The sequence below is a fragment of the Garra rufa genome, chromosome 24 (assembly GCF_049309525.1).
Source record: "Garra rufa chromosome 24, GarRuf1.0, whole genome shotgun sequence".
In the NCBI taxonomy this organism is placed as follows: Eukaryota; Metazoa; Chordata; class Actinopteri; order Cypriniformes; family Cyprinidae; genus Garra; species Garra rufa.
In genome coordinates, this window is record NC_133384.1 from 831,252 (window position 1) to 899,148 (window position 67,897).

The window sequence follows — 67,897 nt, forward strand, 5'->3', positions numbered from 1 at the left end:
CAAATATGGTTAAGGATGTACACTTAAGTCTTTGTAAGGTCTTTAGCTGGTAAAACATACTAAGGACACCCTTTCATTTATTTAAAATTGTGTAACACTGAATTGTATGAAACGTTTTTTTTTTTTATTAAATCAGTAGGCTGTACAGCTGCTCCAAGAGGAGTTTAATTCAATTTATAGGAACTTTTCAACGTGTATCAGATTCTTCATTTCAGCTTCTGACACATTAAGCTTATGAAAAGCTTATGAAATTAACCGGTGTTTTGTTTTTTGCTATATATGCAATATTAAGGCAGAACACAGGCAAAAATAGTAACAGCAATATGGTTTCTTAGGGTTTGTAGGTTTTCCAAGACACCTACTAAAACACAGTACTTTCATAAACGACTGTTTGTCACTATGCACTGTAAAATTGAGGTCACTGTTTACATCATTTTATCCTAATTTAATCTAACATTTAATATCTTTTAACATATTGTACACTTATGTATCATATTTATATCGAGAAAAAAAATTATTGCTGTTGGGTTATTGGCCCCTAACTATATTTAGATACATTTTAGTGTGAAAAAAAAAAAAATTTAAGTGATAGACAAATTATGATTATCCATTTTCAATTAAAAAATAAATAAATAAACTTTTCGGATTGGTCTAATTTGAATTGGAAAATACTGATTACCCCTTGGCTAACAGCTAGTTGGTCAAACTGCCTTAATGCAACTGAAAGGTGAGCAGATTGCGCCATCTGTCGGTGAAACAGTTTGGAAGGTCACGGTAAGTCTCATTTTGTGAAGGACTGTATTCTTCTGCTGCTACTGCTAGTCTTTACCACCTGTTCACCTTCAAAATAAAAAAAAAAGAATAATTTACCCTGCAAATTTAAATTAACAGGCTACTCTGTGTAGGCCTAGACCAGGCCCATACAGAAATGTTTCAAGCAAAAACACACTTAATTTGAACTTGTTTTTTTTATGAAAACAAGACACTATTTTTTACTCGTCTAGAAAATCCTTCTTGATTTAAGATTTTTCAGATATTTTGGCTGGAAACAAGACATAAAATCTAAGTAAGAAAAGCATTTTTTGCAGTGTATGTCCTTTGCAGCAATATCAAACAAATATGTCATTCCAAATGCTATTTTTTAAAATATCTTCAGCTAAGAAGCTTTATATCCTCATCTCAAAATCATTCATTAGATATTCTTATCATACTTTTGTTTGTATCTGGGTCTAATGAATCCTCAGAATCAAAAGATTATGGAAAGATAATCTTTAAGATCTCAAATGAGGCATTTAAGAAAGCGCAGATGCAGACAATCAACAGTAGCTTGAAACTCATACAGTACAAATGGCTAATGTGAACATATATAACTCCTGCTATATTGCACAAGTTTAATGATAATATTCCTGATATCTGTATAAAGTGTAATGAGGTAAGAGGTACACTGTACCACTGTATATGGGGATGTGAAAAAGTGAAGCCCTTTTTGCAAGGTATTATTGATATGATTGACCAAATTGTATCAAAGAAATGACCACTGGATCCTAAGCTTTTTATCCTGCGTATATCCTATCAGCTAAACGTATAACTGCTCTTAATTGGAAAAATATCAATGGGCCAAGAACTGGAAAGTGGATTAAAAAAAGGTTTCAAACATGTCAATGAAAAAAATCATGTATATTGTCAAAAGGAAACTAAATGTTTTTGAAGATGTCTGGAGACCTATTACGAACTTCTTAAAGTGCCCCTATTATGCCATTTTAAAGGTAGTTAATATTGTTGTATTAGTCTCTTAAAACAGGTTTACATGTATGCAAGTTCAAAAAACACTTTAGTTTTCTCCAAAATTAGATTTAATTTTACCCAGTTTCTAAATGATTCGTAAACGACTCGTGTGAAGCAGTTCGAAGAATCAGTCTCTCTAAACCCCTCCTTTCCGTGAGCCCTCACTGCTGTGATTGGTCAGATGGTGCAGTCCTGCATGATTGGTCTACCGCTACAGCGCAAAACGAAACGCCCATTGGCATAACTGAATGACAGCTGTGGAGATCTGTCAATACATAGAAAAGATAGCCTCGATTTTACTGTATCAATCCGGAGTCTGACGATGAAACGGTTGAAGTGGCACATCAACAAGAAACTGTTTTGCAAGCACGACTGGAGCAGGACGTTTCTCAGTGGGTGTCATATGTTAACTGTGGAAAGTGCTTGCAATTTGCTTTTGTAAGCGAACCGGGCACACCTCTACGTTGTGAACTTCAACATTGTATAATGCATAACACTGCGTTAAGCCATCGTTTATCATTACTTAAACTAATAAGGCAGACAGACAGTCAAGCTGCATCAATCACAATTTTTAGACTACATTGCACTCACAGCTGAACAACAGAACTACAGAAACGCAAGTTAGCCGGTTACCAAGACATGTGCGGGGTTGTTGGTGACTTGACTTGACTTGTTACACACCATAACGTACACAAAGACGTATTTTGAACGATCGCTAGAAAATACAATCATCAATTATTAATCATACTTACAGGCAGAAGTTCAGAGGAGCAAGCCGGTCCAAATAAACTGGGCACTGATCCATTTTTTAAAACCAAGCGTTTGGTGAATCCCGTGTTGTAACGTTACTCCCCAAGATTCTAAAAGCAGTCATCAGTAAAATGACGCGAACACAACACAAGATTGGAATTGTACTGCTGAGGTGTTGTTGAAAAAATTAATGTTAACCACTCATTCTTGGTAGTTTCATCTTTCGGAAGGGCATATAAAACAAATTTACTCCCACAGCGCAGGATGCCTTCTTGACATGATGTAATCCACGTGAAAATGGTAGGCCTACTGTTTGTGGGCGGGCAAGTTGTTTGCGACATAGAACGTGGGCGGACATTACACAAATGTGTTAGTTCGTGACGTGTGGCCGTAACAGAAAAAGATTCGAATTGCTGACGACTCGTTTAGGCGAATGTGAGCCGACTCTTTTTTTTGATAGACAAAAACTTCATTTATCGTGCACTGTCGGTGTCACAACTTTGCAGATAGTTTATGTTCACATACAGCTACATGACACACTACATGAAATATCATATTTGAAAAGGCATAATAGGGGCACTTTAAGGCACAATGCTAATGTTGGTAGCCTGCTACAACAACAACAAGCTCTGAGGGAGTAGGGTAGTACCATGATCTTCTTTTTTTTATGGTTCAGACATCATAAATTAGTAGAACAACGTTTTCAGTAGTACATTAAAGGGATAGTTCACCCAAAAATGAAAATTTGATGTTTATCTGCTTACCCCCAGGGCATCCAAGATGTAGGTGACTTTGTTTCCTCAGCAGAACACAAACGAAGATTTTTAACAAAAACCAGTGCAGTCTGCTAGCCAAATAATAGAGGTGAATGGGCACCAAACCTTTAAAAGTAAACAAAAACATGTACAGACAAATCCAAATTACACCCTGCGGCTTGTGACGATACACTGATGTCCTAAGACATGAAACGATCGTTTTTTTGTGAGAAACTGAACAGTATTTATATCATTTTTTACCTTTGATACACAACAACGCCCATCTGTCCTGAGCACGAGCTTTGCATCCGGCTTGTGACATGTGTATGCGCTCTGGCGTAGTATGTTTTTCTTTCCTCTAAAGATTTGGTAACCATTGACTGCCATTATTTGACTGACAGACTGCACTGGTTTTTGTTAAAAATCTTCATTTGTGTTCTGCTGAGGAAACAAAGTCACCTACATCTTGGATACCCTGGGGGTAAGCAAATAAACATCAAATTATCATTTTTGGGTGAACTATCCCTTTAAGTTAGACTCAAGTTAAAGGGAAAGAGTTGTTCGGCATGATGTAAATAAGAGATGTGGCCGATAAGATAAACCCTTAGGTCACATGAGCAATTGCAATTCAAATTGGAGGTACATGAAGAAAATAAAATATATCCACCTTTTTCCTCAACACGGAAGTAAGCCTATGGGTGAGACTTACGGTTCATTATCTTCTATAAGGAAATAATGAGAAGAATAACAACGTGCAGTAAACGTTAGAACTGTTTGCAATACAAACCATTTTGCTCATAATTAAGATAATACATTGAAATAATAAGATAAGACACATTCATTTGCAATATCAGGCAGCAAAACGAGCTGTTTTGTACCGCTAACAATAGCTGGAAATCACAAGAATAAATGACATTTTACAATATATTCAAATAGAAAACATATTTTAAATAGAACAAATATTTAAAAATTGCAATGTTTATGTTGTACTTTGAATCAAATAAATGCAGGCTTGGTAAGCAGAAGAGAAAAAAAAACTTTTGACTGGTAGTGTATATAAAAAGAATAATAAAAAAATAAGAATGAAAATAAATAAAAACTCTTAAAGCATGCAAAAAAAAAAAAAAAAAATCTACATTTGTGTCTGAGCTCTGGAGAGCATTAAAAGTTTGTATTATCAATGTGTTTTTGCGGTGAGGTGTCTAAACCTGCTCCTGGATGTCAACGTCCCGCAGATTTCAGCAACAACTCGCTTTCCTCCAAGTTTCTAGTGAGTCAGGTTTAGATATACCTGGTGCAGACGCAAGGCGACATATAATTACTACATTACAATGTGTAGCCTAATATCCAGTAAGTGGATGTACATTGGTTAGTTACACTGTGTATAAAAAATACATTTTCATTATGATTGCATGAAATGAGACCGTGCTGTTATAAAAAACGCGAATTTATGAGAGTCAGCTGAACTTCAAGGGGTTAAAAAACGCAGGGTAGTGTGATAAGCCCATTACTTTTCTCTATTATGATCAATGATGTTTTTAGTAAAATAAAGTATGATATTGGGAAGTCATTATTTGCTGATGACGCTGCCCTGTGGAAAAATGGCAAGAACTTACTTTTAGTACAAGAGAAGATACAGGAAGCAGTAGGTTTAATTGAAGAATGGTCTTATGCATGGGGTTTTAAATTTTCAGTGGAAAAAACAAAGATGATGGTTTTTACTCAAAAGAGGGATAAAGATGCTAAGGTGTTACTGTATGGAAATCAAATTGAGCAGGTAAATTCCTTTCGGTTTTTAGGGGTAACATTTGACTCTAAACTAACTTGGACAGAGCAGGTAAGGAAAGTAGAGGAAAAGTGTAAGAAGATTTTAAATATAATGAGGTGCTTAACTGGGATAGAGTGGGGTTCTAGTAAAGGAGCCTTAAGAGGGGTGTATGTGGCTTTAATAAGACCAGTGATGGAATATGGAAGTATAGTGTTTAGATCTGCGTCGAAAACAACACTAAAGAAGCTGGAAAGTATACAAAATCAAGCACTGCGAATTTGTTGTGGAGCAATAAGGTCCTCACCGGCTTGCGCATTGCAAGTGGAGGTGGGTGAGCTACCATTAAGCTTAAGATTTGAGCAACTGATGATGAATTATTGGGCCAATCTAAAAGGTCATAATGAAAGATGGCATCCTACAGTTAAGTGTCTTACCCCTTGTTGGGAAAGTGGGAAGGCTAAGACAGAATGCTTTGCTTGGGCATCTAGTAAAATAGCAATTGAAATGAAATTGCAGGAGAGTAAGTTCAGTCCTACTGTTCCTTGTTCAAGGACGCCGCCTTGGTTGTTTTCACCACTAATTATAGACTTCTATATTCAAGGAGAAATAAAAAGACTTAATGGGAAAGGAAACTGGGTTGAAAAGGTGGAGGATAGAATAAGGTCTATATATAATTCATTTATAGCTGCATTTACGGATGGCTCAAAAGATCTTAAGAGTGGTTTTACCGGTTTTGCATTCACTATTCCAGAACTAAAGGTAAATGTTAAGGAAAGAACCTCTGATCATCTGACAGTATTTACTGTGGAAATGTTAGCTATTTTAAGGGTATTACAGTGGGTGGAACAAAACAAAATTGCCAAGGTTTTAATTTGCTCTGATAGCCTATCATCATTAATGTCTCTTCAGTCGGTATCATCTAATAACAGACTTGATATTGTGTACGAAATATATGAGACTGTATACAGACTGCAGCATATTAATGCAGCGGTCAGATTTATGTGGATTCCAGCTCATAGGGGGATTGAAGGAAATGAAACAGCAGATATGTTGGCTAAGCAAGCTTTGAAACTTGACAGAATTACAAAAGTGGCAGTAAGTAAAGCTGAAGTTAAAGTTAAAATAAAGGAAAATGTTATGAAGACATGGCAGAGACAATGGGATGAAGGAAAGAAAGGGCGGCATTTATACAATATTATGCAAGAAGTGGGGAAAAGGAAACCTACAGGTCGATGTGCTAGAGAAAGTAGCATTATTTCGAGGTTGAGATTAGGACATACTGGATTAAATAAAACTATGTATTTATTTAAAAAGCACCCTTCAGGTATGTGTGATTGTGGAAGGGGAGAGGAATCAGCGGAACATGTGATTAGTGAATGTGTCAAATATGAAAAACAAAGGATAAAATTAAAAGAGGAAGTACTGAAGTTTGGAGAAAACATGTTGAGCCTTAAAAATCTTTTTAAAATCGGAGAGCAGATAATGGGAGAGTTGTTTAACTTTTTAAGAGAAACTGGTTTAATGAAAAGGATTTAATTGATTGGTAAAGTAATTATAAAGGTAGGAAGAAGGTAAAGTAAAGTTTTTTTTTTTTTTTTTTTTTTTTTTGAGTCATACCGTGATTAGATGCTTACATTTCTGGCCCACACTCCAGCACAGTAGGTGGCGGATATGCACCTTAAATGCCGGTTGCCACCCGCCATTAAAAAAGACGAAGAAGAAGAAGAAGACGAAGAAGGGGTTAAAAAATTTAACAACAAGCCCCATGAACCTTTGCGCATCCACGTGAATCCAGACTTCCGCTTGGTTGTGTGTTGTTAGCCGTCGAGAGTGTCGGTTGCCACGGTGAGGATGGATCACACCTCTTTAAAAGAGAGATAAACTTACGTAGTATCTCTCTTAAACACATTTGTCATATCTACACAAACAGGCAACGACTAACAGGGAGGAGTGTCATCACAACGGGTGAGTGTAAGGAGCAAAACTGTGCGGAAGATCATGTAAATGAGCATAACATTTAGAGTCAACCCAAAGAGTCAAATGAAAACACATTTCAGGTTATTAATAGTGAATAATAATAAATGACGCAACTCTAATGGCTTATTAAATGTCTTTATGTTGCAATACTAATAAATAGCTCTGAGGGTTGACGTTTATGCTGGTAAGGTTAATATTTAAATGCTGTCTCGGAACATTTGTGTTTATATTAACATTTTGTTTTTAGGTTGAATTTCTGCCCCATGTTAATTCACACGTGTTCAGCTTATTAAATGACCTTGAGGTGCATCTTAACACCATGTGTCCTCTGTAGATCCACTAATGCTTCTTAAACCAGATTACTGACAGAGATCTATTTTGTGAACCTTTTACTCTGTTTCCCATACGGAACGCCTTTTACGTTTGGCGTCATGTATTTGTGCATAACGTTATATGTATTGGGATTGTGGTATTAGCTGTGTGTTTTCTGTGTGCAGCTTATAGGTATTTCTGGCAGAATGGAATGAATTGAATGATGTGACAAAATCTTTAGCTTGAACCTAAACTGTTTCCCTGTGCTGGTTAAAAAGTCTTTTTACATTTTATGTGAAGAGCAAGAAGCTATTTTGTTTTGTGTAAAGAAACCGAAGCCTGTTTTTGGTTTTTTAGAACCGTTAAGCATTGTGACATTGTTTTCAAGATGATTGAACATATTTTACCCACAGTTTGCATTACTGTAGTTACACACACACACACACACACACACACACACACACACACACACACACACACACACACACACGTGTCTACAGTGTATTCAGAACAGTTTATTTAATCTATTTAGAACCATGCTAATTACTAACCAACTAACTATATAACTAACTAAATAAATCTCAATGGTCCTAACATAGGCTTAATGTTCCATGTCATCGTCTCTTTTGATTTTGGCAGTTTATTTTTAATTTTATACTATATTTGTCATTGCAGAACAAAGTAAGTGATATCAGCATCAGTCTCCTATGTGCAGTTATTTGTCATTGCTCATTACTTGACAACAAAAATCAAACGGGTGCAGTTTGATTGGCCTGTAAATCCCATTGGCTGCTGTTTAATGGATGGAGAGCTAATCGAAAAAGCATGACCATGATGCAAGATTTTATAGATATCTCACTGGCATCTTGTAGCCCGACTGACTAATTTGCCCCTTAAGACTGCAGTCTACACTAAAAAATAAATGTTTAACATGATCCCCTATCCTGCTAACAGAACCATGTAGTTTTACAGGATCAACAATTGAATCATGGACACGTATGTGTTCAGTTGTTATAGTGTGCTGTCCCATGCTAGCCTGGCAAGCCAGACCCACATAAATGTAGGGTCTGGGCACTCTCCATAGACAGGGCTCAACCGGAGGGGTGGGATAAACGGTTGTCTTTCAAACTCCTCGCCACGCAATAGGATAGCGCTACAACCAATCAGAGACTTAGTCGGTCAGGTGACGTAGTCAGAGCGACGAAGATTTTTAACAAAAATCAGTGCACTGTGCAGTCTGTCAGCTAAATAATAGACATAGATGGGCACTAAACCTTTAAAAGTAAACAAAAACATGCACAGACAAATCCAAATTACACCCTGCGGCTCGTGACGATACATTGATGTCCTAAGACACGAAACGATCGGTTTTTGCAAGAAAATGAACAGTATTTATATAATTTTCTTTTTAACTTTGATACACACCCACGTCCATCTGTCATGAGCACGAGTTTAACATATCTATGATTCGACTCGTCACATGTGAACGCGCTTTGATGTAGTATACGCAAACACCGAAAGGGGAAATATGTAAAAAAAAAAAAAGTCCAGGATGAGTTTGCGCAAGCAAACGTAATCTTTTTCAGCTTTAAATGGGTTTGAACAACCAGGATAAGCGCAAGTAATTACCATTTTGTATAGCCGCTATATCCACAATCTCTTGTGCTGTGTAAACAATGAGTGTCGTATACACGCCACGGATCGCTTCCGGTGTTTGCGTATTCTACACCACAGCGCGTTCAGATGTAACGTTAACGAGCTCCTGCTCAGGACACATGGACGTGGCTGTGTATCAAAAGTAAAAAAATATATAAATGCTGTTCAGTTTTCCACGCTTAATTCACGGAACCAGGAATTCCTGTCTGACTGAACTTATGGACGCAGGTCAGACGTCATCATGTTAAGCCCGCCCACCGACTCGTGATTGGCCCGGTACATCTTGGATTTTTCGGAAATTTAAGTGAATTGAGAGTAACTAGACTGACCTTAGAAGCAAATGTAATTTGCTGCCGCTAGGGGCACGTCTAGATTCTAGGCTAGTCCCATGCAGCAATAATGCAGGAACACATGAGATAACATTTCTCAAATAACTAGTCGAAGTCTGAAAACTGAGAAAAAAACTGAGAAGGTTTACTGCACTCACAGAAAACATATTTTTAAATGTTTGATTTTGATGTATAGTATTTACTTTTAGAGATCTAATTTATTGACTGCATGGATAGTTGTCCAGTGGTGTGACATGGTGTACTGCATTTAACTACTCATGAAGCTTTTATGATCTTATATTAATCGATACATTACATGGAGTGTATAATAAAAGACAAAAAGATTACCAAATAATAAACGCTTAAAATAAGTCATTACCAGTTAAAGGACTTTATAGGACCAGTTACGTTGCTTTATACACTAGTATCGCTTTTAAATTTGGAATGAAATCAAAATTGACCCTATTTGTAGTAAAGTTAGTAACAACTTTTTTATCTTCATGGAGACTTTCATGGAAAACATTATTTGTCCTTAAAGGTCCCATATTGTCAAAATCGAAATTTCCTGGCTTTTTTCATGATAACTGAGGTCTAGGGGCTATGTAACTACCATTTGAGTTTCAAAACAGTCAATCCACAGTAAACTGCACACAGCCTGCTTAAAGTAGCTGTTCATTTTCACGAGCCACTGTGACTTCCGCAAAGATGTGACGTCCGATCTACTCAGTCATCGCCTTCAGTCACCACCCCGAGCACCAATCACGTCCCACCCTCCTTTTGTCAAACCCAGACAATATCGTGTCCATAACATTGCTAAGCAACAACAACATGAAAACAAGTCGAGAAAACCCTATTCAGTCGATAGATGTCGAAACTACATCATTGCACAGGCTTCAGAACAACGTGAATATAAGAGACCACTGGCACGTCAACTTCAGCCTCTTTCACACAGCGATTCCGGTAAATACACGGATAATGTGTCCCATGATTTGTTCCGGAGTTGTTTGATTTGGTTCATTCACAGTTGTTTTCCGGAATCTGTGCGTGCTTTACACACAACCCATAAAGACATGTGACGTTTGGATGTGAGATGTAATGCGATGCATATGTTTCACTAAACAAACTGTGCTTCAGTGCTGATAGTGAGGAGCTGGCTCTGCCCGATCGCCGCTTCATTCCACTTTGCACATATTTTTTCGTTGTGAAGAGTCACATGATAACGTGCATCATCACTATGGTTCTGGCTTTTGTTCACACAGCGCTCGTTCCCGTAATTTTCCAGAATCAGCGCGCATTGTGAAAGGGGCTTTACTAAAGCAACAGTTATGTAGCTTACTGCATTCGGTGTTTGAAAAAGAAAAAACATTAATGATCATTCTGAAATATCCTGTTGAGTATCAGCAGGCTAGGCTCTCTCTATGGCTCTGGGCTCGGCTAAGGCATACATGACCGTAGTTAACTGTGGTTGGCCTGGCTGTGCGTCACTCAGGAAACAACAGGCCAATCAGAAGAGAGGCTAATGAATATTAATTAGATGGGCCAAAATCGACCTGTTTTTGACAGAGCTCCTATAAAAGGAGCTGTAAAAATATATTGAGATGGATTTTGGCACTTGTACCGCAAATATATATTCTTAAGGACATCAACAACTAAAATAAACCTCCAGAAATGTGTACAATATGGGAATTAATAAATTAATAACTAAACTATGTGAACTGTGTGCACATGTATTTTCTAAGTAATTGCATGAATACTAGATCTTCAAATTAATTTGCCATTAGTAATATTTTGAAGCATGGATTAATGAAAAGTTAAATTAGATTTAAGCAACATGATACAGTACTCAGTAGACAAAGTAAACATTAAATTGTTCCATTTTCTGTATTTGTTTTCAGTGCCAACAGTGGGATGGAGTGGCATTGACTGCTTGACTTCTCTTAAGCTCATCTACAGGACAGATATGATCAGGTGATCTGAGAGGAGAAAATCCGTCAGAGTACTGTTTCTCTGAGTGAGAGTGAAGATGAACCGTTACACAACCCTCAGGCAGCTGGGTGATGGGACCTACGGCAGTGTTCTAATGGGGAAAAGCAATGAGTCTGGAGAGCTAGTGGCCATCAAGAGGTGTGTCAAACAATTAAGCTGTGTCCAAAACCAAAGGGATCTGTTTTGCTCCTCAGCCCATCAGGGCCTTAATAGTCACTTTGACTTTTTCTGTAGACACCTTTTAAAGAAACATTGGGTTCCAAGGCAGAATAATCTCTGTTGATAGTGCACAAATATGTATATGCTTTAAAATGCTTGTCAGTTAAAATAAACATGTAGTCTTTAAAAAAAAAAAAGGAGATTAATTGCTACTTCATCAAACACAAAACTGCATGCACAGAGTTGTTGGATATCATAGGTACTGAAGGATACATCTGTGTTGCCCTCAAAATTCCACTAGAGTATGGCATTTTAGATTATGCTGAATGTGTTGTATTTAGTGTCAACATGACATCAAAATTGACTACATTAACTTATAACACATTCACTATTGCATTCATTCAAAATAAAATGTGAAACTTTAGCAAAATGTAATAACTTCCTTTACCACTAAAACGTTAAACCCATTTTTATTCTGACTGACACATCAGTATAAATTCCACTTCCTGACATCCAATAAATTCCAAATGGCAAACTTAATTTTTTTTCTCATTGAAAATCCTTTTTTCAAATTCTGCAAAAAAAGGGATCAACTTTAAGAGTATGCAATTTAGGCATGCACCTATTCTAAAGAGAGAGAAACTGATTGCCTTTCAGACAGAGAAGACTATTACTCTGTTTAGTAATGAAAACTATGTCTGTGGTATGGTTTACTGTAACTGTGCTTGTCCTCCTGAAGTGCTTAATATTAATCCGCCTCTTGAATTTATATGTTCTACCCTAAGATCATCTTAGTATTACTCAAACCCTAAACCAAAACAGCATCTGTACAGACCAGTTCCAGTATGTAACTATACATTATATTATATTATATTACATGAGTTTTTTTTTAACAAGCCTTCTTCATACATACTTTCCTATGGGATTCACTTAAATGCATGTTCATCCAAGATGCGTCTGCTCAGTGAATGGGGGCTGGTGGTGTAAATTATAAATGCCGTTCTTAGGTGTAGTAACTATGCAGGAACAGGCAGACACTATGCAAATTGATAGCTGTGTGACGGCGAAAGCAGTGAAAGTGGAGATAAAGCTCTCTCTTACATAATTCCATGTGGACCTCGCTCAGGTCTCATCGAGTCCTTGTATATCAGCTGCTGGAGAGCTGTTATTACAATGATACTCAGCTTTTTTGTCTTTCTTTAGATTCTTGCAAAAACATACAAATAAACATTGTACTCATTGTATCTACTTGTTTTCTTACAAAAAACTTACAAAATAAATAATTTTGTACTACTTACAAAAAAAAATAACTTAATAACCACTAACACTAGCTCTCTCTATTCTATTTGTATTCTATCTATGTTTTTGTTTAATTTATTTTAGGGATGCACCGAATATTCGGCCACCGAAAATTTTAGAGAAGACTTTTATCACGGAAACAACACAGCCGAAACAGTATGTTGACACAAACAGAAACCGCAGCCTGCACGTACTTGTCTGAAGCAACACGTCTGCGGTATGGACGTATTTCAGTATATCAGAGAAACCCACGGATAGCGATTTGCAAAACTTGTAATGCCGAAATTTCAAGGGGGGGTGTGTCTGCAGTCGTGCGTGCAGCCAGTGATGAGAGCAGAGATCGGCGCATTGCTCAGACAGATGTGGCTTTCAGTGTGTGAAAAACAATGGCTTTACGTTGGTGTTACGTCACAATATTTTAAAGATATGTCTTTTCTATATACTGTATTTTTTATAAATATTTATGTTTTAAACCGTGGAGGTGAGCCAATGGATCTCACACAAGCAACGTGAAAACTGCGCAATATGCTAAAGTGAAAGTAAAAACTGACAGTGCTATCAGCATCTGACATGCATTCTCTCAGAGACAATGAGAGACGATTATACTTCATATGCTGATATTAATTTAGTCCCCTACTATTGTGTAAGGGTTGTTTTTTGAAAAACTTAAAGCTCTTAATTTAATGAAACTTCAAAAGGCTGTCCATTGAATAAATATGAGCGCTGCATGTTTCAAAGTTATTTGCTGCGCTGCTTTGTTTACCATTCTGACAGCGCCTCTTGCTGGAAGAGAAACACGTAGAGTTGTAAATGTGAACTGATGGATCCACAAGATAATGTGTTATAAAAATTTAAACAATTTAAACAAAGGCAGTAAACTATATGTATATGTTATTTAAGTAATATAATACTTGATTGATAATAATTGTTTAAATTAATATAACTGATTTATTCTTTGAAACTTTAATATTAAATTATGCAATTGCAATGCCTTGATTTTAGTAAAATTAGTACACAGTCATAGCCATAAATGCAATGGTACTAATAATTGGCATAATTCTTTCGGTGTTTCGGTTTTCGGCCTTTGTTTCCTCTTTTAAGGTTTCGGCCAAGAATTTTCATTTCGGTGCATCCCTATTTATTATAAAAAAAGTGATATATGTACTGCGTTAGACTATCCAGGTTCTTACAGGATTTAGCACATATTGTTGCTCTTTTGTTGGTTTGATTGCTTCTATTGTCCTCATTTGAAAGTCACTTTGGAAAAAAGTGTCTGCTAAATGATTAAATGTAAATGTAGAAACAAAGACAAGGGCTGCTCGAAGAATGATTAAAAAACTTCAGTGTAAGAACTAAAATCTAAGACTTATTTAAAAGTATTTTTTGGTTACACTTTCTATGAAGCCTGTATTTATAATATATTATAAGGGTATTCATAAGGCATTATAATGAATGCATAATGCATTATAAAAACCTTATAATATGTTATATCATCTCATGAGTATTCATAAGAACAGTTTTAATGTATTATAATATTTACTTATGTGTGGTTATAGCTTTTAGGAGTATGATGATTTATAACACACAATGAACACATTGCATCCACCTAAGTTACCATGGATTATACTTCTCATAGTTATTACGTATTATAAGTCTGATATCTTGCCATGTTACTTTACTTAAAGCAGACAAAGACCACTTATAAGTAATAATAATAATCATTATTCTCAAACAGCCATAAGATCAGGTATTAGATCAGATGAATGTCATATACTATGACACATTTGCTTTGCACTATTTTTATTGTAATATCAGTTTGATTATTTTGATGGTACCCTTTAGACAGCTGTTGATAAGTAACTCTGCAACTACGTGTCAACTAGCAGTCATTGGAGTATTAGTAGGATGTCTGCTAAATATATGCTAACCCTTTATTTTAATGGTTCCCCTGATTATAAGTAACTTTGCAAGTACATGAACCTTCTACCTAACCTTAACCTAAATCTACTAATACTCGAAGGAGTGTTAGTTGACATGTAGTTGCAAAGTTGCTTATAGTCAATATACCAAAGGGACCATCAAAATAAAATCTAATGAAATGTAAAAAATAAATTTGATATAGTCCATTATAAATCAAGTAGATTTAATATGATGTTCATTGTGTGTTATAAATAATCATACTTTTAAAAGTTATAACCTCAAATACATAAGTATTATAATGTATGTATTATATGTATTATAATGTATTATAATTTATGAGATGATAGAACATATCATACATTTTTTTTTAGAATGCTTAAGAATACGCTTACAATGTATTATAAATACGGGTTTCATAGAAACTGTTACCTTTTTTTTCCACAAAATGAACACCGTCAAGAGATGTATTTAGAAATTTTCATTTGCACCATAAAACAGTACTTAATAATAAACAGGAACATTTTACTACACAAATGCCACATGGAGACTTCTGTGAACATTTTTAAGTTATGGCACTCATATTGTGTTCATTGTAGTACACTGATAAATTGTGAGTGCTATATTAAAATTGACTATGTAAGCAATATTAATATTAGCATTGTTCTAATAATAGTGGGGTGGTACATTCTGATGATTGACTGATTTACCTGAGAAGTTTGTTGTTAATGAATCCATGGAGATATATCGGTCATTGTGTTTCTCACAGAATGAAGAGGAAGTTCTACTCATGGGAGGAGTGCATGAATCTGAGAGAGGTCAAGGTATGATCTCAGAGGACACATATGGAGCCTTCATTAATCACTTAAAAAATAAAAAATGTTTAATTGTTGACATTTAGAATTTACACTGTGCCCTAACCAGACACAATGTGACAAGCAGTTTGTCCACACTAGCCGTGACAAGTCATAATCACATAATCAGTACCTGCCAGATCAGCCATGATGTTGCAGAAATTTAATGTTTTGAATGTAAAATATTGTCACAGCTGGTTAAGACATGGTGTAAACGGACACAGGCACAATTGTAAAATGTGGGGATTCATAGTGTTTCTGTTGGTAATTTTTATTTCCCTGTTGCAGTCTCTGAAGAAACTGAATCATGCTAATGTGGTGAAGTTAAAGGAGGTGATACGAGAGAATGATCATTTGTACTTTGTCTTTGAATACATGAAGGAAAACCTCTATCAGCTCATGAAAGACAGGTATGAAGAGATTCCATATTCCATCTGCTATTTCCAATTATTAAGTGCTCATGATCCCTTTGATATACAAATGAAAGAATTAGATCAGCCAAAAATGAAAATTCTGTCACCATTTACTCACCCTCAAGTTGTTCCAAATCTTCAAGTTTCTTTCTTTTGTTGAACATAAAATAAGTTATTTTAAAGAATGTGGGTAACTAAGTAGTTTCTGGCAAAAAATAATACGGAAGCCAATAGTGACCAGAAACTGTTTGATTAACTACAAAAAAGAAACTCATACAAATTTGGAACGCTTTGACTGTGAGTTAATGATAATATGATTACCATTTTTCCCATTTCTAATTGTCCCTTGAAGTCAAACTTTACCTTGGTCAAAACATTTTGAAGTGGGTGTCAAACGGTTGTGCTTGATGAACGACACTTTTTTTTGACAGCTGTGCTAATTCTCTGTCTCCAGAACCAAATTGTTCCCAGAGTCAGTCGTCAGGAATATAAGCTTTCAAATATTGCAGGGGCTATTATTTATTCATAAGCATGGTAGGTCACAGAGCCATCATATTTGTGTCCAACAAACTAGAACAACTGAGTCTGAAGGGTCTCAGTTCAGTCCAGTATCAGATGTCTGAAGAGCTACTATACAGACTGAATCTTGGGACTGTTTCTGCTGAAGACTCAGTTGTTCTTTTATCTCTATGGTGACAGGATGTGTGAGTATCTCAGCTGCTGCAAAAGTGTACAACTAAATCCCATAAAACCTGATATGCCCATGACTTCCCTTCAGACTCATTGTATTATAAGCAGTTAAAGGGGTCATATCATGTTTATTAAAATATTTTTCACTCTGAAGTTTACTGATAATGTCAGGGCCTTATGTAATCTAACTTTTTGCCATGTAAAATGAGTAACAGCACTTTTTTGTAGTTGCACTGTTGCTTTCAGTATAGTTTTAATTTGCCCCATCAGTCAGTTATTTAACAGTTAGGATCAAACAAAAATGATCAGGATCTTATTAAAATCAAATTTCAGTTACTCCTTTCTAAAGGCTAGTTTACCTTGCACCTACAAATGCTGATCAGCGGCAATGGACACCTTTGGCGGGTTTTGTCAGATCAGTGTTACATTGTTGGTGTGCATCTCTTGTTGATCGGTGCTTGTTTCAGTCACCATTCATTGGGTCATGGAATATCTTGAGAAGTGACATACTTTAATCTGGTGATTGTTGCTGTTGGTCGGTGCTGTTGGTGGAGTGTGAATTAGCCTTACTATTGATATTTATTAGAAGGATATGAGGACAAGCAGGTGCTTCTATCCAGAAATGGGAAAAGAAATAAAAAAATTAATAAGAGCCACATTATTAAATGTCATGGTTGTATATTTATCAAGTAATCCACTATTATAAAATTACTCCTACTCAACTGAGATTTGGACACCATATTACACAGTAATTATACATTCAATATTTTGGCTTTTGCGACTATTTGTTTGTTTTTCTTTTGGGGAAAAAAAAAATTGTACTATGTGTTTTGAGTTTTGCAAGTTGGAGTATGCTTTCATGGTACAATAACCTCTAAAAATAAAGCCAATTTGTTTTTCCATGATGCGATCCCTTTGAAGAAGCTAATACTTCTTCTGCCGCACTTTCCTTACTTGCAGTACTTTAAGAGCTGTAACCAAACAGAAAACCACTGAGTCTTACACATCTTGTGGGTAAAATACTTGCGGGGTTGTTCTTTTCTTATCCTCTTTCTCTGTTTCTCTTTTCTTCTTTCTTCTGTGTCTCTTGTGTGTGAAATTCTCTGACATCAGGGAAAATAAGATGTTTACTGAGAATGAAATAAGGAACATCATGTTTCAAGTTCTCTCTGGTTTGGCATTTGTGCACAAGCATGGTAAGATTTCCTTTCTTTCATTTGTTCTTCTCTAATGCGTTATGGAGCTTCATAACACCTTTATGAAGTTTAATTAGTTCCTAATTACATTTATAGTAGTATTATGTAACATGTTTATTAAAGTTATTTTACACCCACAGTCAAGGTGGGAAATAGTCCATTTATAGTCCATCAGACAAGGTGTCTTATAAAATCCCATTTTCAAATAAAAATTAATTAATTAATTAAAAATATATGTATTTTGTGAGAAACTGGTCAAATGTGTAAAACATTAATAGTGCATTCAGAATTTGTCCCACTCACTGAAAAGTTTTATCTTAAGATAAGGAAATATTTTTTGAAGAAAAAAATAGAACTATAGTATATTGTGGTATTTGTTACAAACAAAACTTATTAGTTAATTAAGATTTAATGGTGTTATATAGGCTCCATGTCTCTGCATGTGCATTGGGTGGAAGCAATAGAGGCATTCTAATGGCCATTTTGACATTAATATCTCTTTGGCGTGATCCTGTAGGATTTTTTCACCGGGATATGAAACCAGAAAATTTGCTATGTATGGGTCCTGAGCTGGTGAAAATTGCTGACTTTGGACTGGCTCGAGAGATCCGCTCTCGGCCTCCTTATACAGACTACGTCTCAACACGATGGTAAGAGTATAAAAAGAGTCACTCGACTTTTTTTTTTTTTTTTTTGTAAAAAAGTGTGAAATTTCACAACCTGACAAATGCACAACAAAATAAACCAGCAAAACTAAAAATATTCTTCTATTGTGGAACTAAGAAAATTGTGTATTGAGACTTGCCCATAATATTAGGAGAGGGCAGAGAGCATTATATCATTTTGTAATACAAATCTGCCCTTTATCTTCTAGTAGAAGAAACACATAGTAGTAGTAGTAGTAATATGTAAAGTGAGTTAATTTTTACTATATATATATATATATATATATATATATATATATATATATATATATATATGATCAATTTTTATTGTGTGTTATATATTGATCAGCTTTGATACTTTAAGAACAATTAGTGGATGTGCTAGTGTCCATGCTGGCCATGGTTTTCTTTACTGGCTGAAATGTGAGCATTTCAAAGTTCTGTCTTATGTGTTTGTGCTCAGGTATCGAGCTCCAGAGGTGTTATTAAGGTCACCAGTGTATAGCTCACCAATAGACATCTGGGCGGTAGGCTGCATCATGGCTGAACTCTACACTCTTCGACCTCTGTTTCCTGGAAACAGTGAGGTGGATGAGATCTTCAAGATCTGCCAGGTTCTTGGTACAGTAAAGAAGGTATGATCAAATGTAAAGATGAACAAACCATCAGGAAATCTTGAGTGGTCAACAATTTAAGGTTAGCATAAGATTTTGGGCCTGTAGAAACTGACCTCTGTCAAGATATCGATCAATTAGGAATTATTATTATTATTATTATAATTTTTTTTGTACTTGGATAAGCTCTTCCTTCTTTTAAAGTTAATGCCACAATTACTATAGTGTAAAATATTCTCAGATGCTGAAGTGTGACATAAGGCCCATGGACTAAACATTACTTAAAACATATACCATGAAACCATTAACTGTAACAAAATTAAAGCATAAGTGTTTTCTCAAACACTACACATTTAACTTCTAATATTAACATTTTGGTTTCAAGTGTGGGAATGTGCACCAAACAAATTCAGTTCATGACATTATGCTGAAATCAATTTACAAGATTAAGGTTTTTTAAGGTTTTTTTGAACATGCTTAATGTTCTCCAGCAGTGGAGAACACCTTCTCTACTGCTCCCTTTGTACCAGAAATGCAGAGGATACATCTTTCCAAGTTTGATAGTAATAGGAAAACAGACTGCTCCTTCCACTACATGAGTGTTCCCCTTGTAAGAAGTAATGGCTGTGTCTTTGTATTACCTGACTTCATCCTTTGCCTGATTATACAGTGAGAGAGGTAAATGTTGTCTTTTAGGAGTGGAAAATGCATCTCAAAATAAGTCCTAAAAAGCACAGGAGTTTACATTTTTACAATAGCTTTGTTCTATGTATTGACGTAATTTCAATTTCAATTTCAATCTTTTTTAAATAGCCAATAGTGTTTTGTTTATATCACAGCTTGAGCTCAGGAAAGCCGCATTTGACAGCCTATGACAGCCACAAAATCATCCATATCACTATAAATTCTGTGTAGAATTCAAATGGGTCCTATACGTTTTATGGTCTGCGCTGACTTGCGCATATGATTTGCTTCGTGCTATCGTTTCTCTGGATCTGAGCAGACTGTGTCCGCACTGTGGTGGTTCGCAGACAGTTCACACATCTCTCTCTCTCTCTCTCTCTCTCTCTCTCTCTCTCTCTCTCTCTCTCTCAAAATCTCTCTCTCTCTCTCTCTCTCTCTCTCTCTCTCAAAATCTCTCTCTCTCTCTCTCTCTCTCTCTCTCTCAAAATCTCTCTCTCTCTCTCTCTCTCAATTCAATTCAATTCAATTGAGCTTTATTGGCATGACTGTATAATAGTACAATGTTGCCAAAGCAATAAACAGTGAACAACAACAATAAATACATAAATAAATAAATAAATGCATAAAAAAGAAAACAAAAACAATAGCAAATATCATGTAAATATCTACAGAGAGCAGTGATAAGGAAAAGGGGGGTTCAGCCTTTGTCCCTCATAATGTGGCAGGAGGAAACATACTGCGCTGCTAAATGGATACACTTGTCTTTCTCTCCCAAGATATAACCGAGTTTGTCTATGTGGCTTACTTGTTGGAAATCAGGCACAATTTGAGCTATTTTGGTAAAATAGGCGTCTCTGATGTTTTTATATTTGCTGCACTCCGTAAGGAAATGCAGCTCATCCTCTATAAGTCCATCTGTGCAGTGAGAACACAGTCTTAGCTCTCTGGCTCTCCAGCTCTGCTTGTGTCGACCCGTCTCTACATATAGACTATGCTCACTTAGACGATACTTTGTCAGGAGCTTTCTCTGATGATAATCTTTAATTTTGGTCAAGTAAGGTGCCAATTGATAACCAGTCTTTAATCTGGAGAAGTACTTTAATTTGTTAATTTGTGCTATTTTGATTTGCCAATCATGGATATATTCTTCCTGGGTTAATCTACCAATTTCTTTAACTTTTGCATGTCTAAACTGAATTGTTGAATTTAGTTGGTGTTTTTCCACTAAATATTGCATGGGGTCACTCTCTGGGTGTCCTGCCCTGTAAGTAAGAGCACAGTGATGGTAGCCGTCTGTCAGTGTGTCAGACAGATGGAACCAGAACTTCGCTGTTCTCTTCTGGATTTCTGCTAGGAGGGGGAATCTGCCCAATTCTGCCCTGCAGCCGAGATTAGGGGCGTTTCTGTGGAGTCCCAGGATGTTCTTGCAGAACTCGAGGTGGAAAATTTCAGTGGGGTTTTTATCCCAAGAATCATAGTTTAGTTTAAATTTGGGGGCCCAGATTTCACAGCCATACAGAAGAATGGGTTTGATGATGCTGTCAAAGATTTTCAGCCACAATTTAATGGGTGGGTTGAATTTGAATAGTGATTTTCTAATTGTGTAATAAGCCCTACGTGCCTTATCGGTCAGATGTTTTATTGCCAGATCCAATTTACCCGAAGCTGAGATTGTGAGACCCAAATAATTATAACATGTGACATGATTAATAAGTGTTCCCCCGATTGTGAAACTATACTTTTTGTCAGTAAGGCGAGGCTTTTTCTGAAAGATCATTATTTTGGATTTCTCCATGTTTATTGGTAAGGCCCAGTCTCTACTGTAATTTTCTAAAATTGAGAGGCTTTCATGTAGCCCCTCTTCATGAGGTGACAAGAGCAGAAGATCATCGGCGTACAGGAGGCATTTGATTTCTTTGCCCTCTAGGGTCAGGCCAGGATTAGAGGACTTTTCGAGTTTTGATGCCAATTCATTTATGTAGATATTAAATAGAGTCGGGCTCAGGTTGCAGCCTTGACGGACTCCTTTGGTCTGACTGAAATAATCAGTCCGTTTGTCACTGATTTTGACACAGCATTTGTTTCCGTTGTATATGTCTTTTATGATGTCATATGTCTTTCCTCCTATTCCGCTTTGAATTAGTTTTAGAAAAAGTCCATTATGCCATACCGAATCGAAGGCTTTTTTAAAATCAATGAAGCAGCCAAATATTTTCCCTTGTTTTGTTTGGTGAACATATTTTTGTATAAGTGTGTGGAGTGTGTAAACGTGATTTGAAGTTCTCTGTTTAGGCATAAATCCAATTTGACAATTGTTTAAAATTTTGTGTTCTTGGATGAACTGAATTAATCTGTCATTAATGATCGAACAGAATAGTTTTCCGAGGTTACTGCTCACTGTAATGCCTCTATAATTATTTGGGTCATACTTATCTCCTTGTTTAAAAATTGGGGTAATCAGGTTCTCTTTCCAGATCTCAGGAAAGTGTCCAGATTTTAATAAAAGGTTGAATAATTTTAGGACAGCAACTGTCAGTTTGGGGCTGCTGTGTTTCAGCATCTCATTAGATATTCCATCTAAGCCACTTGATTTCTTCATTTTTAGGGATTTCATCTTCTCTGTCAGCTCAGTTAATTCTATGGGCTTGTCTAAATGATTTAGCCTGTCTTTAATAGTGTATTCCAGGTTATTTAGTTGGGAAGTCAGATGTTTTTGGGTGGGGGTTGGTTCGTTTAGTGAATAGAGTTTTCCAAAATGTTGAGTCCAGATTTTTGGGTCATAGATGGGAAGGTGTTTGGTCTCTTTGGATTTTTCTAAATTTTTCCATAGGTCCCAAAAATAATTTTGATCGATTGCCTCCTCAATTTTGTTTATTTTTATTTTTATGTGATCAGTTTTCTTCTGTATTAGCAGTGACTTGTATATTTTGAGGGTTTGTTGATATGTGGCTCGTATTTGTTGGTTTGCTGGGTCTCTGTGTTTTTTATTTGATAATGATCGTAATTCTTTTCTTAGTTTTTGGCATTCTTTATCGAACCAAACATCTTTAGCCAATTCTTTGCATCTGAATTTTTTTCTTTTTCTGAGGGCTTTTCTGACCACTGTAGAAAAGATTTGAGTTAACTGTTCAGTTGCTAAACTGATACTTCTCTTCTCTTCACTAAATGTAGTCAGGAGAAATAAGTTTATCATGTTGTCAACTTGGGTGCTGTGGAGCGCAGCTTCATACTGGGCAGGACTGTCTTTGCTCCATTTAAATTTGGGGGGGAGTGGATATAGTTTAACTTTTTGTTTTAAAGAGGGCAGATGATTCACTGATCTGTTGAGACTGAGGACTATGTGGCTATGGTCTGAAAATGGCAGCTGTGGCATCACAGTGAAATAATTGATTTTACTTTGGTCTATATCTGTGATGGCGTAGTCTACTGTGCTGCTGCCTAAATATGAGCAGTATGTAAATCGACCCAGGGAGTCACCTTTTATTCTGCCATTAACTATATATAGGCCCAGGCTTTTGCAGAGCTGCAGGACTTGTTTTCCATGTCTGTTAATTATGTTATCATAATTCTGGCGTGTTTTAGTAAAGAGTTTGTGTTGATGATTAAATGAACCATTTATATATTTGTCTCCATCTGAGCTGATGTAGTCCACTTCCTTCCCTGTTCTGGCATTCAGATCTCCCATTAATAGAACTGAACCGATAGATTGAAAGTAATTTATCTCTGATTGAAGGGTTGAGAAGATGTCTTTGTTATAATAAGGTGACTCATATGGGGGGATATATGTGGCACACAGGTACAGGTCCTCATCTAAACACAAAATCTCTTTTTTAAGTTTTATCCAAATATGTGTTTTTCCCTTTTTCATAGGCTGAATATAATGCCACAGATGTTCTTTGAACCAAACTATAATTCCTCCTGAATCTCTTCCGTTTTTCACATTAGGCTGTTTAATTGAGGGAATACGTAGCTCTCTGTAGTTTGAAGGGGTATAAGTTTTGGAGTCTAAACGACTCCATGTCTCAAGTAATATAATTATATCTGAACTATGTACAGCATTAACAAAATCAGGATTAGTACTTTTCTCTCCAAAAGCTGAAGAGAACATCCCTTGAATATTATAACATGTTATTTTAAATGATGTCATTGGTGAGTATTGTATTTACCAGAATAATGTATAAATTCATGACCAAATCGTGTTTTAAAATATAAATAATCAGTTCGAAATTAAGTATAGAGGTTATACATAAAATAAATAAATATCATGGGTGAATCAGTGTTACAACTTGTCAAATATGAAATAATCAAATAGAAATGCATCAAATAAAAGTTATTAAGAAATTATAATATTAAACTACAGACACACTTTAAGTAGTTAAGCTAACAGGTTGTCACATATCATCTTCAGCATGTTTTTAATCTGGTTAAGGTCGCTGGTGTCTGTTCTACCTCTACCTGCTACTACAGCGGCGTAGCTGTCTGACTGTCTGCCGGGAAACTGTCTTACCCTCTCCTCCTGATCAGAAAGTGTCTTCTGAGGGGGTTTCAGGGCTGTTTCCTTGATGGTTTTTGCAAACAGTCTCATGCCCTCTCGATGAATGTGGATGTGGTCATACAGATGCTTGTGGGTGATGCGCTGATGGTCGGCTATGTGGACATTCATCATTGAAGCACAGATTCTAGCTATCTCCGCGTTGATTGTGTTTATGATCTTTTGTGGTACGTCTCTGCGAGGTAGAAGGGTAGAGATGATGACTTTGGCTGTGGGGTAGATTCTGCTAGCTGTTTTCACCACGTTGGACAGGGCTTTAGTAACATCCACCTTTCTGGTACTAAGGTCGTTCGTCCCAGTGTGAAGAATGATGTGTGACGGGGCACCCAATGCACCATCTTGCAGCAGTCTTAAAGCAGAGTGTGAGGTGGGACACCAGAACTTCTTCACTGATCTCCCCGGAAACAGTTGTCTAGGGTCAAGGTGATGGCCGTTAGAGTCGCAGAGGATGACGATGTTGTCTTTTCTCTTCTGTTCTCTTCCGTTGCTCAAGGATGGTGTTGTAGCTGGGGGATGAATCTTGATGCTGCTGTCCTTCCTCCTAAAGTTCTGGTGGGCTTGAGGAGACTGACGGATTGCAGGGATGAAAGGGCTCTGAGATTGTGTGTTGACACACTGCTGTTGAGTCGAGTTTGAGGATGATTCAGTAGTGGAGATGTTGTGTGTTTGTGAACTGACACATCTCTGATGTTGAGTTGTGGTTGTGGGGTTGATGTGGGTTTGTGTGCTGACACACTGCTGCTGTTGAATCGTGTGTAGCTGGTTTCTGGTCTCTTCCAGCAGTCTCTCGAGTGTGTGGCTGTGTTGTTCTCTTCTGGCCAGTTCCTCTTTCACCCTCCTCAGCTCCTGTTTCAGCTCCTGATTGTCCTCCTCCAGATGTCTGACTGCAGAGCAGAGCTGTTGAAGTTGTTGCATACTGTGGTGGCTGGTCTGGTTCAGGAGCTGATGAAGGTTGTTGCTAGTTTCCTCTTTGAAAAGGAAGAAGTCATGCTCCAGTTCAGCGATGTTGTCTCTTAAAGCCTTTATCTTAGGAGACACAGGAGTGCTGGTGTGTCTGTGTGTTTGAGGCGTTCTTGAGCTGGGGTCAGAGATGGTAACTGATGGGGTGCAGGGCACTTTTGCTGTTTGGCTCTTAATTTCATGATCTTTCGTAATCTTCTGAACTTCCTGTTTAAGGTTAGTAAAGTTCTTCTGAAATTCATTAAGGCTGGTTTCTGGTCCCTGGACCATAACAGTGCCATTGTGATAAAGATTCACAATCAACTTTGTGTCGTTCTCTCCTTCTAGAGTGAGTTGTCTACCTTTGCTGATTCCTCCTTTTCTCTTACATGTCATGGTCGAGCAGAGGGTGGTGTGCCAGGTTGATGGGTGTTCAGTAAAGAAGAGCAGGTTACAACGGACTCTGTTGTTTTCTGGTCCACTGTAGTCAGATAACAGTATCTCTGGGTTCTCTCTCAGGATAATCTCTTTCATCTTTTTCTTGTCTTTTGTAGATTTAACTTCTGCTGGATATATTATCTCTAGCTCCTCTTCATTTTTGAAAAATGCCTCTGCTTTAGATAGGCCCATGTTGTTCTTAACTGACATAACTGTCACGGAATGTTAGCTTGGCTAGCAGTAAGCTTGCTGACACAAATTTGTATGTGGTTTTTAGTTGATAAATCTTTTTGATGATCTTTTTAGAGGTCTTACCTTAGTAATCTTCTGCCTCTGTTGTTCACAAATAAGTGTCCAATCATCTAATTATGATTTGGGTCATAAAAAAATACGTTATCTGGCAAAAATAGTGGTGATATCAGGAGCTGATATTTTTGCTGTCAACTGCCATCGTAACCACGGTAACTCTCTCTCTCTCTCTCTCTCTCTCTCTCTCTCTCTCTCTCAATTCAATTCAATTCAATTCAGAAAGCTTTATTGGCATGACAAAAAAGTACATTTTGTATTGCCAAAGCATCACAACAACATAGAAAATGATTTAGAACATTTAGTACACAAAATTATAATAATAGTTCAATTAAATAAAAAGATAGTATTATATTATCTTGGCTAGTTATTGCAAAAATAATAGTACAGATAACATAAAGCAATAATAATAGTGTAAACAAAGATTAATAAATAAAATAAGTAGGATTACATTTCAGAAATCATATATATATATAAAAAATGGCAAAGAAATAAATAAAAATAAACAAACACTGAACTTGAACATTATATATGTGTGTAGGTGTGATGGGATGGGTTAGGCTGTGTGTGTGTGTGTGTGTGTGTATGTGATGGGGTGTGTTAGGCTGTGAGTGAATGTGTGTTTATTGGGTGTTTGCTGCTCTGCTCGTCCCTCAGGATGTGGAGAGATGCTACAAATCTTGCTGCTAAATTGGAGCATTTGGCTTCTTCGCCAAGGATGAATCTGAGTTTTTGGGTTGGGTTACAGGTGTTAAATTGGGGAAATATTTTATTAATTTTGGGGTAGTATTGGTCTCGGATATGTTCATATTTTGGGCATTCTGTGAGGAAGTGCAGTTCGGTCTCCGGCACTCCCAGAATGCAGTGCGTGCAGAGTCTGTCCTCCCGGGAGAGCCAGGTCTGTCTGCGCCGGCCCATCTCGATGGCCAGGCTGTGCTCGCTGAGTCTGTACATCGTCAGGGTTTTCCTGAGCTTCACATCACTCACTGTGCTCAGGTAGTTCGCAACAGTGTACTCTCGATTTAGTGCCGAATAACATTCCAGTTTGTGTTGGTTTTGAATGGTGTTCCTCCAATGGGTGATGTACTTGTCTTGTTCTGTGTTGATAATTTGAGCAGGCCGAATGTGTGTGAGTGTGTGTGTGTGTGCTGAGGTGAGCTGATCTCTGCAGGAGAGAGCTCAGTCAGTCTCAGCACCAGTTGGCACAGGGGACTCCTCGCTACGCTCAGCTCTTGGTGTGTGAGTAGGGCTGGGAATCGATTCCAAAAAGAATCGATTCCTCGATTCCGAGGCATTGGGAATCGAGAATCGATTCCAACGTTTGGAATCGATCCTCTCAAGTGGAATCGACTCCTCATTCAGAGCCGTTTTCAGCTCAACAAAACTTACCTCTTAAACGGAAGGCTGCATTCCATGAAGGCTGAATATTTCGGCTGCAAGTCATCAAACGTCGATTGATGAAAATAAACGTAATAAAAACGACTCATTACTAAACTCGTCTGAGTTTAAGGATGCAGCCTTCAGTTTGAGAAGCACACATTAATTTGCCTCTTGCTCGCTAATAGTTATTATAGTCTGATACATTTCCACGAAAAGATTCGTTCGGATAGATCATTTAAATGAACCAGTTCAAAAAACGATTCAGATGTTATTTTACGGGAGAACTGGCTCATGATGTCCACAATTTTGAGCGCTGCACGACAGAATAGATCATAATGGGTCTTGATCTTATTTACATCTTAAATAAATGCTATTTTTAATCTTTCTATCAGCCAATGATAACTCTGAAAGGAAACGCAGAGAGCACGTCGGTGGCCGAGAGCGCATCTGATTGACAGCTACACCACGAGCTCTTATATCATCCTGCATTTATTTCGAAATTATAGCTCTTATATCTTTTTTTTTTTTTTTTTTTTTTACAAAAGAAGCTTCATATTATGAGAAGGTAACATTATACGACCTTTACATCCTGCATTTATTGCGAAATTAGCTTCCTCCAATCTAAAAAACAAGAATCGAAAAAGAATCGAAACAACAGTGAGGAATCGATTCTGGAATCGAATCCAATCGATTCCAGAACCAGGAATCGGAATCGGAATCGATTCCAAAATTTTCGGAATCGAACAGCCCTATGTGTGAGGGCTCTGTAATGGTGTGTGTTGGGGTCGCTTGTTTTCAGGTGTTTCCAGAATTTGATGGCTCTTTTTTGGATGTTTAGGAGGAGAGGGTATTGGCCTAATTCTGCCCTGCATCCGTTGTTTGGTGTTTTTCTTTGGACTTTGAGTACTCTTTTACAGAAATCTAATTGTAGAGTTTCAATCGGATGTTTTTCCCAATTTAAAAAATCATATTTTATAGAAGGACCCCACACTTCACTGCCATATAGAACAATTGGTTCAATTATTGATTTGAAAAGTTTGAGCCAAATTTGGATTGGGATGTCAATTTTGATTGATCGTTTTATGGCATAGAAAGCCCTTTGAGCTTTCTCTTTGAGTTCATTCACAGCCAAAGTAAAGTTACCAGTTGGAGTTATTTTCAGGCCGAGGTAAGTGTATGCTTTTGTGCTCTCAATGGTTCTGTGTGAGAGTGTGAATGTGTGTGTTGGTCCCTGAGATCTGGAGCGTTTCTGGAACATCATAACTCTAGTTTTCTGGAGGTTGACGGTCAGGGCCCAGGACTGACAGTAATCCTCCAGCAGATCCAGGCTGTCCTGAAGCCCCTCTTTAGTGGGCGACAGGAGGACCAGGTCGTCTGCGTAGAGAAGACACTTGATCTCTGTGTCGTGGAGAGTGAGACCTTGAAAGGGAGCATGTTCTAACGTGTCGGCTAATTGATTGATGTAGATGTTGAAGAGGGTGGGGCTTAAACTGCATCCCTGTCTCACTCCGCGCCCCTGGGGGAAAAATTTGGTTCTTTGGTTTCCAATTTTAACAGCGCATTGGCTGGCTGTGTACATCGATTTGATCAAATCATAGAATTTCCCCCCTACTCCACTGTCGATAAGCTTTAGGTATAATCCTTCATGCCAGATTGAATCAAATGCTTTTTTGAAATCAATGAAACAAGCAAAAATGTGTTCTTTGTTTTGATGTACATATTTGTCAATTAGTGTTTGTAATGTAAAGATGTGATCGGATGTGCGACATTTTGGAAGAAAGCCAATTTGGGATTTACTCAAGGCATTGTGCTTCATAAGGAAGTGTAAAAGTCTGGCATTTAAGATGCTGCAGAGAACCTTCCCCAGGTTACTGTTCACACAGATGCCTCGGTAATTGTTGGGGTCTAGTTTGTCTCCGCTCTTGTGGATGGGGCTGATGAGGCCCTTGTTCCAGATCTCAGGGAAGAACCCTACACACAGAACATCATTGAACAGTTTGAGCATGGCCAGTCTGAAGCTTTGGTCTGTGTGTTTCAGCATCTCGTTCAGGATGCTGTCTACACCACAGGCTTTCTTGGACTCAAGGACTCGTAATTTTTCTTCCAATTCGGTCATTGTAATGGGGAAATCTAAAGGGTTTTGATTTGCTTTAATTGATCTTTCCAAATTGTCTAGTTTATTAATCATTTCATTTTGATTATAATTTAGAATTTCTGTTGGGCTGAATAATTCTTGGAAGTGGTTCTTCCACTTCTCCCCGTCTTGGATCAGGGCTCTAGACTAACTTTTTGCACTGGTTGCACTGGTGCGCCTAACTTTTTTTCTTAGGTGCACCAGCACAAAAGTTAGGTGCACCCAAATTTTCAACACCATCACATTTAACACCGCAGTTTTACAAGTTCACTTTTTTTTTACTTTTTTATTTTATTTATTTTTTAATCCCTGTTCATATAGGCAATATTGACTTGTAAATGATTAACTAACAATCTGGTCAATATAAAGTTGTTTATTTGAAGCATATTTTTCCCCCCAGTACTTTACCCTACTTTGTGTAATAACGAAAAAATTTCAGTGAAAAAATAAGTCCAAAACTCTCTATTTTAACATTTTGAACAATAGGGCTCTACCATTTTTTTTTTTTTTTTTTTTTTAAATTCTTGTTTTAATTTTTCTCATAATCAAATGAAAGCATAAACATTTATTTATTTTTAATCAAATGAAAAATAAACATTTTTAATTTTTGGCAAACATATATATGATTTATAAATAGGAATATATAAACACCTACATTATACTGTAAAAAAGTAATACATGACTAATATTGTTCTGTTTCATGTTAAACCGTACTTTTTTTTTGATAGGTTGCCGTGAAGTTTCTGTGTACTGTATGATATGATGCTTTCTCAAATGAAACGGTAAAAGTGACACAGTAGGTTTGGAGATTTATCTGTTCATGTGAGATGCAAATGCCAAAAATTAGCGGGAGCGTCACGCGTGCTTCAGTAGTCTATACGCGTGTAGTTAAAAAATAATAATACACGTCTCCACCATTAATACATAGAGGCAAACGGAACATGCAGGATTCATTTTAAACGGTCTTTTTGCTTTTCAGTTTTCATAGACACTAGTCCATATCGCGATTTGAATTAAGTGACAGTCCAACTTTTGATTTATCAATCCAGAAATCAACGTATTACGTGGCATTCCGCGCCATAGTAAATTCGGTTTTTATGAATGGAGTCCGCGATCCAGTCCGTGTTTTTGCGGAGGAGGCATTGTGAACGCTTAACAATGTAGAGACATCCTGACTGCATCATATGCATTTTCAAACGTACACACACGTACAGGAATATCTGGACCACGGCCAATCAGAGGGGGGGCGGGATCCGTCCTTCATCTCTGATTGGTTTAGACCAGTGTTTCTCAACTCCAGTCCTCGGGACCCACTGCTCTGCACATTTTGTATGTCTTCCTCATTTAAGGCACCTGATTTTGATCATCAGCTCATTAGTAGAAAGATTCATGAACTGAACTGAGTGAGTCAGACTCAGAAACAAACAAAATGTGCAGAGCAGTGGGTCCCGAGGACTGGAGTTGAGAAACACTGGTTTAGACCACGATATGGGTCTAATGTGTGTCTGTTGTTGAGCAACAGGGAGACTTTAAGAGTGACGGAGTTTCGTTTTTTTCCCCTCGAACGGCTGGTCGCACCGGTGCAACCTTTGATTTTTTTTAGTCGCACCATTGAGAAATTAGGTCGCACGTGCGACCAAATTGGTCGCACTCTAGAGCCCTGTGGATTGCCAGAACGTCTTGATTTGGTTTGTATAACAATTTCCATTTATCCCAAAATTTGTGTGAGTTTATAGATTTTTCAATTTCTTCAAACTGGTTTTGCAAAAACTGCTTTTTTCCGCCGGAGTGTGGCTTTATATTGTTTTAGTGCCTCACAATAGAGAAGGCGGAGGTCCGGATTATCTGGTTGTCTGTGTTTTTGATTTGATAAATTTCTGAGGTTTTTTCTCAGAGCCTTACAGTCCAAATCAAACCATTTGTTAGTATCTAAATATTTTTTCTTCTTTGGTTTAACAATTGCCAAATTACTTTTTTGTGCTGTTTTGTAGAATATGTTGTTTAGGTCTTGTACTTCCTGATTGATGCCGAATTGGTTTTTAGGGTATTCCTGTATTTGGAATGAATGTATGAGGGATTGTATTTCTGGGGATTCGACAGCAGTGCTGTAATTACTGGCACTGGTTTCTGTCCATTTGAAAGACATTATTTTGCTCATTTGATATGGGGTCCTAATTGGTTTGGGTGATGTTTCAGATTGCTTTATATAGAGGATGATTTGGCTGTGGTCTGAGAAAGGTTTCAGTGGTTTGACTGTGAATGCTCTCAGAGAGGAAAGGTCGAGATCTGTGATGGTATAGTCTACAGTGCTGTTCCCCAGAGCTGAGCTGTAGGTGTATCGGCCGAGCGAGTCTCCTCGCAGTCTCCCGTTGACGATGTACAGAGCCCTCTCTCTCTCTCTCTCTCTCTCTCTCTCTCTCTCTCTCTCTCTCTCTCTCTCTCTCTCTCTCTCTCTCTCTCTCTCTCTCAATTCAATTCAATTCAATTCAATTCAATTATGTGCTTTATTGGCATGACAATTGTTACAGAGTATTGCCAAAGCAGTGTGTTTACATTGAATGTAAAACAGATATGTATGCAACAGAAACATGCATGTATATACATTATAAAAAAAAAAAAGGCAGGACAAGTAATTAACATTTTAGAATTCTATGAACAATTTAAAATTCAATGTGGTGTGTGTATGTGGGTGGGCGCATCACTGATTTGCTGACTCCTCCCTCTTTTTGTGACAGGCATCAATGTATCTTGCTGCTAGTAAGATACAATCTTGTTTTTCACCTAATAAATATTGAAGTTGTGTTTTCTTGTTTAACATTTTAAAGTCAGGGCAAAGTTTTTCAAATTTTGGATAAAATTTTGTTCTAATTTCTTGATAGTTAGGACAGCTGGTGAGGAAGTGTTGCTCTGTCCCCACTTCTCTATAGTCAGAGAATGATTGCTCAGTCTGTACCTTGTCATTTGTCTTCTTAATTTACAGTTTTTTACTTTACTCAGATAATCTGCAGTTGCGTAATCTCTATGTAGGGCCAAATAACATTCAAGTTTACTTTGTTTTTCTGTCGTTTCATTCCAATAGGATAGATAATTTTCTTTGTGTGCTTTTATAATTTGGTTGGGCTGAATTTTGTGAATGGATATTTCATTTTCCTGATTCTGGATGTTGTTAGTCATGTTAGTTTGTTTTTGCAGCTTCAGGAGCATCTGAATCAGGGGACTTTTTTCAGGGTTCACTTCATGGTTTTTAAGGGCTTTAAAATGGTAAGAGTTGGGGTCACTCATTTTAAGGTGTTTCCAAAATTTGATGGCTCGTTTCTCAGTGCGCATTAGTAGAGGGTATTGGCCTAATTCTGCCCTGCATGCGTTGTTCGGTGTGTTCCTCTGTACTCTGAGAATACTCTTACAGAACTCAGTATGCAGAGCTTCAATCGGATTTTTGTCCCATTTTTCAAATTCGTGATTTAGGAGAGGACCCCATACTTCACTGCCATATAATGCAATAGGTTCTATGACTGATTGGAATATTTTGAGCCAGATTCTAACTGGTATTTCAATTTGGATAGATTTTTTGATGGCATAAAAGGCCCTTCTTGCTTTCTCCTTCATTTCATTCACAGCCAAATTAAGCTTACCAGTTGCACTTATTTTCAGCCCGAGGTATGTGTAGTTTGTGGCATATTCAATTTTGGTCATACCAAGGGTGAAATTGTGTCTCTTTCCCTGACATGTGGGTCTTTTCTGGAATGTTAGTACTTTAGTTTTGTTAGGATTAATAGTCAGGGCCCAGGTCTGACAAAACTTGTTCAGAATGTCTAGGTTCTGCTGTAGACCCTCTTCTGTTGGAGACAGCAGAACCAGATCATCTGCAAACAACAAGAACTTTATGTTGCAGTCATGTTGTGTGAGGCCAGGTGCTTTTGATTGTTCTAGGAGTTTCGCCAATTCATTAATATAAATATTGAAGAGGGTCGGTGATAGTGGGCAGCCCTGCCTCACACCTCGTTTTTGAGTGAAGAATTCTGTTTGTTTATTTCCAATTTTAATTGAACACTGATTGTTTGAATACATTGTTTAATAATATTGTATGTTTTACCCCCAATACCTGATTCTAGAAGTTTTGACAGCAGATCTTCATGCCAGATTGAATCAAAGGCCTTTTGGAAATCTACAAAGCAAGCAAATATTTTGGTTTTGTTTTGGTTAATGTATTTGTCAATTAGGGTGTGAAGGGTGAAGATGTGGTCTGTTGTTCTATAATTTGGTAAGAATCCAATTTGACTTTTGCTGAGGACATTGTGCACTGTAAGGAAGTGTACAATTCTTGTGTTGATGATGTTGCAGAACAGCTTCCCCAGATTACTGCTTACACAGATGCCTCTGTAATTGTTGGGGTCTGATTTGTCTCCACTCTTGAATATGGGCGTTATGAGTCCTTGATTCCAGGTTTTAGGGAAGTGACCAACACTCAGAATAAAGTTGAACAGTTTTAGTAGGGCCAATCTTAATTTGTGCTCTGTGTTCTTGAGCATTTCGTTGAGAATGCCATCTGGTCCACTTGCTTTTTTGTTTTTTAGGGCCTGGATTTTATCAATCAGTTCTTTTTCTGTAATAGGGTAGTCTAATGGGTTTTGATATTTACCAATTGTATGTTCCATATGAATCATTTTTTCATATTTCTGGGTTTGTTCTGGGTTCATTTTAATTTCACTATAAAGTTGTTCAAAGTGATTTTTCCAGGTGTCTCCATTTTGTATGGCTGCTTGTTCATGATGTTTTTTTATGCAAGTAATTTGAATTTGATTTGATAATTGTCTTAATTTTTTCCTCATGGTTTTACAGCTTAAATCAAACCATTTTTCATTTTCTTGTGTGGTTTTATGGATTTTCTTAGAGGATGTGAGGTTAAATAAATTGGCCAAATATTCAAATATATAATTTATGTTCTCTACAGCTAGATTGACACCATCTCGATTGTGAGGATAAATTCTGCCTAGAAAGTTGTCTATAAGTAAGCATATGTTTGGATGGCCAATTGCTGTCACATATTTTTCTGTGCTGTTTTGTGCCCATCTAGGGCTGGGCGATATGGAGCAAAAAATATATCTCGATATATTTTGCTATATCTCGATATACAATATATATCTCATTATCTTTACAGGATAAATAACCCCCCCAAAACTACTGAAAAACAAATATGCCAAATTCCAAAGTCTTTTTTTATTGAAACTCAGAGGTAGGCAGTTCAGAAAAAAAGTGCTTCTGCGAATTTTCTTTTAATATATAAATAAACCCTTTTAATTTTTGGCAAACAGAGGTTTACTGTTAAAATCAATACATGGAAGAAAAATTATATTCAGTTTAAAACGTTTAAATAATAATTGTAGTATTTTTTTCTACAATTAAGTGGTGAATCTTGTAATATTCATTTTTTATCATATATATATATATTGTTTTATGTAAATTATTTAAATAGGAATATATAAACACCTACATTATACTGTACAAAAGTAATACAATACTAATATTGTTCTGTTTCATGTTAAACCGTACTTTTATTTTGACAGGTTGCCCTAAAGTTTCTGTGTACAGCAGGGCCGGCCCTGTTCATCTGGGGGCCCTAAGCAGGATAATTTTGGGGCCCTGCCTTGCAAAAGCATGCAAAAAAATCGAGTATTGCCAGTAGCCAGGTTTCCATCCAAAGATTTTTTTTGTGGGAAAAAAAACAAAACAAAACAAAAAACAAAAAAACATGTAAAGCTTCGGAATTTGCGCTTTCGACATAGCTGATGGAAATGCCTTGTCGATTAAATTTCTTATGTGTCAAAACAATCTTTTTTCGTTTAACTTTAGAACATTAATTCTTAATCCATACTTCAAATGTCACAAAAATCTGTTTGGAAACACTTTTTGTAGAGAGGCAAATAAATGTGAGGCAGCGTCCCTGTTCGTGTTGCTAATGTTAAAGCACCGTTTTCCAGTTCAAAAAACGCATAAATCATATTCATTTGATTAAACTGACAAGTTACCTCTCAAACATACATATCTTAATTTAATGTTCCTTTAGTAGGCTACGTTGCAAGTTAAAATGTATTCATTTTGTTCTGAAAATCTTGTTTTATGTGGATATTGGAATGATAAGTACAACATTTTAAATTAACTCGTTTTGGCTTGTTAGTAGCTTCTTATATTTTTGTTCTTGTGTTATGAGTATCGTTCCATTAAATTTAAATGATTTGTCCTAAAATGAGAGGAAATAAAACAGCATGTTTTTCAATATGTTTGACTGTATTTTATTTTGACAATGAAGCCGCGTTGTCGATCCAGTTAGTAGCCTAATGCTTAACTGCGCGCAGGAGGCGCCAGCACGCTCACTTGATTTTTTTCCCCCTTATAAAAGTGGAAGAAACTTACAATAGCCTACTCCTTCGTTTGTGGTCATATAAGAGTAGTAAGACATTATTCCAAACTATTCTAAATATTTATTTTATTTATGCACATTCACATTAAAAACAAACAGTCTGCTTTTGTAAAAAAGAAAACAAAAAGGATGCCGCTTTCTCAAAAGCGCATCAGAAAAAAGAAACTAAATTCTGCATAGGTTGATATAGGCTACTAATTGTTTCACGTTTTTTTTTTCGTTTTGTTAATTCATTATTTATTTAGAAAAATATATTTTGCATATCTATTTGTTTCTTTTATATAGCTTTTATAATGTTTTCCTCCATTTGCAGAATCGCTGCAGGTGCGTGACCATGTGAATCCTCACATTCTGTTGTTTATGCTGCTTTTTGCGTGTATAAAATTAATCCATGGAAAACAAATTTAGGTATTTTTTATGGGTCACAGCCGCGTATTAATTAAAATTTCATTTAATTGTACTTTAACATAACCTTGTCGGTTAACGGTTAAAAATGACCGTCGGTTGTCAGGAGAAATAATCGAAATTAACATTCCTATTTAAAAGTTAATCAGAAAAAATGATAGAAATACAACTGCTCCTTTTTATGATTATTGTTGATGATCAAGTAAATAGTCTAACAAAGTAAAAAAAAAAATACCTCTTGACACTTACATTTAGTATTAGGTTTTGTTTCAAATGGATAAAGAACAGGCTACTAGCCTATATAATTTACGCAATATAGGCGAAATTATGTATGGAAACAGCTCAAGGGCAATTTTTTTTTTTTTTTTTGCGATACACCAAATCTTATGTCACGGTTTCTTTTTTTTTTTAGGGATGAGGTCATTATGCACACCATTTTATCGGTAAAAGGCCGGTTGGACAGCAAATTTCGCAGGTTTATTTTACGCATATTCTCTTTGTCGATTAACAAAAAAGTTCGAAAACTGGATGGAAACTTGGTTAGTGACAGCCACGCGCTTTGCAACGTAATGACTTGGATCACTAGTGGGGGCCCCCTAGTGGCGGCGGGGCCCTAAGCAGCCGCTTAGTTCGCCTATAGGGAGGGCCGGCTCTGGTGTACAGTATGATATGATGCTAGTTTTCTCAAATGAAACGGTAAAAGTGACACTCAGTGACACTCAGCTTCACGCGTGCTTCAGTATGAGTGTAGTAAAAAAAAAAATGCGTCTCCACCATTCATACATACAGAGACAAACGGAACATGCAGGATTCATATTAAAACGGTCTTTTTGCATTTCAGTTTTCACAGACACTAGTCCATATCGCGATTTGAATTAAGTGACAGACCAACTTTTGATTTATTCATCCAAAAATCAACGAATTCCGTGGCATTCCGCGCTATAGTAAATTCCGTTTTTATGAATGGAGTCCGCGATCCTGTCCGTGTTTTCGCGGAGGAGACATTGTGAACGCGCGACCAGAGACATAAATGACATGCCTTCGTGTAAATAAGATAAATAACATAAGGCTATTTAGTTTGTTTAATAAAAGAACAATGTATAGCCCTGTTCTATAGGAAAGATAACCGACGCCTTAAAACCAAAGTATCTCCATATAATGGAGCCAGCTGTCCTTTTTTTTGCAACGAGTTCTGTAGTCTCCGGGCTGGTTGTGGGCGCCGCCATGTTGAATGAGACGACAGGCGAGGGGAGGGGGAACAAAAGCAAGGAGGCGGGGGCGAGCACAGCACAGAGAAGGCAAACAAACAAAGTGGCGAAAATTAAATATAAACATTATATCGATATATACGATATGTCAAAATTCATATCAAGTTTAAAAAATATCTCGATATATTTTAAATATCGAGATATCGCCCACCCCTATGCCCATCTGTAATTCTGTCTAATGTTGTATAGCTTACTGGGCTGTGAGTGTAAGTTTGTATTTGTTGTCCTTTTTAGGTAAACAGTAATTTGACTGTGGTCTGACAGGGGTGTTAGTGGTTTGACTGTGAATGCTCCGAAAAAGAATGGATCCAGATCTGTGATCATGTAATCAACTGTTGAGCAACCATGAAATGAACTGTAGGTGTACCTCCCAAGAGAGTCCCCTCTCACCCTGCCATTAATGAGGTACAGACCGAGGCTTCGACAGAGCTCGATCAGAAGCTTTCCATTTTTATTCACTTGGTCATCAGAGTTATTTCTTGGGGAGTTTACAATGTTTTGTGGGAAGCTCTGTCCAAAAATATAGGTATTCCCATTATCTGTGGTGTAGTCGGGAAGAGATCCTGTCCTGGCATTTAGATCTCCACAGATCAACACACTTCCCTGGGCCTGGAAGTGGTTAATTTGACTGTGAAGAGATTCAAAGATGTCCTCATGATAGTATGGAGATTCAGAGGGAGGAATATAGAGGGCGCATAAGAAAACATCTTTAGTGGTTTGTGTAAGGTGCTTGTTGATTTTGAGCCAGATATGTGAATCTTCTTTTCTAATTGTTTGAATGTATTTTTCAATTTCTTGTTTATGCCAGATTATGATGCCCCCTGAATCTCTTCCACGTGTGATTTTTTTTTTTTTTTTTTTTCATGTTTTCTAGAGGATAAAACTATTTCGCAGTATCCTGGGGGACAAAGAGTGACTTCGTCAGTTTTGCGCCATGTTTCCTGTAGTATTATTATGTCCATGCCTGATATGTTTTTTCTGAAATCTGCGGTTTGGGTTTTGTAACCAAAACTGGATCAATTAATACCTTGTATGTTCCACATTGTAATAATTAATGATTTCATTTTGTCAACAAATGTAAAAAAATTCAACAATCTTAATATTGCTCTAGAGTAAAACAAACCCATGTTCAACACAGTATCAAGGATCAAAGAGAACATGTGTAAACAGATCTACATTTTTGTTTTATACATATTTTGTGTGTATGTCTTTTACTCACTACTACTGTTCCAGTCGTGTGCATATAAGTCTGAGCAGATCCTTAATCTCTACTAGGTTGGTGTGGTTTGGCCCTTTTAGGGCTGCGGCATAACTCCTCTGCTCCTGATGCTCTGGCCGGTGGGATTGTGGATGTGGACCAGGCTGCTGGTCTGTTGAGATGCTGTTGTTCCTCGCTGGAGCTGCTCTGGGTTTTTTGTGGTTTCGCTGATGTTGGTCCAAGGAGAGAGTGCCCTGTGGTGCAGAGTGCTGCAGCTGTTGGGATCTAAGCTGCTGTGGCATAGACTGATGGTAGTAGAGAACAGGTTGTGGAGGCTGAGGTTGAAGTATAGGTCCAGGTCGAGGTACAGGTCCAGGGCAGTGAGGTGGGGGCATGGTGGCTTGGCCATAGGGTGCAGGCCTGTGGGTAGGATTTGTAGAGCCTGGAGAGGTGATGATTTGAGGTGCTGTTGGGGGAAAGCGTCTCACTGGCTGAAAGGTAGTGGCTGCTCTAGCGTTCTATGGGGGGGCTGCCTGGGGTTCGACCCAGGGCCACGTCTTTAAGAGTTTTGGCAAACACACGAACACTGTCTTTACGGAGGTGGACATGGTCGTAGAGATGGCAGAGGTCCAGTGTGGGATGATGTGCCAGGTGAACATTTGGCATTCCAGCACATCTACGTGAAATGTCTGCATTTACTTTTTGTATGGTGCGAGGATGGAAGTCTGATCTGGGCAGGATGGTGGAGATAACTACTTTTGAAGTCGGAAAGGTTTGTGTTGCTTTTATGGCCACCCGTGTCAAGGAGTCTGCTACTCGCTCTTGCTGTGCCCGCAGGTCATTTGTGCCCACATGGATGATGATGTGGTTGGGTTCACCCAGATTTTCCCTGTTCAGTTGTTGTAGGGCAATATCTGTTTTTGGGCACCAGAGTTTTAATGTTTTGTGGCCAGGGAAGAGCTGTTTTTCATTGATGAATTTGCCATTTGAATCAATTAAGATGATGACTTCTGCATTCTGTGGGTCATTTCCTTGCTCTTGGGGTCCCTCAGGGTCATCTGTCTGTGGTGTCAGTGGTGCTGCTGCTGTGATGCTGGACTCAGGTGTTGGACTGTGGGCTGGTGTTGTCTGGGTGGTGGGAGAGCTGGGCTGCTGCTTACAGGTGTGTGTGAGGCTCTCTGTTTGTTGTCTCAGGCTTTGTATTACTCCTTTGAGCAGCAGCTCCTGTTTGACTGTTTTCAGTTCTTTATTCAGGGTCTCCCTATCTTGCTGCAACTTGCATATCTCTCCTTTTAGCTCCTTAACACTAGCTTCAAAGTCACGTTTGAGGTGATTAAGTTTATTTTCCAGGTGTTGTAGGCGTTCACTGGATATTGCATGGGAGAGTGCTAGTTCCCTGAGCTCCACCAGTTCTACCTCTTGTAGGGAGAGGCTGTTTCTGATCTGATCGACAGACTGTTTTAGCTGTGGGTCGTGTTCAGCAGGGTTAAGTTCCATCTCCTCTAGCTTCTCTCTTGAGCTCTGGGTGTCACAGCCTCCTGCAGCATCACTGTTTGCTCCTTGTGTTTGTTTCTCAGCCTCTGCCAGAGCTTTTAGGCTGGTGAAGTTTGCCTGGACAGAGCTGAGAGATGCTTAAGTCCCCTGGAACATTATGGTTCCATTATGGTAGATATTTACTGTTAGAAATGCATTGTTAATGTCATTTTCTTCATAAATTTGGATTTGTCTGCCGTTACAGATGCCTAGTTTTCTATAACTTTTGTAGAATTTACAGATGACCGTGTGCCAAAGATTGCACACTGTTGTGTAGAGAAGCAGATTAGTGATGATGGCTCTGTCCCCTTTTTGTGAAACATCTGCCATTAGGGTCTCTGGGTTGTTCTTCAGCAGGCTGTATTTATAGGCTTTCTTGTCCTTTACACTCTTAATTGTCTACACTCTTAATAGTCAATTTAATTGAGTGGGGGAGGGGCTCTGCTGCAATGGCTTCCATTTTTGTTTTTTGTTTTCCTCTAACTGTCACTTTTTAACTGTCACTCTCAGACTAGTTTTCTATACTTTATTATATTTCAACTTAACTAAAACAACTTTTTAGTTATTTTGCTAATTTGTAATAGTCTTTTAAAATGCAGTGTAGATGGAGATTCAGTCTTGCCTGTTCTTTGGATGTTAACTGATTCCAGTATCTTCTGCTTTATCCAGTTTATCCTGTTTCCTCCTGATTGCTCTGTTTCAGTGCTCTTTAGTTGCCTATTTTGAAGAAAAAGCAAACAAATTCACAGCTATCACGGTCACCTTAATATTCCTCTCACTTTTTTCTTTGATTTGATATATGTTTTGTTAGGCCTGCTTCACTCTAGAGATAAAAGATTGCAAAAAAATTAGGAGCTCAAGTGGATCATGACTTTCCAGTTCTACTTCCAGTCTCTGTCTCTCTCTCTCTCTCTCTCTCTCTCTCTCTCTCTCTCTCTCTCTCTCTCTCTCTCTCTCTCTCTCTCTCTCTCTCTCTCTCTCTCTCTCTCTCTCTCTCTCTCTCTCTCTCTCTCTCTCTCTCTCTTAAATTGGCCATATTTGAGAAAAAAAAGTCGAGTAGTTTGCATCGTTGGATACCGCTGTCGGTCAGTTAACATTTCTATTGTAATACAGTTGATTATAGTCCACTGTGCCATTCACTAGACAGAAAATACTAACTTTGTGAACAATTAACAGATTTCAGCCGCAGCTTCACTGTCTATTTATAGTGTAGGGGTAGATGCTTTGGATTATAGAAAGCATTTGATTGGACAAAGATTGATGAGTATAGTGTAATGTCATCAAATTCGTTGATCCATATTGGCGGAAGTTAGAAACTATACACAACTGATATATGAAGTGCATTAATTTGCATCTTTTGAGAGTGCCGAGTAGGTGTTTTGAGATAAAAGCATCAGGCAATGTCAGTTGCATCTAGCATGACAGGTGTGTGCTCCTTGTTGCTACCAGGGCTGGATGGTGTCTGGCCATATGGAGATGGAGGTTCATTTTGTTACTGCAGTACTTAAAGCTGCAGTCTGTAACTTCTGGCTGCATGCATCTTGCGGAAGAACATTATAGCCGGAGCTACATCCTCTGTTTATGTCTATGACAAAAGCTCAGGTACTGGGCTACTCCACAGCAGTTCCTACCAGAACCAGTCTAAAATATACAAAAACTTACTATAGATGTACCGTAGTGATTCAGGATAAGCCAAAAACACGGTTTGGAAAATGGATTCCTGATGTACCCACTTATTGTATACATTTTGTAAATTGTAAACAAAAAAAAATTAAGGATTGCAGCTTTTTTACTAAAATTTACTAACCCCAAGGCATCCTTCATATATGGTGAGCTAGGGTGAGCTACGTGCGACTTTAATAATGAATTCTGATCCGAGTTCTTAATGAGATCTTATTTATTACAGTATTTAGTATAATTGGTAAAAAAAAAGTGCTTGATAGTAAGTTGTTATTTTCCCCTGCAGTCAGACTGGCCGGAGGGTTATCAGCTTGCTGCTGCGATGAACTTCCGCTTCCCCCAGTGTGTTCCTACACCACTGAAAACTCTGATCCCCAATGCCACCAATGAGGCTTTAGACCTCATGAAAGATCTCCTTCACTGGGACCCAAAGAAAAGACCCTCTTCTGCGAAGGTATATATAAATTGCAATGCATTTTTTGATGAATTATTACAATGGATAAAAATAAAACTTTTTGTGTAAAATAAATTCTGAGGTCAGAGTTTTGTTCATTTGGTTGGTGTGAAAAGTTACCTTTCATAGGTTCACTTTGACACCCTCTGGTTTGACAATTACCTGACGCCTGTATAGAATCATGCCAATTTATTGTCAGATACTGCCCACGGAGGTGTCACTTGACTGACACCCCATAAGGACGTGTGTGCACAGATGATTTTCTTCTTTTAGAAAACTATTAATTTACCCATAGTGGATTTTAAGAGTTTTCTCTTCATATTTAGAGGCTCACATCAAGTTCCTGTCGGATACAATGGCAGTCCATAAGTGTATGGCTATGTGTCCTTGTTTAATTTCTCCTGATCACTTGATTAATGTCTCTGGTGGAGTTTGCACATGAGGATTAATGTCCCAAGTTAAGAAGCTGGCAAACCAATTTCTTTTGGAATTATTTTTGTGTTATCCACCACCACATCTGACTCTAATGAATTTGTTGCCAGCCAGGTTTCACTTTGGGGGGCAAAGCTTAAACATTTCAGAGTTCAACACTTGGAAACCAAGTGTTATGTATTAGTCTGTGGAACTTTTATCACAGGGTGAGGCTGACACAGTGTCAAAGTGAATCTATGAATAGGATCGTTTCGGTTATATGTGGAGGGCTGCAGAACTGTAATAGTTTTGGTGGAGTAGAACTCTTAATAGGTTTGGTTCACCAGACTAATTGTTAAATAATAACCCATTCAAAACTTTTTTTGTGTTACTTTAATTTAGCACATTTTTGACATCTACGTTTTAATTATTCTTATAAAGACAGTATTAATGTTTGTTTAATTTTAGGCACTCAGATACCCCTACTTCCAAGTAGGACAAGTTCTGGGCCCCCTACCCATGACTCCTGATGTACGGAAGGCTCAAATAAAGACGACTCTGCCTAGTGAACCCAGATCAGAGCTGCAGTCTGTCTCAGAACCAGTGCTGCCATCACAGACTAAAGGCCAAAGCAGAAGCTCCCATCAGCCACTGCAGCAGATTCCTCTGCCCCAGTCTCTTTCTCTGACAGACCCTCTCGCTCCGTACACACAAAAGGTACAAAACCTTTTTCTCAATTTTAATGTTGGAATTAACTTTGAAAAATGTTGTAATTATTGTATATTGTATTCTCAGTTTATTTTGTCTTGGTACTCACGATGCCATGAAGGGACATGGAAGACACACAGTCTTCTATACAGCTGTTTTTTCACAGTATCATGAACCACAACCAGAAATTCATGAACCTATAAAAGTAGTTTTGAATTTTTTTTTTTTTTTTTTTTTTTTTTTTTTAAATATGAGCATATGAGCTTCTAATAATAATTGTATGATGCAGTACAGTCTGTTAACTAAGTAAAATGTCCACTGAGCCACTTCTTCCTTTCTTGACAAAATGAAACTGATAAATTAAAATGAAACTTAATGATTACCTGTTATAGTTGCATTTGAATACCTAAATGAACATCAGCACTTTACTTTGTGTTCCTAACATGAGGTGGTTGGGGGTGAAAACAATTTGATTGGGTTGAAGAACGGACGAAGAAGATGGGGACAGACCAACATGAAACCCTCAGACAGCTGGGATGAGTCTGACTGTTCTGATACCGCAGCAACACTCTCTAAAAAACCCAGCAAAGGCCCTGAGGAGGAAAAAACTACTACACAGTATGATCACTACATTCAGCGCTTAACATCAACAGTTTTAACACTTATTTATAGCACATTTCAATAAGCACACTATTCTAAAACTTAGTGAGCAGCCTTGCTGTCTACTGACCTTCTAACAAAGCATACAAATGGAAATTGAACCATTTGATTTTAAATGGTCTGTATGGCTCTATGTTTGTCATTAGTTCAGCTCTGAAGTGTTTCTCTATTGAAATTTAAATTATTCCATTTTAGATTTCACCTTTTCTTTTTTTATGTTATGAAAATATTTGTAGGCCCAAGGACCAGAAACCCCTTTATACATTTAGCACTGTAACAAAATTACCAAACACCAGCAGACTGAACCAGCCAGACTCTAGTCACCAGAGCACCTCTTCAGCCAGACAGCATTACCTGCGCCAGTCAAGATACCTGCCAGGCAAGATCTCAGTTTCATTTATTCACTTTTTTTATGAATTGCAGCTGTGCACAATACATTATATAATGAATGATTATCAATGTATGTATCAAACTAGCTCACAATGTTGACAATTCCTGACATGGCTTTCCACACATTTTTTTAAAGTAATATCTCTGCATGTTCGCAGAGACAGATAACTCGGAATGGCTTGAAATGAGTATCTCACAGAACATAGATCATATGTTCAGATCTCATTGACAGTTGCCACATTGCATCACTGCTTATTTGCATAAAGGTTTTTTTTTTTCAACTCATTAAAAACAAATTACTTCTTAACAAATGTTCCTTTAATGCAGCAAACCAATCTATATGTAAACACCCCATTAGACTATTTTGCATAAATTAGGTTTTACATAATGATTATATCAATCTTAGGGTTAATAAGCAAGAACACACCATCTCTGAGCAACAAGGAATCTCAACAAGACATGTGGGACACTCCAGCTCTGAACAAACCTATCGCACCCATTGGAGGAGTTCCAGTGTCTAGAATCAGCCCAGGTGAGCACACATGAATGAATGAATGATTTTTTTATTCTGTATATATGCAGTGCCAAATATATTATTTTTGAAATGCAATTTTATCTCCATGTTGTTCTGATCCTGCTTTTAGCATTTGGTCAGTTAACAAACATGTTGAGCTCAGTGACTTATATGAAGATAGGGTGTTCACATCTTTTTCATCTCTGTCCACAAAGTACAGTCTGCCGAGTAGTCAATTGTTTTGCTTGCTTCAGGTTAAACAGTCTGTTTAGAAATTGTTTCCCCACTTTCCCAACCATCCTCCTGAATGCCCTCTTAATCATTTTCTAGAGTTGGGGTACTCAGACTTGTACTCGGACTCGAGTCCGGTCTTGAGTACAATTTTTAGTGGACTCGGACTTGTCACGGACTCGGATGCATTTTGACTCGGACTTGATTCGGATAGTTGACTGTGTGTCCGGTCTTAAAGCGTCAGCAGCGTTAACCTGCTGGAGCAGACTGCGTCATATTACATTTACCTATTTTATCTCACAATTTAGAATTTTTTTTAATATGTTGTTTATATGTTGTATTTCGGACTTTATAACTCAATTTAACTCAACAGTAGCGAGTTTGTCAGTTCTGAGTATGATTTTGAACTGAGGGGAAAAGAGAGCATGTCTTATCAGAATTGTGAGATATAATCTCGCAATTGTGAAAATAAAGTCAGAATTTTAAAAATTGATTTTAAAAAACTCTAATTTACTTTTTTTTTTTTTTTTTTTTACTCTTTTATTCCATGGCTTCCATGGACTGCTACTTAAAAACTGTCATTAACCCTCACAGCCTCATTTTCATCCAAGAAATTGTTTTTAAATGCCATCTACCCTGTCTAAGGTCTAACCATTTGTCATACAAAACCCAAAACACAGCCACAATCAGAGATAAGAGGTGCATTCTCTGCTCCTCAGGTCTCATTCAATAAGCGTCCTACCCACCCCATTGAATGTATACATTTACTATATAACAACAAATAAAGTCAAGTTCTGTCCTGCCCTATAATTTTTTACATTCTAAAAGCACTCTGAAATATGTCACAATACATAAATCAAGTCAGCTATAACTTCTGTTACATGACTTTAAGTTTGCTGAGCAGGACACTAATTATGAGATGGTGTGAAATCAAAAATCAAAATTGCAATATGCAATAGTGGTTTGCTTTTGTTACATTTAAATTGTCATCTAGTTGTAAAGGTGAAAACAAGGTTAAGATACTGACAAACAGAAGTGTTTAGTTGGACTCGGACTCTACCCATTTGGACTCAGACTTGAGTCCGACTCGCCCCATTTTGGACTCGGACTCGACTCGAACTCGAATGGTTAAAGGTCCCATATTGTACACATTTCTTGAGGTTGTTGATGTCCTTAAGAATATATATTTGCAGTATAAGTGCCAAAATCCATCTCAGTATATTTTTACCGCTCCTTTTTTAGGAGCTCTGTCAAGAACAGGTCGATTTTGGCCCGTCTAATTAATATTCATGAACCTTTCTTCTGATTGGCCTGTTGTTTTCCGAGTGACGCACAGCCAGGCCAACCACAGGTAACTACAGTCATGTATGCTGTAGCCTAGCCCAGAGCCATAGAGAGAGCTGACACTCAACAGGATATTTCAGAATGATCATTAATGTTTTTTTTCTTTTTCAAACACCGAATGCAGTAAGCTACATAACTGTTGCTTTAGTAAAGCCCCTTTCACAATGCGCGCTGATTTCGGAAAATTACGGGAACGAGCGCTGTGTGAACAAAAGAACCAAATGCCATAAAGGCAGTGTTGTAGTGATGATGCACATTACCGTGCGACTCTTCACGACGGAAAAATACGTGCAAAGTGGAATGAAGCAGCGATCAGGGAGCTCCTCACTATCAGCGCTGAAGCACAGATTGTTCGTCAGGTTACTTACAGTTTAGTGAAATGTACGCGTCGCATTACATCTCACATCCAAATGTCACATGTCTTTACGAGTTGTGTGTAAAGCACGCACAGATTCCGTAAAACAACTGTGAATGAACCTAATTAAACAATTCCGGATCAAATCATGGGACACATTATCCGTGTATTTTCCAGAATGGCTGTGTGAAAGAGGCTGAAGTTGACATGCCACTGGTCTTTTATATTAACGTTGTTCGGAAGCCTGTGCAATGATGTAGTTTTGACATCCATCGACTGAACAGCGTTTTCTCGACTTGTTTCCCGGTTGTTGTTGCTTAGCAATAAAATGGACGCGATGTTGTCGGGGGTTTGACAAAAGGAGGGTGGGACGGTGGTTGGTGCTTGGGGTGGTGACTGAAGGCGGTGACTGAGTAGATCGGACGTCACATTTTTACTGAAGTCACAGCAGCTTGTGAAAATGAACAGCTACTTTATGCAGGCTGTGTGCATTTTCCTGTGGATTGACTGTTTTGAAACTTAAATGGTAGTTACATAGCCCCTAGACCTCAGTTATCATGAAAAAAGCCAGGAAATTTCGATTTTGACAATATGGGACCTTTAAAGACTCGAACTCAACACTATCATTTTTTCACTTCATGTGCAGGCTAGAAACATCTAATCTTGGCTAATTACAACTTAAGTACACTTAATGTAGACCTTTCTGTTTCTCTTAAGGCTGGGACACACCAAGCTGACGGTTATTTGGGCTAGTTTGGTCTGTTCCACACGTCAGCTATCGTCAGCCTCACGTTAGCAGCAGTTTGCACGATTCAACATGTTGAATGGGGTCAGCCCCATCAGCGAAAGTGAGAACACTATCTGGATGTTCAGTTTAGCAAACGAGTCAATGAAGGCTGCACAGAGAGAAGGCTGTTCTAACATTACATGATTTTACCCAAGCATTCCAATATGTGAATATATTTATAACATGAGCCGCTTAAAAGGAAAAAATTATCAACATAACTGATATTCAAAATAGTAAGCAAATGTTGCTTTGTTTACGTTTCATATATCTGCGTATATCTTGTATAATCTTGTTTCGGTTTCTCCTTTTAAATGGTGAATATATACTATTGATTGCTGCTGATATAGACGACTAATTCCTCTCACGCAGGTGCAGAACACACGTGTTTTCAGTCGGCTGTAGTCCGAGCGGTGTGTTTAAGCGCAACACCATCGGCTTTTGTCACCGCTATTTCTCTGAAGTTGGCTTGGCGTGTCATGACCTTTAGAGAATCTTGGGAGCATGACCTAGGTGTTTCTGTTATCGATGATCAATGGGGTGACATTGTAAATCTGGTTCACTCCTGTTACGTGTGTGCCAGACACAGCCTATTGCAGTGTAAAGTGCTCCACGGAGCTCATGTAACCAACTGACCTTTTTTTTTTTTTTTTTGCCAGATATGAGTGATGCTTGTTTTCTGCCAACCATCTCCATATGTTCTGGAGTTGCCCTCAGTCGACAGACTTTTGGTCCAATGTCTTTTATACACTTAAAAATGTTCTTAACATAGACATGGGTACCAACCCCTTGACTGCTCATTTTGGCATTTCTTAGAGACCTGACTTAACTGTCTCCTCTTGCCAGGTTATCATCTTTACTACAATTTTAGCTAAACGAGCCATTCTTCTCAAATGGAAACACGTCATTCTCCTATCGCATGATATGTGGATCCAATAAATCTTTTGCTGTATGAAACTTGAGAAGTTAAGATTCTCACTTTCAGGACCTTTAACTTTTTTCATGAGACCTTGCTTTATATTTATTTATTTGCTGACATATTATTATTATCATCTAGTTCCTTTTTTTCTCTCTTAGTTTTATAAAACATTTAGAATGTTCTGGGTGGGAGGTTTCTGGATGGGTTTAAATTGAAACAATCTATAATCTTATTCTTTACTGAATCTATTATTATATGTATTTTTAAAAATATGTTGAAAAAGTTACAGCAGTCATATTCTTAACTGTCTCACTAATTGTAATCAACTATGCATAATTCAGAATTAAATTGTCAGTGCCTTAAATTAAAGTCAGTTCCTGAATTTGAACTCATAGCAAACAGAATTGTAATTCAAAACTAAACTGTTATTGTGTTTTTGTGGCAAAAAAAGAGGATAATTAAATTCATTTTTGGTTTGACTGTGTTATTTCTTTGAATTACAATTCAGTGGCCAATTTATTTTAATTTCAGTTTATTAGCTGACAAGGCCAAATCTTAAATTCTAATTCTAATTTTTGCTCAGCCCTGCTTCATGTTATTTTAAGGCCTGTCGTCTACTTTTACTGTAATACTCTCCATTGTTTCTCCTTGCATGGATTCAGAGGAAAGTAGCAGTAAAGCCACAAATAAAGAAAGGACATTATAGAAAATTAAACGGGTCAAAGGTACATATATCACTTTGCAACAGTGTTGTTCTTCCATTGCCCACATTATTATGGACATTGATCTGAGGTGTAAATGTCTGAAAGACACTTAGTCCAAGAAATATAGTCCAGTCAGTGAGGAACTATTACTTAATACTGACATCTAATAGAATTAGTAGTAATAGTTAACCCCTCTTTAGTGGGTATATTTTGCAAAAATGTAGATAATCAAAATGTAGCAATCAAACACAAAATTTGTTTAGCTGGTTGTGTTTGTTCTCTTTCTTGACTCATAAGTTGTGGCTTCTGCCCACAGGAAACTTTGTAACCACCACATACAATCTCGCTGGAGGATACATACCTTCTTTTCAGAAGAAGGAAGTGGGATCCGTAGGACAAAGGATTCAGCTCGCCCCTCTCGGACACCAGCATGCACGTAAGAGTTTGGTTTTATAATTTACCTTCAAATAATTTACTTTTGACTTGTTTATTAGCAGTTTTATGTCTATTTTTATTTTCTATATGCTGCATACATGTTGGCTTGTGTATACTGATACAATTATGTTGGCTTTGCAGTACTGATATTAAATTTAAAGGTGAAGTTAACATATTTTCTTTTGTTTATTGTAATTCGTACGTTTGTTTCCCTGACAAATGTAAACACAATGGCACTACCAAAATGTTGCTCTGTTTGACTGAGCAGCCCGACCAACCAGAAAATTTCCAAAACAATGGTAGGAGGAGGCACATTATTATCTAAGATAAAAACAGCCTCCCCCCACCATCCTACATTGCAACATTGCCTCAAATAGTGCCATGAGTTTAGGGTGGTGTTATTGGTTTGTCTAGTGTAAAATCCATTTGATAACACTAGAGCCACAAAACCTTCATGCTTTTTTATACTTAACATTTAAACTTCCCTTGTAAGCCTTTTTGTTTCTTGTTCTTGCTCTTTGTAAATACTGTTCTATACATCTGTTGCTAGAGCTATTTTTAAGATCTGTTTCTTTCTACATTCTACATTTATTCATTTACTCTGTCTCTGTCTGTCTCTCTCTCATGTTTATATCTGCTCTTAGTTGATCTTTCTGCCACTGCTGACTCAAAAACTGGCAAAGCTAAACCTTCAAAGTCCAAACCTTCCTCCACTGTTTCAGTCAGTGAGATCTCTGAAGGTAAAATCTCAGAACAACAGAAGTTTTAGTCAGCACTTATTTTCAGGGTCCAAAATTAACGTTGTCACACGTTCCGGGTACATATATTTTAATGTCTGGTGGATTTATATAACTGATACCGTGCTATTAGTGACATGCACTGAAATTGTCACTTCCAGCAGCATATACGAGGCAGTCAGTGTATAGCGGCAGCTGTCACATCAATGTCAAGGTGCATAATGATTTTTTCCTCATATTACCATTTTGGTGGCCAATGCAAGGACAATTCCAAATAAGTCACTAGAAGGTTTGTATGTCTTTGATTTTAATCACATTTGCCAGACGATTGTTCATACATTGTAATTTGTGTGATGTTTCAAGTGTTAATTTTGGACTCAGCCTCTTTATTACGTAATTCTCAGAAGTAGCCCTAACTTTGCTGAATTTGCACAAGTGTGAAATGCTCTTTCTCTCTTCTCAGATTATGAAGGATGGAAAAGGAGAGCAGACCGAACCCAACCTAAAGGAACGAGTTACTCTGCTTTGGGCAAAAACTCAGCCAGTCTCATTGCTCGCGCTCCACCAGTTCAGCCAGTGCATGGGCGGGTTGACTGGGCTGCAAAATATGGAAGCCATCGCTAGTATATCTCGTGAGCTACAGCTGCTGTGAGGACTAAAGCCTGTTTCAACACTCGTGAATACTGCATAAACACATATCTCTTGGTTTCTAAAAGGAGCAACTAGGATAGATCTACACCACATAAGCCCACGGCTGCTTAATTGCTCAATAAAAACAATCTGTGTACAATGGATTTTACAAACCTAAGAATTTGTTCATCTTCAAATTTGTCTTGTTCAGTTTATGCATCAAATGCCTGTAATTCTCTTTTTCAATGGAATTGGTAGATCTATATCCCTTTCTACTTTTTTGTAACCCTTTTGGCATTTTTTTTTATAGTATGCAGTTTTTAAATATATTCTTGTTTTCTTTATGTGTTACTGTGATTCATACTGCAAGGCAGTGTTATTTATATTTCCTTGTATGTTGAGTAGTTTTTGTCTGTAAACAGTACTGAGAACTACCACACGAACATATAATGTAGATAACAGTGATCGAGTTGGGCTGAACTCAAAACAATAAATAGTATTTCGTAAGCGTTTTATATGCATAAAATTGGCATGTTTTTAATTCAAAAATTCACCTGACCACTAAATTTTTGTACATATTTTGTAAAAAATGACAATGCGCTATAATGACATGTTGTTCAAAGAAAATTATGTCTGAATGAAAGCAGACAGTGATTTCTGTTTGGGTATTACGATTGCTGAGGTTTCTGTAGCATTCCAGCTCCGAGTTTTGCCAGCATCAGGATACTGCAAAAAATACATAAAGGAATAGTTCAGGCAGAAATAACAATTCTGTCATCAGACTCTATAAATAACACATTTTGGTCTGTTCCTTACTCAAAGCTATTGCATTACTTCAGAAGACTTCTGATGAACAGCTAATAATTAAATTGTAAAAAAAAAAAAGGGGTACTCTAAAGGGGTTTGACTGACAAAGCAGGGAAACTAGACAAATGTGTACTAGACAAATGTGATGTACGTTAGTTACCTCGCTCCAGCGATGAGACCAGCTGGTATGATTTTGCGCGAGTTATAGAATCTCTTTCCCATGATAGCAGTAAGTGTCCCAGATGCAGCTGAGAGAGGTAAAACATTAATGACACATGGTGTAATTCAAAATCATTATCACCTAAATTTTATAAAACAAACACATGAATACTGCCACTAGATTCATTTTTGAATGCAAAAAAAACAATGTGTACACAATACTGTACAATGCGTGAAGAAATGCACACCTAAAGACACCCAAATATTTTTGGGGTCTTGTGATGTCTGATAAGCACCAAAGCCAGCCAAACCACCAAAGAGCAGCCCTGCAGCAAGAGATGGGACACTGCCTGCAAGACAAATGTATTAAAACATAAAATGTACTTAATGAATGATATAAAGTGTCATACAGAATTCAGAGTACAAAACAAAGAGCATTTTTAACATTAAAATGTTTGTTATTATCCACTAATAATTGTTATCCACTAATAACAAATATAGAACAATCAAAATTTGTGTGAAAATGAATGATTAAAGAACTTATTTTTTGTTAAAATATCATAAAGGTGGTGCATGTGTAAGGTAAAATCTGATCAAGCTGGTGTTCAGCTGGTTTAGTTGAACAGTTTTTAACCAGTTTTGCAGTCTGACATGTGCCTGATAACCATACCAGCCTGGCAAGCAATGACCAGCAAACAAGTTTGGGCTCTTAATCATGTAAATTTTATATATATGATAATCTCTTGAGCTTTCTCATTACCTGCTTTGACATATCCTATGACTCCTCCAGATGCTACTAGTGCTGCATATCCATATCCAGCCCAGTCCACTGCCATCATCAACACCTTAACACACATACAAAAACATATTAAATGTAAAGAGCCTTATTATAAATGTAATGTTTTTGAGGTATAGGATTTTTTAATAACACAGCTATGTCATAATTATTCAACATTGCTGTTTTAAGTCACTTATTTTTATGGTAGGGAACAAAATTACCTTAAAACACAATAAAGCCTTTAGTAACTAGCTTAAAACAGAATTAGCTTGAGCTGTTACATAGGCATACATTTAGCCAGAAAAAAAGTTTGATCAGAGCAACTGAGAAAAACCTGCAATGTACAGCCATAGACTTGCTAGATGACCCGACAAAAGAAGAAAAAAACATTTCAATGCAGTGTATAAGAAGAACACTAGACAAATATGGCCTTCATGTTGAGGCATCTTGCTGAATACCACTCTTGACCAAGAAGAACAAAAAGGCAGACTTGAACATAATGAAATTAAATTATGAAATAATGAAATTGTTACATCCAAATCTATGAATGCTTGGTTCAGGGATCAGCCATAGAATGTTCTTGAGTGGTCCGTTCAGTCTTCAGATTTAATTCTAACTGAAAATATTTGGTTGAATTTAAAGAAAGCAGTGGCAATGTGAAAACCAAATATTATCAGTGATCTGAAAGCTTTTTCAGGTAAGGAATAGAATAGGCTATGATTGTAGTACAGAGGTGACAGAAGCTTCTAACTTCCAAGCAGCATTTATTGGTGGTTTTAAAGAATAAAAGATTGCACCAAATTTTGGAGGTTGAACAATTTTGAACATGAACAATTAGAGCCAATTTATTTTTATTTTTTATTATGCATCCACTTACGTTCTCAGAATTACTCAAATGTGTATTAATAAACTTTGTTGAACTGTTTTTTTTTTTTTTTTAAGGTCAGGTTTTTAAGGTCATTGCAGGTCGGGTTTAAATAATTTCGATTGCAACTGTACATACATACATACATAGGCCTACATATACACATACTTGTATATGTGGTTTACATGGACTTTCCATTGGTGAAATGGTTTGTATATTGTAGGAACTGTATTTTCTATCCCTAACCCTCACCCTCACCCTAACAGAAAACTACTTGCAAACGCCGTTAATAGCTTTAGCCATTTGGTCTACGAGGACACAGAAAGTGCCCTCATAAACAATGAATACGTTGTAATGCCAATGCCATTATACAGATTTTGCATTATACGTAAATCACATTGTGTCCCCATAAACCATACATTCAAGCACGTACACCGATGAACTTCAGCTGATCTCAGTTTCTGCGCATGAACGGTTCGTAAACTAAATTTCTGCAGTCAGCTGTGAGTGCACACAGTGACACGTTTTTTTTTTTTTTTTTTTCATTCAAAACATTTGATGGTGTTACTAGAAAAAGTATATTCTACATTCATTACACTACTGCAGTACAAATATTAAAGTTCATACCGCTGCCTGAGAATCTGTTCTGGCTAAAGTCCTTGCCTGGTGGTGCTCGTGGTTGACTTGTTATGCACTGCGTAAACGTCCGCAAACGCCAATTGAAAGTTACGCAGCTGACGTACTTATGTCACGGTTTCTCTCAAGTTGACTTATGGGAAATGTAGTTTACTTCGACCCTACTGAATTACTTGCGTCTTGTCTCTGAATTTGACCAATATAAATTGTATCCTGCATGCTTTTGATAAAAGCGTCTGCTAAATAAATAAATGTAAATTAATAATGATAGCAGTGTTTTTCACCAACTAAGAGGCTTTATTACAATTAAACAAATAACTTCTTACTTACACCAACTACAGATCTCCTGAGTCCTCTGTCTTAGGTGACATCAGCCTCGAGGTCATGTTGCCTGTTGTTTCTTGGACTTTGGAGAATGGATCTTGGATTCTGGAGAATCCTTCTGAGACAGCGGTTGATGAAGATTTGCACCTACCTGATGGTCATCATGGTCATCCACCAAGTTTTAGCTCCATACAGCAACACTGACTTCATGTTAGAGTTGAACAGGCAGATCTTAGTTCCCAAGGACAGGATTTTGGAGCTCCTGATGTTCTTGAGCTCTATGTGTCTTGGGCTTTGCCAATTGTTGCCTTTGACGGTGTTTATGCCATTGGTCAACCCATGTAGGTGAAGGACTGGACTTCTTCTAGGGGACTTCCATTTAGCATGTATGGATGGTTGCTTGTGGATTTTATCTTCAGGATTTCTATTAAGAATAAGGACAATCTGACATTAAATATTTTTTTACTACATCGGCCTTCTCTTGCATCTGCTGTTTGTTGTGGCAGAAAAGTACAAGGTTGTCAGCAAAGTCCAGATCCTCAAGCTGGGTCCACAGGGACCACTGGATTCAGTTCCTTCACTCTCTAGTGAATTCCTTTATAATCCAGTCAATGGTAAAAAGAAACAGGAAGGGTGACAACAGGCATTCTTGTCTCCTGTTTTCACCTGGAAGCTGTTGGTGAGCTGCCCTCAATGAATGACTATAGAAGACATTCCATAATAAGATTTTTTAATCAGGTTAACCAAGCAAATAAACAAGTGAAAATATATGGTTGCAATATGTCAGTGTTCCTGTTCCTTCCTGCTACATTCTCTGGTAGCAGAGTTAGGACATTGTTGTTGCCATGGTGAAACATATGATGTTTTTTATTAACAAAGTTCGGGAGGAGCACGTTCAGATAATTAACAATGAACATGAGGAGCGCAATCAGCAATCAACCTAATTAACAGACGTGTATTTATACCGCAGCCTCACCTCTGTTCCTTGACAGATTTTTAGCATCCCTCCGCCATCGGACAGCTCGCCAAATACGCATAACCCATTCCCAGTTTATTATATGTAAGTGTGAACTCGTGAAACAGCTAATCTGGAAACAGTCTAGAGTCTGCAGGAAAGCTGATCTTTCTTAAACCCACACACCTGCCAATTGCTTTTCCATTAATCACTTAACATCAATCCCACTTAATAAACATGTCCTCTCCCTGTAACAAAATCAAATCAGATTTTAAACTCACGTGAGATGGGCATAAATACATAGAAATGTATTTAAAATAAAAATACAAAATACTGAGTGGAAAAATGTATTTAAATACAAATACAAAATACTGTGTAAAAATGTATTTAAATACAAATACAGTATTTTGTATTTTTAAAATACACAAAATACATGTGAAATTGGCCATCAAGTGCAGGCATCCCTATTAGGCTGAAATATATCTGGTGAAATATATCTGGACATATTCTAAATGCAAAACAAAAACATTTAGATGTGTACTACTGATTAGAAATGATCTTCCCTTCCCCTTCCCTGTAGGAAAAACAAAACAATTTTTTTTACCCCCAAACATCTTTTATTATGTTTTATCACCATCAAGACTTCAACTCAGTAACAAGAACTCTATAACACAAAGTTAATAGATTAAAAAAAAAAAAAAACTATCAAAACTGATTGGCTAACAGGCAGCTAACACTATTTTTCTCCTACATGTGTTGTTCCTTTTTATTCTTTCATGTTTACTGAAGGCAAATCTGAATGATGCACCATTTTAACTTTAATCAACAAGGAATTGATCACAATGACACCCTTACCTTAATGCAGAAAACTGAGAAAAGTCGCTGATCCAGTGCTGACTCTGCTGCAGGCAGCTCACGTGCATGAGTGTTAAAGGGATAGTTCACCCAAAAATGAACATTTGATGTTTATCTGCGTATCCCCAGGGCATCCAAGATGTAGGTGACTTTGTTTCTTCAGCAGAACACAAACCAAGATTTTTAGCTAAAACTGGTGCAGTCTGTCAGCCATATAATGGGAGTGGATGGGCACCAGTCCTTTAAAAGTAAAAAAAAAAAAAACATGCACAGACAAATCCAAATTACACCCTGTGACTCGTGACGATACATTGATGTCCTAAGACACGAAACGATCGTTGTTTGCGAGAAACTGAACAGTATTTATATCATTTTTACCTCTGATACACCACCACGTCCATCTCTCCTGAGCATGAGCTCATCATCCGGCTCGTTACACGTGTACACGCTTTGGTGTAGAATACGCAAATGCCGGAAGCGATCTGTCGCGTGTATACGACACTCATTGTTTACACAGTGCACAGAGATTGTGGTTATAGCGGCTATTCAAAATGGTAATTACTTGTGCTTATCCTGATTGCTCAAACTGATTTAAAACTAAAAGATTACATTTGCTTGCACAAAGTCATCCGGGACTTTTTATCAGTTTCCCCTTACGGCGTTTGCGTATACTACGCCAGAGCGCTTTCACATGTACAGCTGGATGATAAACTCGTGCTCAGGACAGATGGACATTGCTGTGTATCAAAGGTAAAAAATGATATAAATAAACAGTATTTATATCATTTTTTACCTTTGATACACAGCATTTTCTCACAAAAAACGATCGTTTCATGTCTTAGGACATCAATGTATCGTCACGAGCCACAGGGTGTAATTTGGATTTGTCTGTGCATGTTTTTTTTCTTACTTTTAAAGGTCTGGTGCCCATCCACTCCCATTATATGGCTGACATACTGTACCAGGTTTAGCTAAAAATCTTCGTTTGTGTTCTGCTGAGGAAACAAAGTCACCTACATCTTGGATGCCCTGGGGGTAAGCAGATAAACATCAAATTTTCATTTTTGGGTGAACTATCCCTTTAAGGTTGGGGGAGGGGTGTGTCTGAACTAAATCAGCACCCTGATAAAGAGGTTGATTGGCACAAAGTATTTTATGTATTTTGAAAATACAAAATACTCATCTTAAATGTATTTAAATACAAATTACATTAGATTTGTCCCAAAGGCTTTACAATACAAAATACAAAATAGTATTTTGTATTTCAAATACGTATTTTAAATACATTTATCTAAAATACTGCCCATCCCTGCTCACGTCTAACACATGGCTTCATTAAGTTTTTGCACCTTTACAGAGGTCTGTCCTCTGTTAGTCTTTGGTAGTGTTATAGAAAACAGATTTGGAAAAATCGTATGTATTATGCATATTATTTGCTGTATGGCATTAAATCATAAAAACTGAAATGGCCTATTGCGTTATTGTTTTATTTTATTGCCTGGGCTTCCTAACTAATCTTTTTTATATAGCGAGTTTTCAACAAATAAACTCTTAAAAATAAAGGTGCTTTAAAAGGTTCTTCACAGCGATGACATAGAAGAACCATTTGTGGTTCCACAAAGAACCATTCAGTGAAAGGTTCTTTAAAGAACATCTCTTTCTACCTTTTTATAATCTGAAGAACCTTCTTTCGCCACAAAGAACCTTTTGTGAAACAGAAAGGTCCTTCAGATGTTAACGGTTCTTTATATAACCATTTAGATAAAAAAGGTTATTTTATGGCATCGTGAAGCACCTTTAAGAGTGTATTCAATAAGGCACTTTAAAATTAAAAGTACGTAGACATCACCTAGTCTTGTTTTTTTATGTTTAACGTGGTTGTGTGCAATCCACATTAATATGGTAAATTGTAATGTTGTTGCAGTTTTAAAAACCATCGTTAGATGGCGCCAGACGACCAAATGAGAAACATACCGAATATAGTTGTGCTCAAAATTATTCATACCCTTGGTAAATATGATCAAAGAAGGCTGTGTAAATAAGTCTGCATTGTTTATCCATTTGATCTTTCATTTAAAAATGTCATATTCATTTGCTAGACACTACTGGAATTTCAAACGGAACTGAGTTCTATGGTCAGATGAAACTAAAAAATGAGCTTTTTAGCAGCAAACACTCAAGATGGGTTTGGTGCACACAGGGATAAAAAAGAAAAAGAGCCCCATGTGAATAATGAAATATACTGCTGTATCATTAATGTTGTGTGCCTATTTTTTCTTTTCTTGTTCAGATAGATGGCATCATGGATAGTAACAAATACCAACAAATAAAAAAAAATTAAAAACTGACTGTCCTTGTTAGAAATCTTATAATGGGCCATGGTTGGATGTTCCAACAGGACAATGATCCACAAACAAACATCAAAATTAAAACAAAAATGGGTCACTGAGAACAAAACCAAGCTTCTGCCATGGCCAACCCAGTTCCCTGACCTGAACCCTGAGTGGGGTGAACTAAAGAGGAGAAGCACCAACATGGACCTGGAAATCTGACGGGTCTGGAGAGATTCTGTATGAAGGAATAGTCTCTGATCTCTTGTCAAATGTTCTCTAAACTTATCAGGCATTATAGATAAAGACTCAGAGCTGTTATCTTGGCAAAAGGAGGTTGCAAATAGCATTGAATAAAATGGTATGATTAATTGTGGCCAATGTGTTTTTTTTTTCATAATGAGATTTCTCTCCCATTTTAAATCCTTATTCTACAATGAAAAGTTAGATTTTGTGTTTTGTGTTTGATTTATTTTCACAGCCTTCCTTGTTCATATTTGGCAAGGGTATGATTATTATTATTATTATTAGAATTTGTTTGCAATACCTTTAAAAAAACGTTTTTAAAACATGTATTTTCAAAGAAAAAAAAATTCTAGAAAATTATAGCCATTGTGAGGCTATCTTATAACACAAAAAGTCAAATGCATAATTAAAGTGGATATGCTGAAACGTTAAATAAAAAGGTCTGACTCCTGTTGACTTTAATATAAAGGGGTATCTACTCTTGTCCAATAGAGGGCGCCAGAGAACTTCAGGCGATATAGAGGGAGAACATTTACACGACAATACTCTAGCCTAGAAAATGTCACTTACGTTTCATGCTTGGCATGCAAGTTTAACGAATGATTTAAATTAGATAGTCAGTAGCCCTATCAATACTTATATTAATCAAGAACTAAAGCTACAGCAAAACTCGGAGCTGCTTTTGACGGACCTGCGTTTTAATGCATTTTTTTTGTATTTCATAATAAAATGTCAGTTTCTATACAAATCTAAAACATAATTATTATGATTAAAATATAAACATTTATTTATTTATTTGTTTGTTTGTCCCGAATGACATCTCTGACCCCACGCTTCAGCATCAGACTGTGCATGCATTACTGCACTTCATTAATTTGTGCTTAAAGATCCGGTGCCTTTTGAAACCTCTGTCTTCCTCTTTATCTCTTTTTATTTTGAAATGTCTCTCTTTTTTACCTAATTAAAATTTTGAATTAAACTTTAAATTAAAAATTTAATTCCTTCTATTAACACATGTTTTCTGATGTATGCAGTAAAGTAAAGCATTATAAAGCCCTGTCTAAAAGAGACAGCGGGTTCCATCTTTTAGGCTACAGCAGTAGGCCTATGTGTACTGAATAGGCTAATTTCTCATTTGGCCTATTAGTTATTCCCTGATATCCGCATGTAGATAATTTTTTATAGAGTTTGGTCCATTCACACACACGGGCACTTACAAGCGAGCTACGTATTTGGGAAAAACTGCCTACGTGTTGCCCTTTTTTGTATGTGTGATATTTAGTTTATTAGCCTGCATTTTGCATTTACATTAGCCTACTTTTTGTTGTTGTTGTATTATTATTATTTTAATAACTAGGCCTACCTTAACTTAGCAAAATATAATGTATTAAATTTAAATAAAACCTTTTCATTTAGGGACAACGAATTTAACTGTACAGTAGCATGTATCATCTGAAAACACAATGTGTATGTGTGTATGTATACACAATACATCATCTGAAAACACACTGATAATTTTTTATGCATGCCGACTGCATAAGATTCAGATTTAATATTGTAACAATTAAAAGTAGCAGGCTGAAGAAAAAAAACACTCTTGCTGCGTTCTGTTCATGCTATTGTGCAGCAGGAATTTCAACACTGCTTTTACCTTTTCTAGGTGTTGTTGGCTTACAAGTGCACGTAGCAGAGCGCATGCGCCGTGAGGTGGTCCTCTGTTTTTATTGCCAGGTGAGTAGATTTTGTTCAGGTAAAGTAGAATTTTGCTTAAGGACACAAGACCCAATGAGATAACACTGTGTGATGTACCACATTCAGAAAGAAGACACAAGAATGTCATTAATGGGCAAAATGGGAGACTGGCAGGTACGTTCTCTTCCTTTAAAGGTATATGAGGGTGATGAAGGTGCACGTTTTTTACTTTTGGATATAAGTGAGAATTAAGTCTTCTCCACAGTAGCTTTTCAGAGAGGTTTTCCAGACAGTATTAGTCATTAACCAATGTAAATAAAATGCTTCACACAAAAGCTGAATAGTTTGCGGAGGTAGTTCTCCGTTTGAGAAGGTGAAAGATAAGTGTAAAGGCAAAAGCGAGACAGCGCTGAAAAAAATAATCTCATGATCAGATTTCTCTAAAATAAAGCACTCTCAAGGTGGCTGATTAGAGAGTCCAAATTTGTTGTTAGACGTTGGCAGGCTGTTTATTTAATTTTGCTTGCTGGTGTAAATGTGTTAATTTAACTCACTCATTTCCGATATTATTGCAATTTGGTCATTTTGTTTGTCAGGCCTACATAACGCATTTTCCTATATAACATAAACAGGAAGGACTTTGTTTATTATTTTCTTTATATTTCCTCCCCTGCAATAATAAGTGCATCCTTTGTATCAAACACGATATTTAAAAAGACGATGTGGTCCATTATGCCATTGTAAAAAAAAAAAAAAAAAAAGTCAGAAAATAAACATGAATCAGTGATTTATTTTGTGAATATAACACCAAAAATAACTGACGGACTGTGTCAATTTAGATACGAATATTGTGAATGGACAATTTTCTCACATTGAAGATTGCCAAATAGTGCTATGAATGAAGACTAGTTTTGCTTTTCTTTTGTGCGACTGGTTTCAATGATGCGGACCCCCAATCAATAAGCAGCGAACAACAAAGCAGCACACCCATCCATTTCTATTGCGCGTTTCTCTGCCTCTCTTAATCGTCATTGTGTCTTAGTTTCTTTCGACCTCTCATTAATGACAACTGGACTCACCCCACCAAAAATGGTAATGGAGATAAGAGAGAGACAACGCCTTAGACTTGGCGACCTGTCTGCTGACCTCATTCACATTTAACAAGCTATGTTGTTGTGTTAATTATTTACATTTATCAAATTGCGCCGTTACACGCTCTAAATATATGTATACCTACAGAAGAATCGACTTTTTTGCATAACACTATTGAGAGTATTTTACAGGCCCAGGCTCACTATGGGACTAAAACAACAGTTTACAATTGTCAGACTGGAATCAGTGTGGCTTTGCTCACTAAAACACGTGCATTCTGCAGCGATTTGACATTGTTCAATATATATTTTACAGGCTGTTCTTGGGTTGTAGATTCAAAAAACTTAGAAGTTACTGAAGAAAACATGTATGCAAGCATGTAGCCCTTAATAGATAAGAGAAATATTTTAATATTTCAGGTTATTCTTGGCCTATTAAGTCCGCTCTGAATTAATCAAATTGGATAATTAATTCAAATGAAAATGTGAAGAGCTCCTTCACCACCAATATTACCCCTGCATTTACCGTTCCCTTTTGAAATACAAATGAAACTCAGTAAAGGTATTCTTACTGGAATTCTCGTTGCAGTTTCTACCTGTGTATATTCATTGGCTTTGGTCTCTTGATATGCTAATGAGGGTTATTACAGTAGCTCTCGAGTCTCTCTCTTCCACCATTAGAGGGAGATCTGAGCGCGCAGCTCGAGCCTGGTGCACTGTGTCAAACTCAAGCGAAGGCGCACTTCACTCTATCCACAACCAATGAAAATGCTTTGGAAATTAACTGATAATATTAAATATGAAGACTGCGAGGTAAGCGGCTTAACCAGGCTTTTAATACAAAATATTGCATGATATTTACCATAATTCTGAACGGTTAAACTTTTTAATCAGTCAGCTTTTATTAATTTTTTTTCTTGCTGTGTGTACAATTTCATTTTACACAAGAACAAGTGATAAATAATATACTGCAATACGGCATGACCCAGAACACAAGTTCTTTTCCAACATAATAATAATAATAATAATAATAATAATAATAATAATAATAATAATAATAATTACACTTATCACACATTAAATGCCCGCAGAACGAAAAAAAAAACTTTTAAACGTTATAATATAAATGTGGGTATGAAAAACAGACAAGAAACAAACTTACCAAACGTATGTTTTGGTAAACAACCAAACGCATCAAAGTGAATAATTACGTTTTAAAATAAATGCATTTATCAAAATATATATTTTTAAAGTTCTTACTTCTTTTTACTCTCTAGTATTTGGCATGATTTGTTTGGTGAATGCAGTAATATATGGGAGTAGTTTTCGGAGTGGTGAAGCCAGTAAAACGTGTTTTCGCTCGTTTCTGTAGAGTCACACGCCATGATCAGAAAATAATCTCTGCACTCCGCGTGTCCTTATGAATTTCTTTCTCTCAGCGCACAGACTCACATTAATTGCAATAAGTAATTATTTTATGTTTCATAATAATAACGCATGATATGAAAGCTTAGTGGGAATAGTGTAGGATAGCCTAAGTATACACGCGTAAAGTTTGTTGAATATTTGCTCTAGCGGTGAGTTAAGCTGCATCGGCGTGTGTTGATGTGTCTTGGCCGTGGTTAAATTCGTGGTGAGGTATTTTAGTGGGTCATGGAGCACGAACAGACGAAGACAAATGTGAAAAACAATGAGGTAGACGAGCATCCTGTGAACAGTAAAATGTGCCAGCCCAGATGCCCTCAGCGTTTGCTGGATTTTCACCAGAATCAGAGGTGCACATTGTTTCCTTCCTTGTGTTCTTCCCCCCTCGTTCTGTCTTTCTTTCACTTTTGCTTGCCCTCGAACCTTTTAAAATGTTCCCCCCTCTCTGATTCGTCAGACGCAGGAGAATGTCCCTCTTTTGTCTCTCTCTCCCTCTCTCTCCCACTCACTCTCTCTCTCTCCTCATCTCTGATTAGATATACTGATTCCCCATTCAATGGACGTCATTTAGTGCAGTCTGCCTTGAGTTGCTTCCTCGCTTCACGCTCGATTTCCGACCATTCTTCTCTTATTAAGTATTCGTGTAATATTAATAGTCATGAATATCTACTATTAGGAGTGCAAAGGAAGAGGCAGATCTGTGCTAACATGAGCTCAAGCGAGGGAACAGTTCACTGACAGAGCCGGGAGACGCCAAGGGGATATAAGAAACTTTAGAGAAAAGCATTGCATCTAAAGAGCAGATGAAGAACAGTGGGAATTTACCCAGATTCTGATGGATTATTGCTTTATTTGAACGCTGGCCACCGCCACCTCGCCCTACAATTATCATCGGCTTCATTTAATTTGCACGTTCATTTTCGTTTTGTCCTTCTGAAATTCTCGTCTTTTGAAGTCCTCGGAAATCTTCGCCGATGTTAGTGCACAGTTTTTCCGCGATGGTGAGTGACTGTCGGGAGTAAAGATCTGAAGACTGCGCTCAGCATTTACTCTCCGATTATTTGTTTGTTTTTTATTAATTTATTATTATTATTATTATTATTATTATTATTATTATTATTATTATCCTGTCTTTTTGTCTTTTCCATCATGCAAGCGGTTATTGGTAGCATCAAATGCTATTACAAAGACTTTATACTTGATGTGAGCTCTGGTTATTATTTGTCTCTCAGTACGATCTTAAAATGCTAAATGAAAAACAAAACATTGATGTACATTTTAATGTAGAATAATATATTACTCTGTATGGATAGTATTCTGATTATGATGTAGTATTGTTGTTATTGATAGTTTTGTTTTTGACCAAATCGGTCTTCTGTTGAAATAAATTATTAAGAGCGATAGCAATCACTCCTGTTTGTTCTAAAAAAAAAACTGAACAAAAATGTATAGCATATATATATATATATATATATATATATATATATATATATATATATATATATATATATATATATAGCCTATATATAACAGCACTAAAACAGCACTGTATCTTTCTCTCACCTAAGGATCGCCACGACGGGACCAGCAATGGCACAGCCCGGTTACCCCAACTGGGCAGTGTGGGCCAGTCTCCGTACACCAGCGCTCCTCCGCTATCTCACACGCCCAACTCAGACTTCCAGCCGCCATACTTTCCGCCACCCTACCAGCCCATCTACCCGCAGTCTCAGGACCCTTACTCTCACGTGAATGACCCGTACTCCATCAACTCTCTGCACGCCCAGCCTCAGCCACAGCACCCGGGTTGGCCCGGCCAGCGGCAGAGTCAGGAGAGCAGCCTGCTGCACCAGCACCGCGGGTTACCGCATCAGCTGTGCAGAGAGTACCGCAGAGAAGTGCTACTTCCCTCGGGTCACGGCCTTGAGACTGGACTCACGGATTCAATCCCTATCCATGGAATACCTCACTCTTTAGAAGATGTTCAGGTGAGGAGAAAATCCTAAATCTTATAACATGTAGCCTTTATAATCCAACGCCATTATTCGGATTTGCTTTGGTGCAATTCTCTAGAATCTGGGACAGTCAAATATCGGGTCACATATTTAAATATTTTTTTTATGCAAGTTGTTCTTTTATGGAATATATTACGGTAATGCACAACAGAACGGTTTTTGTCAGAGTTGGTAAAGTTGGTATATAAAAAATGTGGCAGTTTTTAAATTGTTGTTCGAATGTAAATAGCCCGTGCTATGTTTGCAGGTAGTGATCAATAATGTTCGGTATTTTTGCCTTGATGGCCTATGTTAAACGTGGGATGTTTTGTGAGAAAAACAATTTAGGGGAAAAAGTAATTTACGTTTTTTTTTTTAACGCAACGCGTGTAATTAAAAAAATTTATAATAAAAAATACTTTTTTCCCCTATGAATTCATTTTTTTTTTTTTTTTTTTTTTTTGTATTTCCCCGTTGTTTATCCCAGTAACTCAAAGCGAGTGGTGTACTGGGCGTTTTGATTAATATTGTCTGTCATTTTTGAAAGTGATTCTTGGCTGCCCCCCTTTTCATCAGTAATTTGATTGAGGAGAGAAGAGATCTGACGAATCGAGTGTAGACAAAATTCTCTTTTACACTATAAACTGTATGTTTTATAGGTTTCCATCGTTTATTCTCTGGGTACAAAACATTTAAATAAATATATTTACTATTGTTATTGTATTTTATGATATAAAACAATATCATTCAAGCTTTTATTATTGCAATTAGATTATTTAAATAGTATAGGCGTAATTACTCAAAAACATGTACTTCTATAAAGATGCTGTTTATAGTGTCCGTAGTCATAAAAATACTATGTAAAGCGTTTGTGCTTTTTTATCTTTGGACTGCATTTAATTTCGTTTGCAAAAAGCACGATGTTTTTGAACTTTCGATCATTATTAATATGCTTTTTTGATCTTTGCAGCATGTTGAAGATCAAGGAATTCACATCCCTGACCAAACTGTAATCAAGAAAGGTAAGCAATTTCCTCTCAAATACCGTACGTGCTTCCACTAGCAGCTCTCCGCTCGTAAAGTCTACCCGTGCTTGCTGTGAGACAGATCGGGTTAATTTGTAGGCCTTGAGATAGCCTGACGATAAGACACAAACCATTTTAACCAAGTGTTCCATAGCGGGCACTATTCATGTAGGCTAGCTAATATGTGTGTGTTAATATGATTGTGCTTGACTTAGCCTAGCCTGTGACTAAATTTAAAATGGTAGCATTTAGTGACATTTGCTGAATGTCTTTTTCAAAGATGACACGAGAAACGCGTAGAGACTTTACTATGAAACACATTTGTTAAAGTAAATAAATGCCCACTGTGTAAATTCCAGGTTAAGTCATCATTTTGCAATTACGTGCCTCTTTGTTTCGTTCGGATCGCAGATGGTCAAAGAGGGCTGCAGGAGTATGTGTGTTGAGATCGAATTGTTTTCTCATATTTACGTAAGCTGTGGTTAGTTTTGATTTTCTTTGTTTTAAAAATGTAAAAGCTTTGAGTTGTTAAATGTGATGCACCATGTGTAAATCTACAAAAATACACGCCGCACATACACGTAATAATTGCGATCTCACGAGTTCGTTTAACTCTTCTTGTCTCTATTAGTCTCCCCTGAGCTATTAATGTCACTAGTGATCTATCCAGTAGTGACTGTGCTTTTGTTTCCGGTTAGCACATAAAGAAACAACGGGCGCTGCATCAGGATTTAGGCCTGAACACTTATTTGTAAACGCTCGTGTGTGAGTCTGAGTGTGTGTATTTCGGATTTGTGGGTGTCATTCAATGTGCTTGTGTGGCTAGGTTACCGACTGTTTAGAGATTAAAACTAGTTTGTAATTATGAGAAACAATACACAGTTTTATTTGTCGGAAGTATTGGATTAATTAATTTATTTATTTATTTAATAATTGATTATTATTAGTATTAGTATTAATATTAGTATAGTATTATTTAAATAATAATTGCAATAGTAAAAATGCATAGCCTGTAAATGTTTAAACATTTCCGTGGATTATGCCACTTTTGCTTTTTTTTCTCTCTCTCTCTCTCTTTTTCGTTTATCAGTTTCTGTTTTATGAAGTCCAGTAAGTAACAACTACACTGAACAGTTAGTGGAAAATTTGAGGCAATGCCATGCTTGTTGAACTGTCATTTTCTCCGAGCTTGGTGTGGAGTCACCATTGCGATAGCCTAATATGAAATATTTTGATGGCTGGGCCACTTCATTACTTGGGGCATATTGCAGCAGTTACATTCATGAGCTGAATGAAAAGCTATTGCTGTGGTATCTATTTTCCTTCCCCTCTGATAAGACCATATTGCCTTTGATTCCACATAGGCGTGCGAGATGATG

At 37.2% G+C, this 67,897-nt stretch overlaps 3 protein-coding genes across 7 annotated transcripts in view; 2 read left to right on the forward strand and 1 right to left on the reverse strand.

Moving 5' to 3' along the window:
• Positions 1-6,870: 6,870 nt before the first annotated feature.
• Positions 6,871-51,680, forward strand: mak (male germ cell-associated kinase). Of its 4 annotated transcripts, none has more exons than XM_073830691.1 (15): positions 6,871-7,023; positions 11,228-11,456; positions 15,463-15,517; positions 15,836-15,957; positions 16,415-16,494; positions 18,364-18,496; positions 18,975-19,146; positions 42,347-42,514; positions 43,394-43,642; positions 44,082-44,251; positions 44,530-44,672; positions 45,090-45,215; positions 49,851-49,970; positions 50,614-50,709; positions 51,170-51,680. In XM_073830691.1, exons 2-15 carry the CDS (start codon positions 11,356-11,358, stop codon positions 51,328-51,330), a joined length of 1,896 nt encoding a protein of 631 aa, XP_073686792.1. In that variant the 5' UTR covers positions 6,871-7,023; positions 11,228-11,355; the 3' UTR covers positions 51,331-51,680. The 4 variants fall into 4 exon arrangements, with proteins under 4 accessions (XP_073686792.1, XP_073686791.1, XP_073686793.1 ...); XM_073830690.1 differs by lacking the exon at positions 16,415-16,494 and adding an exon at positions 17,764-17,846; XM_073830692.1 differs by lacking the exons at positions 16,415-16,494; positions 50,614-50,709 and adding an exon at positions 17,764-17,846.
• Positions 51,681-51,832: 152 nt separating this feature from the next.
• tmem14ca (transmembrane protein 14Ca) lies at positions 51,833-54,655 on the reverse strand. The gene is made up of 5 exons (XM_073830694.1): positions 54,573-54,655; positions 53,063-53,147; positions 52,551-52,652; positions 52,304-52,391; positions 51,833-52,062 (listed from the first exon to the last, which is right to left on the reverse strand). Exons 2-5 carry the CDS (start codon positions 53,139-53,141, stop codon positions 52,005-52,007), a joined length of 327 nt encoding a protein of 108 aa, XP_073686795.1. The 5' UTR covers positions 53,142-53,147; positions 54,573-54,655; the 3' UTR covers positions 51,833-52,004.
• Positions 54,656-62,768: 8,113 nt separating this feature from the next.
• Positions 62,769-67,897, forward strand: part of tfap2a (transcription factor AP-2 alpha) — a 10,284-nt gene continuing 5,155 nt past the window's right edge. Inside the window, exons 1-3 of one of the 2 annotated variants that reach the window (XM_073830997.1) lie at positions 62,769-62,887; positions 65,068-65,487; positions 66,464-66,515. In XM_073830997.1, the coding sequence (XP_073687098.1) occupies positions 62,837-62,887; positions 65,068-65,487; positions 66,464-66,515 (523 nt within the window). In that variant the 5' untranslated portion in view covers positions 62,769-62,836. Of the gene's footprint in view, positions 62,888-64,050; positions 64,501-65,067; positions 65,488-66,463; positions 66,516-67,897 lie in introns of those variants that run through there. The other variant, XM_073830998.1, reaches the window with a different exon arrangement.

Excerpts from the sequence above, each read along its gene's own strand:
- mak (XM_073830690.1), top strand. The coding sequence starts at position 11,356 with ATGAACCGTTACACAACCCTCAGGCAGCTGGGTGATGGGACCTACGGC. Across the intron at positions 15,958-17,763 it reads TATCAGCTCATGAAAGACAG|GGAAAATAAGATGTTTACTG; the intron begins GTATGAAGAGAT and ends CTCTGACATCAG. Across the intron at positions 42,515-43,393 it reads AAAGACCCTCTTCTGCGAAG|GCACTCAGATACCCCTACTT; the intron begins GTATATATAAAT and ends GTTTAATTTTAG.
- tmem14ca (XM_073830694.1), bottom strand. The coding sequence starts at position 53,141 with ATGATGGCAGTGGACTGGGCTGGATATGGATATGCAGCACTAGTAGCA. Across the intron at positions 52,653-53,062 it reads CATAGGATATGTCAAAGCAG|GCAGTGTCCCATCTCTTGCT; the intron begins GTAATGAGAAAG and ends TTTGTCTTGCAG. Across the intron at positions 52,063-52,303 it reads GGTCTCATCGCTGGAGCGAG|TATCCTGATGCTGGCAAAAC; the intron begins GTAACTAACGTA and ends TATTTTTTGCAG.